Consider the following 72,089-nt stretch of genomic DNA (forward strand, 5'->3'; position numbering starts at 1 on the left):
ATAGATGATATATGTTAATTCAGTCAAATTATTACTATATTAACTTGGTCGAATCAACGCATAATCTACAGTTATTTTTAATTATTTATTAATTATACTTTACATAAATTCTTATATTTATAGTCAGCTATAAAAGCCGGAATGAGTTATTGATAAGACAATTTTTTAACCCAAAAATAGAATAATTCATCATATGAACATTTGAATAAGATTGTTTGGTCTCTGGGTTGCTTGATTGTAATTTGTGTGAATTTGAAAACATATATTCTTTCAAATTTAAATAATTATTAGTAAAATATAAATAAATATTGATATTTTCTTTATGTGAAATTAATTTATAATAGAATATAACATCAAAATTAATTATGTAATTTAATATATATATATATATATTTTTAAAAAAATTAATAAATATGAGAAATTCGAGTAAAGCCTGCTGCCAAACACAGCAACCCAAAATTTTATACCCTATTTTTCTTTGGATGGAGGCTCTTTTACATAAAATATAGCCTGTTAATTGAGAACTAATCTTTCACTATTCATTAATTTTTAATTTATTTTTTTTTTCAAAATCATCAAAATAAATATTTATATGACATTTCAAAAGAATAAAAAGTTAATATTAATATTATATCTTATAAGAAAAAATATGTATTTGATATGAACTTACTATTAATAAATAGCATCAAAACTAAAGAAAAAATAAATAAATATGGAGTCAAAACTAATTTTCAAAATAAAACTATGAAGAAACACATAAATATTTGGGAAATTTGAAAACATCACAAAGAAGTGTCCGAAACATGCATTTTATGATAATTTCTTAATGTTATTAATATAATATTTTACAATATAAAATTATATATATTATTGAAATTGCATGAGTTAAAAAAAAATAGTATATGATATTTTAAAAATTTTAATTAAAAATTAAAGTAAATGATAAAATAATGTAATAAAAGTATTGATATTTATTGTAAATAAATGGAGGATAATAATTAAATGATGAACGTCAAAATTAGTAATGAGTTAAATTAGTTAATTGAATAAAAAGAAAGTAAGAATAAATTTGGCCGATGAAAAAAAAAATATTTTCGAAACTTAAAATAAAAAACATCTCAAAATATTAAAAATATAGACCAAAACACAAATACTACCCTGTCTAATAAAAAGAGTACCATGGGGTTTTTTGCCTATTGATTTTTTGAACATTAATTATTATATCAATACGTAGTACAAATAAAAAAAAATGACAGAAATACTTCAATTAGTCTCTTATAATACAAATACAATTACATTTGTGAAGTAAATTATATAAATATAAAAATATTTTGAATGTTAAGTACAATGACGTAAAAGACAAATAATGCTGGTTTTATAGGATGCACGGTATATTCTGCTCTTCCAGTGCCGATCGAATTCAGTGGTGAATTCGCTGGGATCAAAGGTTGTCCGTACAATTTATTAGACCACGTATTAGGATTTGACTTATACTTTTATATATATATACTTTATGTATTATATTTATAGTAGTATCTAAAAAATACTAGTGAAAATATCTTATTTGACCGTCTAAACATAAATAGTTCAGATTGAATGGATTAACAAATCTTTGCGTTTTTATCTAGTTTCTTACCTAAATTTCACAACAATATATATATAATTAAAAATATGGAATATTTGTTTGAGATAATGTTTGAAAGTTGGTTTGAAATTTAAAAATAATAAAAATTTGAATTAAAATTTATTTTGATTTGCTATTTTAAATAAAAGTAAAGATTTTATTTAATAGTTAATTTGATAGAATATATATTTAATAACACTTTATTCTCTATAAGAATTATTCATGTACAATAAAATACCATAGATTAATCCTTTAAAACAACTATTTAAAAAATAAATTTTATAGTACAATGTAGACAACATAACTTGAATTCAACTAAACATAATGCTATCCTAATTATTGTGCAATTTTCATTTAATTATGTCAAATGACTTATGTTCTCTAGTCAATCTTGTTTTGTACCTAAAAAAATTTTCTAACCTTTAACTAATTATAATACTCCCTCCGTCCCATTGAAAGGTTGTCACTTTCAATTTTCGTCCGTCCCAAAATAAAATTATCATTTCATAATTTATTAATTGTACTACTTACCTAACATAATAAATACCTTTCAAACTTATACTATATTACACAAATCTCACGTAATACTAATAGAGGTATTTTCGTCTTTTTTACTACAACCTATTGTAATACTAATATTAAAAAAATTACGTGCAAAAAGTAAACGGCAACCTTGCACCGGGACGAAGGAAGTACATAAATTTCGTTCACACATACTAAAAGCATACATCGATCTAAGAGTTGATGTAAGCATCCATCATTTTATTTATTCTTAATCACATTAATTTCATAATCTTGCGATGTGTATTATTGTTAGTATATATCATCATAAACCCTTTAAAAATTAGATCAAATTAATTCGTCAAATTAAACCATCATCGCTCGAACAATCAATAAGTGACAATTCTTGACCTATTTCGATGCTCCATTAGCGCACGTAGGTGTAACATCCCATCAACATGTTCGATATAGCGTGCTTTGCCATACATTTTTCTTACTTTGTCATTAACATTATTTAATTAATTCAACTAGAGTACTAAATGCAAATTCGACTACGTAACTTTTGATAATTATCGTAGTATTCTTCACTTGGATAATTCTACAACGAAAGTGACATTAATCGATGCTATAGTTTTTTTTTAAAAAAAAATAAAATAAAATAAATAAATTAATGTAAGACCCTTCTTACATGTAAGAAATCTTGTCTTTACTTGATTATCAATTTTTGTTAGCTGAATGATTAATTTAATTTGTTGCTAAGAAATTAATATGTAACACAAACCAAATGCAACCACCTAATCATGGCAAAAGTGTAAACCAATAAGGAAGAAGTAAATTGTGTGGCAGTTAATAAACCACATGACAATACTTGCATAGATATTATTGAAAAAAAACAGTCGAATTTTTCAGGTTTTGTTTACTTTGTTTTGAGATATGTTTGGATTTACTAAATTTTTCTTTTTTTAAAAAAAATAGCAAAAGTAAAAGTAAAATATTAAAAGTAGAACCGATTTGATTTTGTATGTAGATGAATTTTTAGGGAAATAGTTTTATAGAAAAGAAAATTATTTTGATACTAAAAGTAATCTTGAACTATCAAAATTATCCAAAAGAACTATTAAAATAAATAAATAAATATATATATATATATTGAAAACCTTCATAAATTATTTTAAAACCTTATACAATTAATTATATTTAAAAATTAAATGATCAAAAAGTGGTAGGTGAAGACTTGTCAAAAATAAATATGATGTAATTCTCTTTGTTTGATGAAGAAGAGGTATTGAGAATAAAATAAAAAACGTTATTATTAAAATATATTTATATTTTAAATTTAATAATTCAATTATATTTTAAATTTTAGTTTTGTATAATATAAAAAGTTAAAAATCAAAATACAATTTAATTTTAAATTAATTATACTTGCGCCAAACTACAATGCATTCTTTTTAAAATAGAAAATAAAAATATGAAATTGCATTAACTTTAATATCGTCTCACTAACCAAACATAATAATTGTTTCGGAAGGGAGATAATATTATTGAAAACTATTTTCATTTTAATATATTATATTTTATATTTTTATGCATGAAATGGAAATACACACTAGTTAATACATATGGAGGGTATAAATATTATTGAATTTTAAATAATAAAATTAATATTATATATTAAATATAAAATTAAATTTTAATATAGTATAATAAATAAAAAATAAGTATTTAATTTTTTTTGTAAAAGCCTTGAAATGTGAAAAATCAATTTTACTTTATTTATTTATTTATTTTTTCCTATCTTCGTGAATTGAAAATTTGAACAACGATGACAATGATAGAAAGATATTAGCATATATATTGTTAAACCATATAGTACATTTGTTGATACCGATTTTTAACAATAAAAAGTAAAATCCGAAAATAGATTTTATCTTCGAATTTGATAAAATAAAAATGACTGAGATTAAGAATCCCTACCGTACTATACATAAGTAAAATAAGAAAAATAAATACTACAGACTGTAAAAGTAAAATGGTGATCCTCAAAAGAAATTCACTGAATTTGATGTCGATTGAAGATTGAAGATCCCTTTTCCAAGAGAGACTTGAATCTTTAAATATTCCCTAAGGAAACGTTTCAAAACGCCGTCTGGTCGGTTATAGCAACTGCCGTTAACCGCCCGCTAATTCCTCCTCCATTGACACGTGTTTTAACTGTTTCACCAACCTCTCCCACCAGTTACAGAACCCAACTGGCTCGACCGACTGCCTCTTGGCACCTTACATCAAATGGACGGCTGGTTCCGAACGACCACTCAACCGCCCAGCAAACTTTAGACAGACTGCTGACCGACCGACTGCCTCGAGAAACCCCCTAGCCACCTGATGGACCCAGACACGGGCCCACATATTTCGTACGTAACAACTTGCCCCGCCGCCATTGGACTTTGACCAATCGACCAATCCAGATACTAACTCGTCGCTAAACCAAACAACTAATCAGTTACCCACTCAAGCAACCACCATCAAGTCCCTTCAATTGGCTGAACAACCATTCGTCCAGACGGCTCATCGGTCGCTCAATCAAGCGACCAACTGACTGCCCTCTCAAGCGACTGAACTAATGTTTGACCAAATGACCGGCCAACTGATCAGACGATTATCAGGCCGCTTAATTAAGAGACCAATTAATAGGCCTTTTTTACCCGACCAATTAACAGACCTTTCCTCTTGTCCGACATCCGTGTCTGTCATCTCATCTTTCTTCGTCCGACCTCCTTTTGACCGACCTCCGTATCGGCTGTCTCATCTTTTTTCGCCCGACCTCCTTTTGACCGACCTCCGTATTGGCCATCTCATCTTTTTTCACCCGACCTCCTTTTGACCGACCTCCGTATTTACTGTCTCATATTTCTTCGTCCGACCTTATCTTGTCCGACCTCCTTTAAGACCCTACTACCATTATCAGACCCGTTGAACTATATATTAATCCAATTTATAAACCCTATACATTTGTTTTTTCTTACTCAACAACATTATTAAAACATATATTGATTTATTTGGACATCAAAATTTGATATCGATTTAATTCTTAAAACATCTAGAATTAAGATACATATGTTCATCTTATTTGGTTATGATTTCAAATTAGTTTTTTATTATTATTCAGATTATATATATTTTTTACAAAAGTAAATTATTGCTCCTCATAAAATATCGCACTAAAATATTATTTAAATTTAAAAGAAAAAACTCAAATTCAAATCAAAATCAGTATTTTAAGATAACACAATTCTTAAAAAATATTATTAAAAATTATATATGATATATTTTTCGTTCCGTCTAAGGGTCACTTTTACTTTTTGTCAGTGTACTTAACATTAAAAAGATTATTATATTTGTATAATTTTTGGTACAAACATTCTTCTATTAGTATTACAAGACACTAATGAAACTATTTTTACAATTTTTTTTCTTAATTTGTACTATGTTTTGATATAATAATTAATATTAAAAAATAACAGACAAAAAGTAAATGAGACCTTTAGAGTCGAACAGAAGTATTATATATTAATAAAAATCAACAAACAAAAAGTAAATGAGACATTTATAGTAGAATAGAATTGGTATATTATACTCAAAAATCAAGAAAAGTACACAAATAAATACAGTCATGGATAAGCCATGTTAGATATATTAATAATCATATGCATTAATTTTATATAAAATTTAGTAATTAGCTAGGATATAATTCATTGGAATGAACTCATAAATGTGTAAATCATATTGATACATGTCGAGTACTAGTAATGATTTTATTTATTTACACTAAATGATTAAATTATTTATTTATAGCAGTGTATTTTCAAAAAAATATAATATAAAAGTTAGTTTTATAAATATTGTATTCATTATTTTTCTATTTATTTCAAAAATTTGAAAATAAAAAAATAATAAAATGATGAGGCCAACGAAAAGCCACGTAGAAGTGGAGCGTGGCATCATTTGTTGTGGTTAAATTTTCCAAATAAATTTGCAAGTTGGCTTTGTCCATCACATTGTCTAACTTTTTCGAGTATCGATATTATTAATATAATAATAGTAATATTATTATTAAAAATAATAAAATACATAAATTTTGGGTCATATATAAATGTTTTGATGGCTCAAAATTGTACTCTTTCTCTAAATGGAAAATTGTTTAATATATAGCCAAGTCACTAACTTTTTCCCAAAAGGTTTGTACCAACAAGTATAAATATATATAATGGCTTTAACTAACAAGTTTGTTGACTGGAGTCCACAATTGGTAGATTCGTGTCGGATTCATATCGGGTTAAATATTTTAAAAGGGTTAAATTACTCAATTCTAATCCAATCTGTTTATTATCTTGCCGGGTTCGTATTGACCCGTTTATTATCGTGTCGGGTTCGGGTTGACTCGTGTTGACTCGTATACATAATTAAGTCGAATTTTTTTATTCAAATTAAATAATTTTTTGCTGTGTTGTCGTGTTATATTAGTTTTTATTGGTTTGAGCGTAAATTATGTTGAATTATTTAAAATTAAACTTAGTTTAAATTAATTTATGAGAAAATTAATAATTATGATTATTTTACATATATAATAAATATATTAATCAATATTAATATATTATAATCGGGTTGTTGCGTCGGGTTCGAATTGAGAGTCTCAACCCTAATCTAATCAATTTATTATCGTGTCGGATTCGTGTCAACCCGTATTACATAATCGAGTTGAAATCTTTGACCCAAATCCAATTATTTCGTATCAGATTGTCGTATTGGGTCAGTTTTTGTTAGTTCTTTTGTCGAGGGAGCGTGCGTTCATTTGCATTTTCTATTTTCAAAATTTCATTATTTGATTTATTATTATTATTATTATTATTATTGTTATTAAACATTATAGTTAATAATTACTTTTTGAATTTTATTTAAAAAGTATGTCAAAACAAAATTTATATATAAATAAAAGAAAGTACAAATAGATGTTTTTTGAATTTTTTATTTTCTATTTACTATAGAACTTCGTGATTTCTATATATATATATATAAATCAAACAAAAAAATCACATTAAATGACATGTATATTGGGATACAAATTAAGTTTTATATTGAAAAAAAAAAAAGAGTTATTGTTTATAAATTTCACATGTAATTTTAGTAGTATAAGACATTTTGAAAAGTTTAAAAACAAATTTGTACATACTTGATCCACAATGAAAAATAATCATACTAATATTGAATTAGTTAAGTCTTAACAACTGCTTTGCTCGTCTCATTTAACTTGTCTACTCTTTTTTATTTTTGTTCGTTCTTCATAATTTGTCATTTTTTTAAAGTATAATTTTACACTTTAATAACATTTTAAATTTTATTTTTTTTAATTTTAATTAAACTATTTAGTCATTTTAATTATAATCTATAATTATTTTTACTAATACACTTCTTAATTACTTATTAATTATATAATATCTAAAACCCGTCTCATCTAAGATGGACCAATTAGCCGGAAATGAGGAAGTACAACAGAGTTTAATTCGATGCAAAGAATGTAACATTATAACCCTAAGTACAAAATAAAAACAAAAACTCAATTTAAATTTATTTTTCAATTATTTTGATTGTTTGTTGTTTTTAATTGAACAATTATCAGATGTAGCAATTTGTATGAAAATGATGTACTCCCTCTGCTTCATTTCGAAAGGGTAATATAAATTTTGTTTTAGTTTAAAAAATAATATTATTTTTGTTCGATTATAAGGGTTTTATTTATTTTTTGTGTGTTAATTTTTTAATATTAATTATTATATCAAAATTTAGTACAAATTAAGAAAAAAATGTAAAAATACTTCTATTAGTGTCTTATAATATTAACAAATATAAGAATATTTTTAATATTAAGTACAATGGCGCAAAAAATAAATGCGACCCTTAGAGGCGGAAGGATGAAGTAGTATTTTTTTAATTAGTGGAAGTGTGTAGAAGGTTTTGATATTTTTGTAATTTAAATAAAAATTAAAGGTATTTTAGTATTAGTGTATGATTACTTTTTCTAAAATAAAAAAGAAATACTTTGAAGTGAGATGTACGAAAATAGTAAAATGATACTTTGAAATGAAACAATAGAGTATATTTTATTGATAACTATAAAATTATATATTCAAATTAATAAAAAAAAATATACTTTATCCATCCACCAAATTTAGAGACATTTGTTTTGTAATGAGTTTATTGATTTTTTATGTGTGATAAGAAGAATTGAATAAAAAGTATAAAATATTATTATTTTATATTAAATATTTGACTTTTTTACTTTTTTGTAATGAGTATTTTATTTTTATATTTTTTGACTTTTGTAGTATTTGTTGTTTATTTCTTATTTTGAAAATTCACAATTAAAAATTAGTATTGGGAGAATAGAATGATATATTAAGTATAACATATATGTGGAAGATTGATAGATTCAAGGAAAAAAATGAGAATAAAATATTTATTTCATCTCTTGACAAATTATTCATTTTTTTTTTATTTTGGTCCGTTCAATAACAAAATATCTATTTTTCTTTTAGTAATTCTACTATCCTTTTAATATTATAATTACATTTATAATTTATAATATATTACACAAATTTTATTACCTTTATATTTGTCATTTTCTTTAAATTTGTATTATATATTCAAACTATACTAATATTTAAAAATTCATGTACAAAAGCTAGTCGGATACCTATGGGAGAGAAGGGAATATAAGAAGGCTTTTGAACTTTTTTTTTTATTTATGATTTTTCGTTATTAGACATAATATTATTAGTATTATTATTATTTATAAAATGCTATGAGTTTGTTTTTAATATTTTTTTTATTGAATTTCCAATATATATAATTTAAATTAAAATATTAAACAAACAAAATTTGTATCGGAGAACCATTTAAATATTGTTTGTCCAATTATTTTTTGTCCCACATTATTCTTAATATATATTATATTTTTTATAAAAAAATATATTTAAATTACCATTATGATTCTTTATACTTCACATAAAAAAAAATTTTCAAACAAAAATACTAAATAAATAAACAAATATACACACATAGCATTGTATCCTTTTGAATTTTTATTTTTATTCTTTGTTTTGACAATAATATATATATAATATTTTATAAAATAAAATAAACTATTTATTTTATACAATGATAATAGTTGAATAATGTAAAATATTAAACTTTAAAATTTAAAAGAACGTTAACACAATCCTTAACTAAACGTTTTTAAATGAATTAATTTTTGACATATGATATAGAAAATTGTGACAAAAATATAAAATATATTATTTTAAATTGAATATCTGATTTTTAGACTTTTTGTAACGAGTATTTAAAGTTTATTTTGATTTTTGTAACGAGTATTTAAAGTTTATTTTGATTTTTGTAAATATTTTATTATTATTATTTCTGAAGAATCGCAATTGAAAAATTTGTTGGAAGAACAAAACCAATGAATCAACAAGAATAATAATATGATGTCCTATAATGAATCATTTTGTAATATAGTATGAACCCGTAGTTGTGAGACCATGAATTTAAATATCTATAAATTTAAAAAAAATAAAAAAAGAAAAAGAAAAGAAAAGAAAAATTTGACATTTTTATTAAAGTACAAGTACTAGAAGGACATAGATAAAGACGCCATGAATGCTTACCACATAGAGGTTGAGGGGAAAATAAAAACATCTTGCGGTCCTATATTTTAAATTAATGGGTTTGTTTGCTCTCTGTTTAAAACTAGTCCGTCCTCCATTTATTTTTGCTAAATTTATGTACAATCTAAATCACTATTTTTTATATTTAATATATCAATTTTTATCTTTTTTTTTTTTTTAAAGAAAAAGAATTCTTGTAATATCAACATTTCTTTTTCACTTACTATATATTTATATTAAAATATTATTATTATTTTTTTAATTTTTGTGTTTAAATAAAGTAGCATGATTAGTCGGGACAGAGAAAATAATTTTTTTATTTGATATAATTTTTATACAAATATATTATATTTATTTATAAAATATTACAACAAAATTATCTGTAAACAAAAATTTAAATACAGATACTAATCAAACATACTTCCTTATCAATTTTTATTTTTTTTTCAAAAGTATTAAATAATGTGTAAGAGGTTTGATATTTTCTCATTCGTCTTTATTTATAAATTAATTATATGTGTAAATAATATATTTGTAATTTATGTAAAATTTAAGAGTATTTTGGTATTAATGTATGATTATTTTTAGTAAAATAAAAAAAATACTTTTAAATGGAACATACATAAAATGATAAAAATAGTACTTTGACTGAAAAAAAATAAAATATGAAATAATTATTTTTTTTATATTATATTTAAAATTAATTTTACATTCAAATTTCAATATATATTTATATAACATTTAATAACTATTCAAATTTAATTATTTACTATTAAAAAATTCATACCCAACAATCAAATTCACAAGCAAACATTAAAAGGGTGTTTAGTATAGAGAAATAAAAATGAGAAATAAATCATATCTTCATTTTTCTTGTTTGGTTGAGACAAAGAATTTAAAATTGAGAAATAAATCATCTTTTTACAAAATGAGGGAGAAATAAAATTAACATAGTACAGTGTGTTTATATATCTACTTATTTTATTTTTTTATATTTAACTTTTACGATTATTTTCTGTTTACTCTTTTTAATTTTTCTTACTATTATATAATGCTTGCCATTTTTATATTATTCAAACCTCATAAAATATCATATCTAGATTATTATTAAAATAAATGATCAAACTAAAAATATAACTAAAAAATATACTAATAATTTTCTTATCTAATTTATTATTTTTTAATGATCGATGTTTTTTTTTTTTTTTTTTCAATTAGCAATATAACATATTCTATTTATGCATTGTATATATTTTCTTTTTATATTTCTCAATTGAATTCTCTATTTTACCGAACAAACAATTCAATTCTCATTTTATATTGAATTTCTTTTCTTTGCAATTTCATTCTCTATTATCATTTTTCTGCAATTTCATCCTATTTACCGAACGCACCTTAGGGTATGTTTCTATTTCTATTGGGCTGATTTGGCCAAAATTACTGTGCATAGTAAGCCTTAGCGTGTAGATGTGCGCATTGTTTTGTTTTGTTTTTATTTTTTAATTTATGAAAAGAATTGCACCGGCTGCAAAAGTGTAACAAATTAATTATTTGATTATTTTTTAATAAAATATATAAGATATACTCCTTCCGTTCTAATACAATAGTCCTATTTATCAGTTTTTTTGGTAAAAAAACAACAGTCTCATTTCCATAAATAATCATATCACTATAAAACTACAATTACTTTTTCATTATTATTACACAATTGTCACTACTTTTAATCCCGTGCCAAACACAACTCAAACTATAGTTTTGGGACGGAGGGAATATATTATTTTCTAAAAATAAAATTTTATATAATATAAACAAATAAAAATATAAAGATTTATTTATGATTAATACACATTAATACTCAAATTACATTATTATTACTTTTATGAAATTTGATTTAATACATGTTTACATCATTATATTTTATTAACTATCACATCAATATATCAAAATCTTCAAAACTCAAATCAAACTTATAGATTTAAAGAAACACATAAATGTAAAACTTTTATAAAATTTAAATTAAATCCAAACTTAAACTTAATTTTACGGATTTGACCAACCAACACATAGAAAATATACAACGATATATGCGTTCAAATTATACTATTCAAATTATACAGCATATCTTGTGTTGATGGATTATACAATGTTATGTTTATTCATATTTATAATATATGTTGAATTATATATTTCATTTACGGAGATCAATTGTAAGTATGTGTAGTTAATTCATCTTTTAACATTTGTATTATATTAATATAAATATTATATATATCGTCTTGTAAGAGATGACTTGGTGCGTGTAGGAACATGGGCGGATCCACCTTCTGTGGAATGGTGGCACATGCCACCAGTGATTTTATTAATCAAAAGAAATATTTTATGATTTAATAAATGTGCTACCACTAAAAAAAATTGTACTGCTTCCATTTAAAATTTAAAATATCAAATACTCAAATAATTAAAATTCAATCCAATTAAAATAATTAATTTATATTCTAAAACATAAATATACAAAATAATATTATATTATTATTATTTAATAAATTGAATCTTATAATTTATTTTATTTTTAAGTTTATAGGTCGAGTACATCGATCAGCTCCTCGATCTAGGGACTAAAGCTGGAGTCAAAATCGTTATTTTTATATTGTGCAACCAGTAAATTTATTTTGTAAATCCGCCGCAGTATGTAATAAATATTATATATGTAAAATTATTATTTATAGGTTGTTCATTCATTATGGGTGTGTAGTCAATACAATATTTTAATATTCAGTACTATAACATCGACCATATGTTTCATATGTTTTGTACTGAATGTGATGCTGCATTCCAAAAATGTAATAAAATAAATAGTGCCAAACCCTTGCTAACCTTTTTATTAAAGAAAATTATTTAGGGGGTGTTGTTTGTAATTATTTTGTTAAAGAAATTATTTTGGGGTTGTTTGTAATATAATATATTTTTAGATATTTTTGAAAAATATAATATATTTTTATTACTTTATTATTATTATTATTATTATTATTGAAAATAATAATCTCTTCGTTTTAATACAATAGTCTTGTTTATTTTTTTGTCCGTTCCAAAATAATATCATTTTCATAAATACTCATATTACAATAAAATTATATTTACTTTTTTATTATTATGACACAAATACAATTACTTTTTTACACCTATACACTCGTAAGGGCAAAAAAGTCTTTTATTTCTACTTTTTACTAACTATCAATATAATACTCCCTCCGTCCCGTAGAAAGGTTACCGTTTACTTTTATTTATTGTGTGAAACCCACTTGTGTTAAATGTAAAATTTACACGAAACACCCACCATCCTCAACTGATATTTGGTTCTAAATAAAGACTAAATTACGCAAATTTCGTACTAATAAAAAACGTAAAATATTTTAAATAATTGTTTAAATAAAATAAAATAAATAAATAATTGATTAATTCTTCATTTTATAATTTTTTAGAGACAATTTGTTATCTTATTTTTACAAAAACTATAAAAATAAATGATTGATAACTTATTTATTTTATTAAAAAAATATTTAAAATATTTACATTTTTTTATTTGTATAAAACTTGCATAATTTAGATTTTTATTTAGAAGCAAACATCAATTTTAGACAATAAGAGTATTTTGTGAAATTTTATATTAACACAAGAGGTTTCACGCAATAAATAAAACATTGTGTTTTATGCATTTTTACTAAAAACATAAGGAGATGTTATATAATTTACACTAAAAAATAAATTCTTCTATCTTATGTTAATAATTGATTAATTTATTATTTATTATATTTATAATTTTAAATAAATTTATTTTATTCTATTTATTGCTAATATGAAATTTATAATACTCCCTCAATCCGGCAACTATAGTCTTGGTTGTGTTGGGCACGAGATTTAATAAATATTGATATTATATTGATAGTGGGTAAAAAATATAAGTAAAAAATATTTTTGCCCTTGTGAGTGTATTAATGTAAAAAGTAGTGACAATTGTGTAATAATAATGAAAGAGTAAGGATATTTATATAGTGATATGGTTATTTATGAAAATAAGACTAATTATTTTAGGACGGACAAAAATAGTAAACAAGACTATTGTATTAGGACGGAAGGAGTATATTTTATAAATTAATTATTTTAATTTTGTAAAAGTAAAATAATAATTTAAATAATACAATAAAAAAGTATATATATTAACATGTGTGTGAGAAATGGTGGGTAAGATATCCTTTAGAAATTAGTTTTTAAAATTTAATAAACTCTTTCAAAAATTTAATTTAAACACTTTAATTAGTTCAGCTATTAAATAAGCTAAATACAGTTGAATAAGTTGATTACTAAACATCTTTTTAATTCAACCAAACAAACAAAATGTATGTTTGATAATCAACTTGCTCAATTAGCTTTTACCTTATTCTAAAATAAGTTAATTTGATTAGCTTTTTGTATTATATAATAATTTATATATATAAATAATAATATATATTTTTCTAAATAAAAATTAAATATTTTTTTTCGTTCGGCACTAAGGATCTTATTTATATTTTACGTCATTGTATTTAACATAAAAAAACATTCTTATATTTGTATACTTTTTTGCACAAATATCATTATAATAGTACTATATGACACTAATATAAATATTTTTGTCATTTTTTATTAATTTGTACTATATTTTTATATAATAATTAAATTTCAAAGATCAACATGCAAAAGATAAATAGGACTCTTAAAGTCGAACGGAGATAATATATAACTTACTTAGAAGAGAATATATTAAAATAAAATAATTATGATAAAAATATACTATATATATATATGTATGAATGTGAGATTTAATAATAAAGAAAAAAAGTAAAAAAAAATGGAGAGAGAGAGAAACAAAAAAATACTTTTTAATAACAAGAAGAAAAATAAAATGAAGACATATATTGTTACATTGAGGGAATAATTGCTAGCTAGTATGCTCTTCATCTAGCTCATGTGCTTGATCATTTTTCATTATTTCCAGTTTTAAATAAAATAAGGTAAAATACACAAATAGTAAATACTTCTGCAAAGTATATTAGTAAATAAAAAAAAAAAAGTAAAAAATAAAATAAAAATGCAGAACTCACGATATATAAGGGTTTTGTATCCAAATATAAAACCTATATATATATATTATATATGCATCATTTTATTATAAGACCAATATAAACAAATAATTATGTAACAAAATGTATATAACGAGTTTAAATCGACCGTTTAATTGCTCGTAGTTTCATACATATATAATAATCCACATGGCAAATATACTAATTCATAATGTCCATCAAGAATTATAATAAAAATGAATTCATTTACACTTCTTGATCGAATTTTTCATGTCGTCGAGTTTAATTAGTCGCCTGTTCATAATTTTGATCGTCGTCTCCAATGCCTTTTCACGAAGGAAGTTAATCTTCTCATGATCAAAACATATATATATATATATTGGATCATATCATGGATCAGTTAATTAATTAGGCCATATTTTGGATGATCGGAGGCGGCACATTGGATATCCCCTGATGCTGCAGTTCCAGCATGACGCTGTCCACCGCCGGGGGCTTCAGTCCTAGCGGCAGCGGCAGCCATGGCTTCGACAGAACATCTTCGATGGCTGCATCCACGCTCTCCTTTGACTGTTATATATATATATGTATTATATTTTAAATATTACAAAAAAAGTTGCTATTATTCAAATTTATTTATTGTCATTGTCGTTAGTAAAAAAATACTAATTTGTTTACTTTTTCTTTATTCTATAAAGTAAAGAATTCTATTTATTTATTATTTATTTATTATTATTATTTTTTTAAAATTCGTGTGATGAAATGGACAGAGAGTATATATTTTGTATTCTAAATATTGCTTATTTTCATGTATCAAAAATAAAAATAATTTGAATTTTTTTAGTATATTAACTCCAAGAACCACGTACAAACAAAGCCACTTTGAGATGGACCTTGTGAAAAATTGAGGGAAGCCTATAAAATTATAAGCAAAAAATGTCCATTTACAAAATACAAAAATAGGAGAAAATACTGAAATAAATAAATAAATAAATAAATATATATATATATATATATATAGATATATAGATATATTGGGATTAATTAGGGGCCCGCATGATATATCGGATGCCGTTGGTAAGGTCTTAATATAACTTGGATGATGTTACCCAAAAAGAAAAAGAGAATATAGATTTTTTTTTTTTTTAAGTGAAATAATAAATAGATATAATAAAAATATAAATTTAAATAAAACAATATAGTACAAACTAATTTTTAAAAATGAAGTAAACACAATGCTTTAGAATAATAAAATTAAATAAAAAATAGTAAATTTTAAATTTGATATATTTATTTATTTTTTAAAATAACAAGTGCAGACAAACAAAGGACTTGTAAATGCAAAGAAAGAACTCACCGGGTGAACATCGGCCGGAGGGCGCGGCAGTTCCTGCCGATGGCTCGCCGTCGCCGTCGCCTCCACCTTGTACACCACCGGAGGAGGTATTCCGCCGGGAACCTATAGATCGAGCAAAATTACACTCAATTTAATAAGCAACTGGGTTCAAAATATCCTTGTCTAGTATATAATTGGAGTTTTTCTCATTACCGCCGGCGGCAGGGGCGGCGGGAAGCACGGCGTCCCCGTCGTCGGAATCTACAAGAAAAACATGAATATATACATAAGCTATAGCCTATAGATCAATGGAGCTATAGCACATATACGTATAATTAATTAAGTTCATATTTAAAATTAATTAACGTATACGTGGTGGTGGTGGGGAATCCAGAAGGGGTGGTCGCCGGGCGGCGGCGGCGGCGGAGGAGGCCAAGTGTGTGGCGGAGGGGCGACGTGTTTAGGCCACGTGTGCATCAGTGATTGGTCGACGGATGGATGGCCCCACACGTGCAAGGGGGGCCTGAAATGAGGCATTGGTGGGGGTGGTGGTGTCACGGGTGGGAATCCCATTGTGGGTAAAATCCACGTGTCAAGATTTCCCTTCCCGGCGCCGCCGTACGCCTGCCGGCGGCGGCCCCAGTTCGCCGCCTCGGCTTCCCGGGCTTGCAAATGCTTCCGGTGGGACCTGTATTTCTGCGTAATTATTGCAGACACCATTTTTAGAGCAATCAAGCTCTCTACAAATATATAATTAATTAATTAATTAATTGTGGTTTAATTTAAAAAAAAAAAAAAAAGAAAATAAAAATTCAGGGAATTGTACCTGAAGATGGCTGGCAATGTGATGGCGGGTGAGGCAATCAATTCCCATGACCTCAAGAATTCTCGACGGGACTGCCTTGTCCAACCCTAGTTGCTCCACCGCCTGCACGAATCTTCGGTGAAGCTCCGGCGTCCAGTCCACCTGTAAATCAAAGCTAGGATTTCTCGTCATTCTCGTGCTGCACATATATATACATATATAATATATTTATAATTACTCAGCTTAATTAATTAATTAATTAATTCAATTACCTTGGGTTTCTTCTTCCCGGAGGGGTTTTTGGAGTTCGCCGCCGCCGCCGACGACGACGACGGAGATTTTTTTCTTTTATCTACTCGCTTAGGCGGCGACGGGTCTTTAATTCCGACGGGTTCGTCCACAGTTTCTTCTCCAGGAACCGGGCTGCAGGACGACCCGAGATCCGAACCCGAATTCGAGTTGGATGCAACATAGGGTTTTTCATCGTCTGGATTTGAGGCGGTGGTTAAATTCTCGGATATGGTGTCGGAAGCTGAGGTCGGAATTTGTGCAATTGAGGAGGCGGCATCGATGTCGATGTCGATGTCGAGCGAGAACTCGGTAAGAAGGTCGGCGTCGATGTCGAAATCGGGCAGCATTTCTTCGTCGATTCCGGCGAAGAGGTCCTCGAAATCAATGGCGTCGAGCGACAGGTCCATTCCAAATAAACCTTCCGACGCGTTTTCCGTTCCATTGTTCGGATTCCTCAATGGCGACACGGCAAGCATTCCAGAACCTACAGCTAATTCCCAATCTATATATCTATAAATATATATATATATAGATATAGATATACAAATTGTGCTGCAGAAACCGTCGATGAATTTGATTCGTTGATGAAATAAGAACTGCTGTGTAATAATAATGGGAATGGAGAAAAGAGCGTGGAGAGAGAGAGAGAGAGAGAGAGAGGGAGGAGAGAGAGTTGATGTCGGCCACAAATTGAAATTGTGTGTCCAAGTCAAGTGTGAGGGAAGGGCTCTGCGCAGCTCTGTGCAAAAGTTTGTCTTTTCGCCATTGTTTTGTTTGGATTCGAGTTTCTGTCTGTGTCTGTGTTTGTGTAAGAGAAATTAAGCAAAGCTAAGTACGTATTTGTAGGAAGTGGTTTGTGGACAACATTTTTCTAGACTTGTAAAAAATCTGTCGAGCTTTTGCATGTGATGACCTCTTTTCAAATATTATCCGATAGAGAGAGAGAGAGAGAGATTGTTCCAGCAGGATTTTTGTAGATATGAACCGTTGGGAAGACGAATATATATATATATATATAGATAGATATATTAATGGGTAGATAGAGCAAAAGTCGATGAAAAGACATTGGTACAATCTTTGAGACGGTCAACTCAACACTAGTACGATATTATCCATTTTGGATTGAGTTCGCACGAATTTATTTTTGAATATTTTCTAAAAGATCTCATATTAGTCGGATTCACTTGAGACTTACAACTTTAAACGTGGTACTCGAGGTTTCACCGCACAATGATATAATTACAGCAGTCAAAAAAGGCTCTCTGTCGGAACAAATCACATTTATCGGATTGTAGAGAATAGTTACGTGCTTATCTCATAATCAATAAATGAAAATAGAATAATATATAAAACCAAAACAAACAGATCCTACTACGGTATAGATTGTTAGTATGCATGGTATAAATTACTATCAATTTATGCATTATATTAGTATTATATATTCTTCATTTAAGTTTTTATGTAATTATTTTGTTATTTTTGTCTATCTAATTCAAATATATTTATTCATTATGCATTCTATAAAATATTACAAATAATGTCATTAAAAAATAAATGAATCTAAATATAAAATTGTCTTTTTATTTTTTCTATTGTACTATTATCTATAAACTATTATAACATTTAAATCTATGTGCAAAATAAAATAGATATATATATTTCTGTCCAAGAGAGTATATTCTAATATATATATATATAATTTGACTAGATCAACTTATATTATACATTTAATCAGCATATAATTATATATATATGTCAATATATTAATAATTGAATATATATTGTATTATGTGTAAATATATATTAATTACACACAAGATTCGCAGCCATGTATATGTTGTACTTTTAATTTATATTTTATGTACTACTTATATATATTCTGGTTAAGTCAACACGTGCTCAATTATAAATAAGCTTCATCACCATTTATTGTTATTATACATTATTATTACTATTAGCATGTGATTTGTTCGACATGTATCTTTGGCCTGTTGTTTCAACATTATTATTATTTACTTTCATAAGTAAAATAAATAACAAATTTTAAATATGATCAATCTTATAGGTAATGAGATTAAATGTAATATATTTTTTGAGAAAAAATTAATAGTAGTCTCAATTATTTACTTTTTTATTCTATTAAAAAATAATTATCAAAATTAATTTTATTTAAAAAAGAAAAAAACACTCAGCATTTCTTTGTTCTACCATTTAAATTTTAATAAAATATACTGATATGACTATAACAAAAATTGAAATACTGAGTTTGATCAAACACGGCCATATTACATAGAATATGACCCTGTTTAAAAATACATCACATCCTCCATCTCTCTTTGTCAAAACACGCTCCTATTGACTAAAAATATGCCCATTTTTATAGACGTATTCAAACACGGGTGTGTTTTTAGGAATACGCCCGTGTTTTAATATATAGAATCAAGAATTTTTTCAAATGATTATGTGCTGGTCCGTGTTCAGAAATATATTGTACTATCTCTGCTCCGTTAAAAGAGTAGTATTTATTTATTTTATGTAGATTTTTTTAATATTAGAATGTACTGAAAAGTATAAAAAAATATCCTTATTAGTATTGTGTAATATAAAAGTAAAAGATATTTGTGTAATATATTAAAAATTATAAGAATATTTATTTTGTTAGATGATACTACAATTACTATATTAGAAAATTGTATTATTGTTTTGGGATGGACAAAAATAAAAAAATAAAGTTTTTTTTTATGGGACGGATAGAGTATATTAATTTTTAGCGTAATAAATATATGTATACAGTACAATACAAAATATAAATTGCATATCAACATATTTCTATATATTACAATATTATGTGTTAGATACTAAAGATTGTTTTGCTTACTTTAAATATTAATGTTATCATTTAAATTTAATTTTGAGCCAACTTCATTATTTTTCAACATCATTTATTTTTATACTGTATCCGTTATCTAATTGTGTGTTTATTAGACCAGATACAAATTTGAAGAAAAATAGATAAAAATTATTTAAGTTTGGGTTCAATCCATAAACATGATTTTAATAATGATTGGATTATAGTTTAATTGTAAAAATAAATACAGCATTAAGTAACATCTTTTTTATTGTTTTACTGTACAATTCTTATATATACTTTTTATAAAAATATAATATTTCGATCTCATAGAATAATATATTTAATTATTATTTAAATCAAAATATAAAATAAAACACAAATCAAAGGCACCCCAAATTTGTTTATTTTTTAACTTTTCAATTTAGATGAAACATTGACGAAGAAATTTAAAGATCTCATCGAACATCGTATATTGTATTTATTGAAATAATATGATACATGTAGATTTTTCACGTGCTAATTACCCTAATTAATTAATAAACACCCAAACAATTTCTATGTCTGCATGGTTAATCTTTTCATGTTTTTTTTTTTTTTTTTTTCCAAAATAAATAAAATTGAAAGACTAGTCGACGTCTTTCTCTATGTAGTTTTCAAATATATAAAATAAAATTGAAAGGCTAGTTGTCTTTTTATATGTTTTTTCTTGTGAGAACACTATCTATAATAAGATATCTAAAAGTTATAGCAATTTTTAATGGAAAAAAAAAAAATCGAGAAAAAAGGGTAGCCATGCAATGCTCCCATTATATATTGTTGTCAAGGGATTATTCCTACAAATGCAACCAAATTTTGCCCATGTTGTTACTTAATAATGAAATAGCTTTTTATATTTTAATGTTTTATACTTTAATCTTTTTATTATTTGTTATTTAAATAAAAAAAATAATCATATTGTATTGAAATTAATTTTGTATACGTATTATCTTTATAACATTATTTGCTCAATGTAAAATGAGCAAAAAAAACGATACTCAAATATGTTTTTGTTTGTTTGTGTGCTTGGTTGGGGAGTTTGAAATTTCGATTTGGTGTTTGAGTTTGTTTTGAATAATAAAAATGTTATATTTGAATGATGATTTCGTATTATATAAATAGATATCAGTGTGAAGCTTTTTAATTGTAATACTAATTTTTAGTATACTATAAAATATACAAAATAAGAATTTAATTTGATATTTTTTAGGAAAAAAATTGTGAAATAATGAAAGTATTGGTGAAAATCACAAACAAATTTTTTTATTTTGATTTTGGAATTTAGTTTCGATTGGTTGTTTTAATTGTAAGTTTGTTTTAACCAAACAATGAAAATCTCAAGGTTCTACTCAAGATGAAATAATCATCACTACTAGTTAAAACTTATGTTATAAGAGATGTATTTGACAATCATGAGCTATGTAGATATAAAGGACCATTGTAATAAGAAGCAACAACAATGAAAGGATTATTAATACTTAGAGTGATACTTGAATAATCCCCCGACACCTCAGTCACCTGCCATACATGGTTCGCCTAGTGTGACTTTTCCGTCGGGCCTGGTTTGCAAGATATTAGGTTCGACCGGGATACCCAGTACGCACTTTCGGGTAGCGGTTGCGGGTTCTCACATCATCCAAAAAGAATAAAAAAATAAAAACAGACCCTGAGTGTACATCTGCATCAAACTTGTTGCAATATGTTGATGATGAGATATATATATATATATATATATATTAATAATTTCTTCATAACTTATAATCCTAAATTTGTTTTCAGTTTCTTACTCATTACAAAATCGTTTCCATGTACTCATTGAATTGTCTTATTGTATACTTTAGGGTGTGTTTTTTTTGGGGGATTGGATTGGATTTATACTATTTATCCAATTTTTTTTCTCCAAAAATATCAAATCAAACACCTATTTTTTATTTTTTATATTATACTAAAAATCAATTTTACATTCAAAACATCAGGTCAGCACCTATTTATATCACATCATACAACCATTCAAATTCAAAATTTTTACTATTCAAATCCCAACTCAAAATCCAAATCTCCAAACCAACACACCATAAGAAAACCATATTATTTAGGGTTTGTTTCCAAAACCCCCAGGTTTTTAGTTTCCTAAAAAAACTATATATTTTTTCTTTACATTATATTAATACCAAACCAAAACCAAAATTTTTCAAATTAAAACATACCCTAAATCAAAATTTTTGTGAAGAAATATATTGTTTTAATAAAACAATCATATTTCTTAACAAAATAATGAAATGAATATTGACCACATAATTTTGTGAAATATCTAAATATAATTGTTTTTTTTTTTTTATGTACGGAAACTCAAAAGGTTTGTTTTGTAATGTTTTTATTTAGATTTGAAATTTAAAAATAATACAAATTTGAATTGCGTATATACGATACATTTTGAATAAAATTATTACTAAATTAAATAAAAAATAAATATTTAATTTGATTGTTTCAGAAAAAAAAAAAAGAAAAGAAAAAGAGGTTTTTGATGAATAATGCAATATTATATATCCACGCTTCAATAACTAAACAAAAAGAATTTGTCAAATCAAGAAACTCAAACTAATGTATAGCCGTAGGTTTTGCCACTCAAACGTTTGGGAGGTCCCATGAATTATTAATTATTGGCTGTCGTTCCGACTGTTGGTTGCCGTCTACCGATGTCGGATTGAATACTTTAAACGGATTAAATGACTCAATTTCATTCGATTTGTTTATTATCGTGTTGGATTAGTGTTGACTGTCATGTTAATTTTTGTTGATTTTAATATAAAATGTACGATGAATTAGATTGAATTATTTAAATTTAATTCAATGTAAATTAACTTAAAACTTTAATCCTAACCCGACCAGTTTCCTCAATCTTAACCCGAAAAAAAGATTAATCCGATTCGTTTATTATCGTATTGAATTCGTATTAACCCGTATACATTATCGAATTAATAAAATGTTTGACCCAAATTCAGTTAAAATTGAGTTAAAATGATTGACCCAAATTCAATTTCTTCATATCAGATTATACTATGATATACTTTTAACAAAAAATTATATATATACATATATGTCTTTTTTGGGTGGACACACTACAAATATTCTATTCCATATATATATATATATATATATATATATATCAAATTTATTGAGGGAGGTTGGAAAAAAGATCAATGGCGTGAGAGTGGAAAGCCAATTCCGTGCCGTCTGCTCGGGAGCAAAACAAACATCACACTGCACATCGCCCCAACCACCACCGGCAGCGCCGCCAGCACCACCCTCGCCTCCTCCGACGCCGACGACCACAAACACCTCCTCACATTCTTGTCCAACACCGCCACCGCCGCAAACACCATAATCGACATTCCTGCATGGATGAAGTCCACGAACCTCACCCGGAATTTCGACTTTTCCTCCGGCGAAAGTGCGCAGGGGGAGCCGTCGATGACCTTGAGCCCCCGGAAGGTGGCCACGCCGTACCTCACCTTGCCCCTCTCGTCCCGGAAGCTATCGGTGAAGCAGAGAAGAAAGCACGAAATCCCGCAGAAGGCGAGGAATCCGACGGCCAGGATTTGCCGGAGGAAGGATCTGCATTCGCCGTTCTGGGTGACGACCGGCGAGAGTATCTGGAAAGTTAGGACAGAGCCCGTCGGGAGAAGGTTCGAGAGGTGGGCTGTTCCTTTGAAAGCCTTCCGAACGGCTTTTTGCGCTGGAGTTTTCAGCGGCGATCGGTTGTGGTCGAGTAACGGCGCACTTCGGGATTCGATCGATGATGATTCGTCGACCCTGACGACGGATCCCATAGCTGATATTTACTGTTGTGTATATATGTATGTATCCTGGCTTATCTAAAAGAATACCTTCTAGTGCTGTAGCTGCTGCACAAAAAAAAGGACATAAAAAGAGGTCTTAAATATTGGTAAATGAAATATGAATTTATATCATAGAATGAGCGTTTCATGGGTAACCATAAGTTGCCAATAAATGTTTAAAACAATTCTAAAATAGCATAAGTTTCGACTTTTCATAAATACCACAATTAAGGTTTTGTGACAGATGTTTTATTCAACAGCCAACTTCAAGAAATGATTTACCTTTAGAATACACTAATTATCTCTTATCCATATCAACACACTCATGGTACCAAAACTGACCAAATTTAGTGTAGCATTATTTCTACCTCTAGCCACTGAGTGAATATAGGATAAATATGTGTAACTTGGAGAAATCTCAAATGAGAATCGGCTCGTTTCAGATGACTGTATTGGACATGGCCCGGGCCACCGGGGATCCTTACCTGAAAGTGCAAGAGTGAAGTATAAACTAAAAAGAATGTCAAGAGCTAAACTTATTGTATGAAGATATGCGAGATTGAAATCTTAGCAAGTATGAAATATGCTTTTGCTATTCAAAATCCTCGACTTAGTAGAGACTTGCTAGCATATTATACATCAATCAGTGTAGGGGGTACGTCGAGCATTCGATGATTTGAAGATTGCATTCTAGGTTTAATATAAACAGGCGCAAAACCAAAACACTAAGCCTTGATATAAACACAGGATTCATCTGTTCACATTTCACATTTTAGCAGTTCCGAAACAGCATATGTTTGTATAAAAAACACACTCAACCAATATGCCCACATGACTATTGCAACTCTTTTTTTTTTGTTTCCACGCAATTTGACTTAAAAAATCATCATATAATAATCCAGAAATTGCAATAGCCTTTTCTATATGATTTTGTATTAGTGTAGAATACAGTCCAAACAAAAGCATTTTAAGGCAAAATAGACAGAAAACTATTAGAATTATACTATCTAAAAAACAGCGAAACAACAAAAACAAACAAAAGAATTGAGACACCAATTAGGCACCACAAATTATGCAAAGGGAAAGGCAGTCCTTTGATTACTGTCCTCCACAGATTGATTGCACCACTTTTTTCCTCACCGTTTTCCAAGTAAGCTCTTCTTGAGCTTTAACTTCTCTTGAATTGAAGAGAGCGATATGATAAAATGCCTGTCAAGAATCTCCATCCGAACTGGGATCTTGATGATATTTGCAGCTATGATTGATAAGCCTCGCAATGTTTCCATAATTTTGTAGCATCAAAATAGAGGGCTTGTTCATAACACCATTTTCATTCCAATCTGCATTGAGTAGTGTCGAATATTTGTCTAACACTGCTGTTTCCTTTTTATGCTTATGAAACGAAACCACACAAGTGCATGTATCATTAGGATCAAACACCAAAGAACTGCTGTTTAAATTGCAAAAAAAAAAAAAACTATATGTAGTCTTTTAAACTATGTGCGTGTGCTCGTGAAACCGGTGGAGAATATGCTCATGAAACTATGTTTAGTTCTTCTCCACCACTTTTACAAGCACATGCACATGATTTGAAGTCCTTTGCAATTTTGACAACAGTACAATGATTCATGCACTTGTGTAGATTGATAGATTCATAAGTATCAAAAGTTGTTTGAAATGAATAAAAACAACACTGGCAAGGACAAATATTCCAATCTGCTCGATGCAGGATGAAATGAAATTTGTGCTATAAAAGATGAAGCAACCCTCTATTGGGATGCTTGACACTATGGAAACGTTGCTCGGGGTGTGCATAAAAATGATTCGGATATTTGAATTGGATTTTTTGGATATTTTAAAATTTTATTTCCATTTAAATTCATATTGTCCAATTTCCCAACTTGAAATTAATTCAAATTCGGTTTTCATCGAATTGATTGAAATTCAAGTTAAACGCAATTAAATTGAATTCAATAAACTTTTTTTTTATTACCGAATATTATCGTACAATTTTATAAATTATTAATTTATTTAAAATATTGTAGTAATATAATTAAACATAACTAAAAAATACTGACTATAAATATATGTATTTATAATAGTATACCTAAATAAAATATTCCATCTGTCAGCCAACACTATGTCACTATTCATTTTTTAGTTATATGCTAAACTTATGCATAATTCATTTGTAGTACTATTTTACTTTTTACCTACCTACCAATTTTAACATTAAAATATCATTATTTGTTAGTCTGCATATCTCAACCAAACCTACATAATTTTACCGACTAAGGAAGTATTATATTGATATAGAACCAATAATATATAATTCAAGTATATATAATATTTAATAATAATTAATTATTTATTTGAATTCGAAATTGTAAAATTCCGACTTCATAAAAATTACCATATTACCGAATTTGATTTTTCAATTTAAATTTGAAATCAGCCGGTAATTCGGAAATCAATTATTTTGCAGGACCCTAAACGTTGCAAGGTTTATCAGTCAAAGTTGCAAAGTTGGAAATATCACAAAGGTCCGGATTCGGATGGAGAGTCGTGATAGACATTTTTATCATATAGCTTCTTCACAATGGAAGTTAAAAGCTCAAGAAGAGCTTACTTGGCAAATTGTCTATGAAAAAAAGTAGTGCGCTCAATGAGGATGTGGAACATCAAATCCAAAAACAACCTCAAGGACTTATGAAGGATGAAGCTTTGTGCCAGGGAAGGCAACTCATGATGAAGATACAAATCTAATTATGCTAAGGGAAGATTGGTTCTTCCTTCCCAGTAGTTCTCTATTCTTCATGCTTTGTTTTTTCTTTTTTTTTTTTTCTTAGCTTCGGTATTGCATTAGCATACCCACAATCTATAGCAAAATGATATCCAAAAAACAACTAAACAGAAGCATTATGCACTCATGTGATCTAATTCTTGTATATCTTCCTAATATATTCTTTGAACCAAACAATTCAACACATAGCAGTAACTAATCAGAACACCTTTTCAATTCACTAAGGTAACAATAATGAACAATCTTTATATACAGAGAAGTGTCTCACCAGAATTGTGAATTCCTGACCCCTCAAGAATCCTGCAGCTGATCCCGCTTCTTCCTCATAACATAGATATCCGTTTCCTCGTAGGCGTACTCAGGATGCAAATGTTCATGGGGAATCTTCTCCACCTCGAATACGCCCCCACACATTTCCCAGAACAATTTATGGGCCTCGGGGGACCTCAGCTGGTAGCCCAGCAATACGACGCCGTCATCCGCCACCAATCTCTGCATCGTCCTAATCAAAGGAGCCACTGTCTCCTCCAGATAAACCACATCCGCCGCGAACACGAAATTGAAAGGCGGTTTCAGCGATTTCTCCTGCTCCTCGTTCCCCCAGTACAACTTCGCAACTTTTAGGGTTTTCTTCAGCGCTGGTTTGTTGCGCTTCAAATTGTGCTTCAACGCCGGCATCACAGGCGTGATGTCAGTCAGAACGACATCCTGAAGGCCTAGCAGATAAAGTCCCATGGCGGCGACTCCGCATCCGGTGCCGAGTTCGACCCCGCGCTTGTTGGTGAAGTTTAAGAGGTCGGCGTAAGGATTGTTCGCCGCAGTGCATTTTAGCGGCTGCCAGCGCTCCACGAACTTGACCAGAACTAAGGAGCAGGGCCAGACGGAGGTTCCGACGTGCATCGAGCCATTGTCCTGATGGATCGAGAGGAGCGTGTCGTGAACAGAGAGCTCAACCACCGGGGAATCCGTGAACTTCATTCTAATCTCATACCTGCACAGAATAATGGGCGTTCGGCGAAACCCTCAATTTTTACATTTCATTTTGGACCGGGCCGAATAGACTTCTAAAAAAGGCCAGCTAGACCGTAATTTGAAACCCTCCTATTGGCCGAATAGACTTCTAAAAAAGGCCAGCTAGACCGTAATTTGAAACCCTCCTATTGCTCCAACACGATTACCTCGGCGCATGATAATAAACAAGTCGTATTAGAATTAAAACTCTCAATTAAGTCCCATACAACAATTCGATTATAATGCATTAATATTTATTAATATATTTATTATATCATATAAAATAATTATAATTTAATAATTTGCTCATGATAATAAACGAGTGAGATTATAATTGAATAATTTAATTTAAAAATTAAAATTTTTCTTTTTTTCTTGAATTGATTGACTTTCAACGAATAAATTCAACAAAAGCAACAAATCAAGCTTCAATGAAATACCACTACAGATCACCAAGTTTCACTGCCATTTATTTATAAGATTCATGTAAATACTACTGGGCAAATATGAAAGCAATTTTCCCTCAAAACGCAGAAGAACATCTCCTCTATAGAACCTCAGGGTGAATCAAATTACCAAACAAACAGATACTCCAATTCTTCCAGTCGCTGTAATGTCCAAATGATACCTACCGTAACTTGAAAACACAGCTGACCATAATTTTTGGAAAAAACCAAAAACTATAAGACACAGTGCGATGTCGACGAGCAGTTACTTCTTAGCAGCGGGCTCCTTGTTCAGGTCGTGAAGGTTCAGCAGCAGTTCATCGGAGTTCAAGTACACCTTGTTATTCGAACTAGCAACGGTGTGAGAAATCTCCCGGGATGCTTCGATCCTGCGAAGGGTGATAAAGGCCGGGTTGTTGGCGATCGCTTGGCCGATCAGCTGAGCACTCTTGGCCTCTCCCTGAGGTTTAAAGTGAAAGTTTCGTGATGAGTTGAGTGATTATGATAGTTTAGATATCATCAAAAGAAATTATATGCAAAAATGCTAAAACATGATTAATAGAGACAAATAAGATGATGATGATGGTATAAGATGACTTACCTGTGCTCGAATGATGGCACTTCGTTTATCTTGTTCGGCCTTTTCAACTACAAATTTGGCTCTTTCAGCTTCTTGTGCAGCGACCTGTTTAGCTTCAATGGCAGCAGTGAATTCCTTTCCGAAGGTCAGGGTAGTGATGGATACGTCATCCAGCGCAATGTTGAAGTTGGCCGCTCTCTTTGTCAACACTTGACGAATTTCCCTACTGACATTCTGTTAACACAAAAAAGTTCATAAATCAAGCTAAGGCTGCACAAGTCATCATCGAGAAAAACTGTATTAGAAAAATTCAATTCAAACTTCATTTTCATTATTATTAAAACTCAGACACCATGCAACTAGAATAAGTGTTTAAATTAATTCTAGATGATCGGCATTCCATGACTTCTACACAGCTCCTACCTATATAAAACCATATTTTTGAGTATTTTGGTGATTTCTTCTCCATCGTCAACTAGGATTATTCCTTAAATACATCGTAATTTGGCTAACAAGTCGGTCTCACTTTAGCTATTTGTTAGTTTATAAGTAAGAGTCATCAATCAACAAGCATTATCGCCATAATTATTCATGTATTTCAATAAATGTGACGTAGAATAAAACGCCTGCAAAAGGAATTCATTAATCATTATCCTATTCATATTCCTTACAAATCAGCAAAAACTCAAAACATAAATAAAAAAAAAAAAAAAAACATTCATATGAGCAACATGGACAAAACTTCCAATAAATGGATGGTAATATAATGGCTGTTAAAAATCATGCTAGTAATGTAGCTATATAGTATAGCTCCTTACCTCTCTCTGGGTGATAAGTTGGCTAGCATTGTACTGTGCAACCACAGCTTTAAGAGTCTCATGAATAATTGATGGCAGAACTCTCTCATTGTAGTTTTCACCAAGAGTCCTATAAATAGTGGGCAACTGATCAGGCACCGGACGAGTGAGAACTCGAAGACCTATTTTAACCTGTAATAACCACATAATGAACTTAGTCAATGACAAGCCAGTCAGCATAATCAAACTTCTACTGCTGTCTTCAGAGTTGGTGTTCAAGAATGCCTCATTTAAGCATTATGAGACTTTTCATCCGGTTACAACAAATTAAAGCATAATTAAATTTCATTTCCGTATATATATACAGTATCTACAGAACAGATAGGCTACCAGCCATTTGAGCACCTATCCACAAGAAGAACCCCATTTCTCCTCGGCTGAGGAAAAAAGAATGAGGAACAAAAAAACAGCAAAATGTCCATATACCTGAATCTTCTCAAAATAAAAATATTAACTACCATACAAACCAATAAAGCAGAACCACAGATATTTTATATCACACCATGCCCCACAAAAACACCTAAAACATTTCACATATCGACAGCCCTAAGCAGAAGCTTCTGGTTCCACAGCCTGGCATCAACTTTGATTCCAAATTGAACTTGGAATTAACATATATATATATATATACATATATTATTGTATTTTTGAATAAAAGTCCCAACAAATTAATTAAGTCAATTTAAAAAATTAGGATAAATATTTTTTGAATTATAGTATAAATTATTATTATGCATTAACATTTTAGAATTTAATTAACTTTTATTAGAACAAAAAGGTTTAACATCATTTTTATTTCTATATGAACTCAAACTTTGTAGTTATATATTTGCACCTTATTATTTAATTTAGTACATACTCCCTGTGTTCACTATAAAGGTATCTGTTTTGCATTTGCGGTCATCCACTCACAAAGTATTTATTTCTCTTTAAGTAAATATGGACCCCACTACACATTATAAATATTTTCAAACTTATTTACCTTAATACCATTATATTAATTTACACATCAAGGCCAAAATAACTTTTATATGTATAAGTAATACCGACTACCATACACTATTCACTAAACGCTGCGCCCAAAAGAAAACAAGTACCTTTGGGATGGATGGAGGTAGTATAACATATTTTTTAACTCAAAATTGAAACAAACAATTTTAAAATTTTGAAATCTATGTTCTAATTTTGAGTATGATTTTGGAAATTCCAATTTGAGTGCCATAATTCCAACCTTTTAAAAATGAAATCAGTCAGTAGATAAAAATTCCGAAGTTGCAAACCCATATATATTTCTATGTTACTCCATATGCATATAAAATGAGAGCTGGCTGCTCACAAGCTAAATATCTCATGTATCATTTTGTCAACTACATCACCATGTTAGCTATAATACATGAGAAAATACACTAAACTACTATCATGTTAGGAGGATAAAATTCACTGCTTATAAAAGAATTTAATCAAAATATGCTTGTCCTTAAAAGGAAGAAGGACAGATGCAAAAGAGAATCATCTAGATGCTTATATAAACAGGTTAGAGATGCAGCATTATGGGGGTGGGTTGATTGTGTAAGTAGCAAATGAAACAGGAGTTTACCATTTGGAGATCACGACTTCCTGAAGTGCTCTCTACTAGATGAGGTCGAGCTCGGACATCATAAATGACTGGTCTTTCGAACCATGGGATCATTATGTGTGTACCTTCAGGATACACCTGCATGTAAGAATATGTAAAAATCCCATTATTTCTATTATAGACACAATTCGAGATCCTCCACATTTATTTAATTACATATTGTATTTACAAGTTGGAACCAACTTGCTGAGAGCAAAGTAGGTTGATTTCACAGTTTCATAATTTATATAATTTACATGCAAATTATTAGATTCAACACAGCAGCAATACCATATCATGACAAAGGATAGCTTGAAGACAAACACCAAACCATAATCATTCATTCGTAAAGACATAATGTGGAACAGTACAGTGGAAGTTTTTTCTTCAGGCATAAAAACAGTAAAATATCAGCAGGCAATCACCTAGAAACACATTACTAGTGCTTAAAGCTAATAGAGAAATACAACAAATCTGAAAAAGTTTGCAACTGTCAGGATACAGATATCAAGACAAGACCAACCTTCTCTTTAACCCCAACAATACGATTGAACACAATGGCACGGTGCCCACCCTCAACATTGTATAGACTGTTAGCAATTCCATAAACACCAAGCCCAGCAACAACTCCCAACTTGATTAAGGCTGAGGCTGCTCCACCACCGGGCATCTTGGGAACATTGACATTGTTCAAGTTCATTTTCTATATTCTGCATACAAACCATATCAGAATAATTCCATCAAACATCCCATCTAAAGAGTTAAGGTCATCAAACAACAAGAACTATATACAACAACCAAGTCATTAGATACATTGACTAATTACATACGGAATGTTCTCAACAAAGGCCAGAAACAGTAACAGATTATCACAAATGAGGATTTAGCTCAAGAGTCCATGAGGAAAAAGAAATCATGAATAAGCTGGGAGAGGGGACAATACGATTTTAGCATTGCAAATGTAAGAAGCCAAAGGTCATAAACTACAGGTAGTTAACATTATAGAAGATACCAGAAAATAAAATCGCAGAAGAAACAATCGATGACTGAAAGGGCCATAGGCAGCAATAATTACAGATTATGAAACCAATACAATCTCAGAAAATGATGTTACGGGTCTTGGATTGGAGCTATCAACAGAGACAATCAATCCAGCTACGAACACATTATATATCCAATAACTAAAAACTAAAGCAGTCAGGGTAAATAAAAACTAAGGCAATACCCAACAACTCAAGCCCAAACTTCTGCTAATACCATAGAGCCAAAAACCGTACGCCATAATTCAAGTCACAACTATTACGCCAAAACCCCTTCCCCGTCACTAAAAAATGTAATAAATTCAAATACAGCTCCTCTTCACCAGAGATTTGATACACAAAACATGATGTATACAAGCTCAAAACACCTCAATACCCTGTTCTAGAAGCAGGCCGCTTCAATGATAAGAAATGCAGATTAAACTGATGCGGATATGGAACAGGCGGAGAGAATTCGATCTGCAAACCTTGTCTCGCGAGCAGCAATCAAGGAAACGGTGAGGAGAGAGTGATTCACAGGAAATTCATGCCAACTTGAGCGAGGGGTTAGCACTAGGGTTTTTGGTTTTATTTTTATTTTTATATTTTCACATATTTTCCTTTTTTTTTTTTTTTTTTCCAGTTTCTAATTGTTGATTAGCATTATAATAAACTTTGGGCCAGAAGCCCATTAATAAATGCGGTCATGTCAGGCTTTAAAGGCCCAAATAGTATACATTTGAAATCAAATTTGAGTGTATTTGATTGTAAAATTTTAGTTTTAGTTTTATTATTTCATTCACATGTTTGTTTCTAGCTACCTTTGGATTTTTAAATTAATAAATAATAATATTTTATTAATTATTAAAAATTGATAAGATAATTTTGATATATATATATTTTTTTTAAGTATAATAGTATATTTGTAATTTAACGTGAAATTTAAAAAGACATTATGGTATTAATATATATAATTACTATAATAAAAATAAATATTTTTTAGTGAGAGTGACGAAATATAACAATGCATTATGAATGTCCTCGCCGTCATTTTTCTAGTTGTTCCCTTATATGTGTGGTTTTTCCATCGATAATGTGAGATTTTCTTTTTAACATAAATCGATTTAGCAAACTTGACGTTTGTAGTTAATTTTGCGGTAGGCAGGAGTTGCAAACTGTTGATCGTGTTGTTTGCTTGGACAGCGGTGAGAGTCCTGTTGTTTATATATGAGTAGATTTAGAAATTGAGTTTTATTGGTACTTTGTTTTGATTTGATGTATATATATATATATTATGTGTATTGCTTTTCTTCTTGTGTATGTTTGAAGTTTCGTTGATTTTTTAACAAATATTTTCACTACATAATTCTGAATCAAATATTGGGATCCAACAATTCAGGCAATGTAATATATAAGAAAAATATATTTCGAAAAATCATCACATGTGTTACTATATAATATTTGTTTATATTCACAATATTATATTGAATAATTATTTCACAATGTTGCAAAATATAGAAACATAAAAAATACGCCGATCATTCTTTTTTTGTTTCACTCTAATGCGTCGTGTGTATATATATATATATATGTGTAGCAAACTTTTTTTTAGGGGTGGTTGGTATTAACATTTAAAGGTGTGTTCGTTTCAAGAATTTACCCAAAATTCTACTATTTATTCAAAAAACATTTTTTCAAAAATATCAAATCAAACACTCATTTTTCATTTTTTGTATTATACTTAAAAATTAATTTTACATTCAGAACATTACATCAACACCTATTTATATCACATTATACAACTATTACAATTCCCGATTCAAAATCCAATGTCTCAAACAAACACACCCTAAGTGACTCAAACAAACACACCCTAAGTGAATTGAATTACATTTGTATCATCAGTAAAATCGAATTGAATTATATATATATATATATATATAAAATTGTATTGAAGTAATACTTATAATCAATTGTTAATGTGGCAGTGAAATTAAAAAGTTCCAAAAGTCATCTGTTGGGGCTGACCCTTTGCTTCTTTTGGAAGTTCTACATGGACCATCTATATATCTATGAATAAAAATAAATATATATATATATATATATCTAACTTTTCAAATAAACAATACGTTGAAAATTTGTTAATTTCATAAATAGACTTATTAGGTCACTATCTGCATTATCATTTATAAAATGTAATAGGACCATCAAGTATTCTACTATAACATATATATTTAAATAAAATGTAACCATGTCCTTAATCTCTAAACTATATATACATCGCATGCATTTACGTATATAGTCAAAATATGGAAATGGTAATAATACACAATTTATTGATAAGTTAGTTAAATATAAATCTCAAGGAATCCAATGATCAATATAATCAAATTGAAAAGACACATTCAATAATTTAATTTGTTAATTATTCAGACAGAAACCCTAATCTTACGTTCAACTTGACAACATTATTAAAAAAATAAAAATTATAATTATACAGTGGTTGCATGTGAATTTCATGAAAATGGATCTAAAACTAATAAAAAAATAATTAAATTCTGCAATGCCAAAACCAATCAGAAATCAGAGATCCAACATTAACAATGAATTAAATCAAATTCTTGGAAAATCAAAAATAATTTAACCACAAATCTCAAACACAGATCATCAACAATCAATAAAATTACACATTTTGAAAAAATAAAAATAAAAATAAAAATAAAAAACAAATAATTATAGCTCAGCCAGATTTATAATTTTCCTCAAAACAAAAATCCCAACCCCAACAAACCGACCGCTGACGTCAGCCCTAACCCCAAATCGATCCTTCCGGCGCCATTTCCGGCGGGATTCTCAGTAGACGGGGCGGCGGCTGCGGAGGAACCGGAACCGGAGCCGGAGCCGCCTTTTTTGGCGGCAGGCGGCGCCGGCGGCGAAGCCGTCGGGGCGTCGGCGTCGTAGAATTCCCGCGGCAGGAGCACCTTGTCGAGGCGGTAGACGGCGAGCGGCGCGTCTTTCCGGACGGCGTTGCCTTCGTAGACGGGGACGTCGACGACGCCGGTGGAGATGTTGAGCTGATTGGCTTCGGCGGCGATGTAGAGGCCGAAGACCTTGTTGTCCTGGCCGCTGGCCTGAGTCCGGACGGGGTTGGGAGCGCTGCGGAAGTCTTCGAAGGAGTAGAATTTGGGGCAAATGTGGTACTGCACCAACTGCACCTGCTGCTGGCTGCTCAGGTTGTTCAACGCGCCGCCGGGGAGGTTGTTGAAGGCGTTGTCCGTCGGGGCGAACACCGTCATTCCGTCGCGGGAGTTGTTGACCTGATTGTCGATCTGCGAATCCGCCTGAGTGCGCCGGAGGAGTCCGATGAAGAAGCTGAATTGGCCGGCCTTGTCGAGGATTCCGGTGATGTTGATCGGGCCGGAAGGGGCCGGAGCCGGGGCGGCGGATTGGGCGTTTGTGGACGGGAGGATGGTGGAGAGAGAGAGGAGGAGAGCGAAAATTGCCGGCGCCGCCGTCATGGTGGTGGTGGGGGGAGGGGATGGGGTTTTTTTTGTTTTATTATACTTTTTTTGGGGTTTGGGATGGGGATGATGGTATTAATGGGGATAAGGTGGGTTGGGGTTTGTGGGGGTGAGCTGGATTTTGATTAATATTTTAAATTGAAATTATAATGGAGATTATTTTTTATTTATTTATTTTTGTTATCTTGTGTGTTTGGAGATTAATTAGTAGTTAATTAAGATATTATTATTGTTAGTTGGTGTTGAAATTTATGTGATTATATATATATATATGTATTGTTTTATTTTGTTAATTAGTTGTGTCGTACCACAACTGATTAATGAAATACTTGATAGTCAGACTGATTACAATATGTTGATTGAAGCTAATCAACAACGAATTAATCAGCTAAGACATAATGAGTTTGTTCATTTAATTTTTTTTAGGAGTAATTTTCTAAATATATAGTTAACAAAAATTAATAAAATTATATATAGTTATTTACTAGTAAAAAGTCAATCATATAGTATAAAATATTATTTTTTATATTATCAATATAATTTCTTATATATACCATAAAAAAAACGCACACACACTCTGCCCGTCAAATTTAAGGACGTTTCCTTTATAAATTACAAATGAAACAAACCCAAAAATGATATATTTGATATATATAATTATCGAAATATGTGTCATGTATATAATTAATATGCATTGTGAATTGCGTATTATATATTGTGTTGTATTAACATGGAATATTCATTTAGATTAATGGTAATATGTGATATATGTATGAATTATTGTCACGTATTGTTATATTATGCATTGTATTATATAAACATAAATTATAGTAAATTGTTTGTTTGTATTGTACTAACAGATGATATGCGTTGATTACGATGGTGTCTGGTGTAAATTATTATCATATATGTTGTCAATTTTTCATATTACATTAATATAAAATACTATATGTTATGTATTTATTTGTTATGTGATATAATATGTGCTATATGTTACAGTACCCTAACCTTCAATAATATATTAGTAAAAAAATGATAATTGTAAATAGAGCGTTTAAATATCATGTAAAGTTTACAACGATATGAACGAATTCCACCTTGAACTAATAATAATAATAATAATAATAATAATGGACCGACGCTAAATAAATAATTGTATGAAAATTAAGAACGCGTATTAATAATAATAAAAAAGACAGTTTAACTAAAGTTTGAAACTGAAACCGACCCATTCATTTTAATTTATATTTATCATTAAATAAGAAATAATAAGAGGGTTTAAATAAAAAAAAATTAAAAGGAACGAAGCATGGGGTATTAGGTACGATCAGAGGTTTATCCAGTGCGTACTTTCGAATAGCGACTGAAGATTGAGACCGCTAGCTAGCTAGCTGTAATATAACCGATCCAAATACTAATAAATGGCAGTATATTAGTTGATAGTGTAAAGTCAATTTACAAAGGTATCCGAACCGCAAGGCAGGCAGATGGAATATAAATTAAAATTAAAATTAATGAATATATCTATATTAAAAATTAATGGGATGTGCTTTTTGCACTTGCACTTGCACTTGACTGGCAACCCATAATTTATTAAATCCAACTTGCAAGTTGCTGCAGTACCTACTACGGAAGAAAAATGCACCATTATTCATGCATTGTATGGAAAATAATATATACATATTTATAAATATATTATATTTATGTACAAATTATTTTATAATATATATATATATAGAGGTGGAACCAACAATTAGCACGTTGACAAGCTGGCAATGGGCCTACCACGTGTTACTTTGTGGTTTTATTAGATGTATATTGTATTGTATTATATACTTTGTTATTTGTTACTTTGTTCTTTTAATATATTTTTATTATACATTATTTTAAAAAAATTAATACATTATATATACTCATTATTTTTATATTTTCTACATAATTATTTATAATTGACATAAAAATATTTTTTTTCCAATAATCTTACAAAATAAATACACATATTTTGAAATGGTTGAAAAAGTGAAGAGTGAGTGGTTGTCGTTACCGGACATCCAATATTGCATCCAATTTAATTGAGTCCAATCAAATAGTTCAGATAATAACATTCCATCTTTTTTTTTTTTTTTTTTGACCTAATTAGAATAAGAATTGAATGAAATAGAACATGTATGTTGGTAATAAATTGTGGATGATTGATTTGGGTGCACATATCTATTAGAATGTATTTATGATATGTGGTATTCATTATTTTTAGAAAATTTATTTTGGCGTCGAAGGCATCGTGTCAAATTAGTGTGAATTTTAGTATTTTAACATTATTAATTTGGTGCTACAGTTATAATTGACATTAAAAATTGTGCAAATATGCTCAAATTAATACTAACTTGATATAGTGCTCACCGTTGGGATGATATCATGTTAATTTTGTGAGAGGATATAAAAATTGTGATTAATTTTACCGTAATTAATTTGAAATGAAAGATCAAATTCAATAGTTTAAATTTGTTTGCCACAAGAATACTCATTTCTCTGTATATTATTACATTTTTAAAATTTAAATTTAAATTTTGAGATCAAGTTTGAACAGATTAATTTTTTTTCCCCTTTTAATATTATGCTATGAAGTATATAATTTGTAAAGAAAAGACAATTTTCTTTGTCATGGCAATTATAATATCATCATAGTTTCTTATTTCAAAATTTTCATAAGCTTAATATTTTATTCTACCAATTTTGCTTTCATTAGGTTTGTACAATCTAATTCTTTTGTTTAATTCACATGTTTAGTTAGTATATTTTTTTATAAAATTATACATGCGTTATATTTACAATTATTATTGTTGATAAATCTACATCAATCTCTATCTCATGTCCGTGTAGTTAGTCTAATTTATTTTTATTTTACAATACTTTATGTCTTAGTTTAGTATCTTTTATGTCATTTATGATACTGATCATAGATTTGATCGACTCATTGGTTCCATTAGTTTACCATTAATTTGGATTTTAACATTATTTTACTATTTCAAGAATTTTTTATTTTTTATTTTTTTAAACAAGTAGCCTTCATCAATTTACTATGGTTGATTACCATTATTTATTTATTATCAATTGTTAACAATTGTTGAAAGATAGTAGAAATACATAAATTTGAAAGGCCAACTTCTCTTTCAATTGAAAATGTACATTTATAATACCAATGCTTGTGACTATTTAATTTTTTATGTTGAAAATATTCTTATTTATTCATTATTATAAAATATTATATTAAGATAAATTAAAGTATAATTATCCTTACAAACTAGTCGTGTGAGCGAGTAAGATCTTGGTCATTCTTGTAAATTTTCTCAACTTTTAACCAATAAAATTAAAATTTGTACATCAATATATATTTATTATACAACAACTTGTTCAACACAAAGAATACATTTTACAATACCGGTAAAAAAATATAATTCACTAATCAGAAGAGTTTTAAAATTATCATAGGGTTGATATCTTTTAAATTCCACGGTAATTTTCAATTCATCACAATGCCCACACAAATAATATCAATAATACTTATAATGATAATAATGATAATAATCAATAATACCAAAATATGACAATATTAGTGGCTGATTAAATAATAAGGTAAATCTTCTTTTCTATGATGTAAAATTACAATATATTTTCTTATGTATTTGGATTCTCTCCAATCTTATTTTAATAGATAATAGTAGTTATACATATTCTCTTATATACTTTTATAACTTAATTGATTTTATAAGCATGAGAACAATCTCTTAAAAATGCATATAACTCAAGAATAATAAATAATATGCATTGATTAAGAATGCATACTCATTGAAATAATATCTTATAAATGATTTTATATGTCACATAAACCATTTAAACATATTCCTTCACATAATATATAGAATACTTCCTCATTGAATTAGCATCATATAACATATTTTATTTATTAAATAAACCATCTAAACATACTCCTTAACAAAAATATATTGAATTTCACAATAATCAATAAATACATTACTAATAGCTTAATTTTTGTTATCACTTTGATTTAAATAAATTAACTATCATTTTGAAAAGTTGATATTTTTAGCTACTTCAATATCTTTAATAGTTTTTTTTTTTTTTTAATGGTGATACCATCATAACTTTATTTAAATTTATTAGTAATAAAATCATAATAATTGGTTGTCAAATTCTATCTAATTTTAGCATTCAAGTTTTAGGGTGTGTTTTCTTTATTTTTTTTTCTTTTACATGTTCATTCAAAAATATTGATATATTATACACAAATATTATTTTTATATTACCTACATATTTTTTCATACTTCATATAAAAAAATTACTCATTCAAATTATCCCATAAAATAAATACAATATTAATATTTCATATTTTGAAATATTAAGCTAACATTTATATCCAAATGTCCATAAATGATAATAGAAGACGTATTTGTCTTACTGGAATTTCTATCGGATTGTTTATACACAATGAATATATATATATATATATTAAATAATATGAGTAATTGTATATAAAGTCTTGTCTTATAATGATTGAGGTGAATTTACTTTTAAAAATACTTCCTCCGTCTCATATATTTTGGGTTTATTGCAGTAGATAGAGAATTTAGATAATGTATAATTAGTAAATAATTAATAAATATATTAGTAAAAATAATTATAGATTAACACAAATATAAGTAAATATTTTAATTAAAATTAAAAAAATTATAAAATTTAAAATTAAGTAATAACAATTAAAAAAAATACAATTTCGAGATTGCCTTCTTCGATGGAACAATGTCCTGTTCACTTCATCACACCAGTGTTGCTCTAGTTCTCCTTATGCCGCGCAACGCTTCTCTGCTACCGCCCACAACCGACGACCGTCGTGAACCGTCAGTTACCTATCTTTTCTTTTTTTTTTTCTCAGTCCAAATCGACGCAATTCGTCGGCAGCGTCGCTCCTCCGTAATTCTAGCTGCCATCTTCAGCCTCCTTTCTCCACCGCCTGCGCCCATCCAAACTCGCCCAAGTCCGAGCGCCACCAGCACCGCCCGCACACGCCTAGGCCTAGTCACCTCCGACCATTGTCCCTGCCACGCCCAGACCCTCACTCCACTGGTTTTTGAAAAAAAAAAATTCTTTTTTCGAGGGTAAGAAGAAGAAGAATCACGTGGATATAAGTAATCTACAAAACACCGCAGCTGGTCTCTGATCACATGTATCAACTATGAAAAAACTTCGCTAAGAACAATAAAAATAAACTCAAGTACAATGAATTTATTTTTTTAAGAAAAAAATATAAATCCGAATAATTAAATCTAGACGTCATTGCTAAATTAGGAATACCTAAACAGAGATTTCAACAAGTAAAATGAAAGAATAGAGATATAGAAAGTAGGGCAAGAATGGTGACGTAAGAGGACCGGAGCAGCGTGCTGCATCACATCGGCGGCTAGCGGACCGGATAGAGGGGAAGAAATTAATTTAGAAACTTAGTTTTTTTTTTTTTATAGGAAATAAAGAAAATGATGCTGAAGGGAGGGGAATAAAGTAGAAATATAGATACGGATGAAAATGGTGGAAATGAAGAAAACTATGGAATGGTGATAACCGAGAGTGGTTGTTGATCGGTGGTGAGAAGGTTGAAGAAGGAGGTGGCTATGGCGATTGGAATCACAATGATGCAATGGCGGTTGGTGTCTGGACACACAGTTGGAGTGGCTGGAAGGTAGTGGAAGAAGAAGAAGACGAGACTAGTGGATGGTGTGGGTTGGCGGAAGAAGAGAACAGGGAAGATGATGGCGTCGGTGAAAGAGAGGGGGAAAGGGAGAGAAAGTGCGATAAAGTAAACAGAAGAAATCTAATTTAGATAGGGACATAATAGTTAGTATGTGTAAAAGTTTAACACCGTTAGTGCAATTTAGAATAAAAGGGCAAGTGTACAATATTTTAGAAACTATAAATAGATTTTATAGAATTTTTGGACCACGGGAGGGTTTTCAACAAATTCAAGAAACTACAAAAGAAATTTTTACTATTTTGCCTAATTATTTTTACCAAAGTAATTCAACTAAGATTCACAAAACATTAACAATGAGATGTAATTAAATACAAATTAAAGTCTCACATCATTCAAAGCTAATATGGATCAAATATCAATATCCAAGCACTCAATTTCGAATTCCACAATATGTTTCAATTCATCAATAATTATTTTTAATATTCTAAAATCCTTTGGAGTTTATAAGGTAAAAATTTTTGTATTGACAATCATTATTTAATGTATCGCTTTCAACAACTCAACTGGTTTTATTTCTTTTAATATTTACACCATCATTATTTTTACTACCATCAATTATTTCACTGATAGTGTATTTATTTTTATTCTTTATCATTCAACTTAAAGTAATATCTTTTGGTGAGTTCTCATTTGATACAATAATGTCGTCATTCAAAATATTTGTACTTTGATTTTAATTTTCTTCTTTATTAATTATAATTTATAGTGTTACGACCTTAATATATATTATGACTTCTTCTTATTTTCCATATGAAATATATTGAAATGAAAATATATGATTAAATGTATATTATCATTTTTTTCACTACACCTTTGGACATATTTTGAATTTACTTTTTGTTAGGGAGTAGAATTAGTCAAATAAAATATAACATTTTTTGTTAAAGTGAGCCGAGAATAATATTAAGCCATCATAAATTGAAAATTTCTTCATCAAACTTGACGATCACATTCAAAATATACTTTGATGCGATCTAAAATCTATTTGCTCTAACTTAATATCTCAGTTGTATAGCTTCATTGAGTATAAACTTATCATTTTTTCTTTAAAGCAACAATGTCTTGAATTGTTTTTCATAATGTTGTAGTATAATTTTTATTAACAATTGTAATCAAAATAGTAAACAATAGAAAAGACAAATGGCTTGGGCGTCTATCTACGGCCAATCTTATTTGATCTAATAGAATGATTTTGGTGTATCCAGACTAATACCAATCCAAGTCATTTCGTGAATAAAATGTGACCAATTAACCAACCAACAAAAATACTTGTTACAAATAACATCTTGTTGTTGCATCGAAATATAGAAATGTTAACTAATCTGGCTAACATTTAACTTGGTAAAATGAAATGGTTGAATCATTTTGTCCTGGATTGCAATCTTTATGAAAAATATAGCTTCATAAGCAAAAGCTCATGTCATGATGAATCTTGCAATATATTAGTGATGAGTATATAATGCAGCTTGAGTAGTAAAGTCTTGTGCTATGAATGCATAAGCGGGTAAAGAGCTTTATTTATCTCCTGGTGGAGATGAATACTATATCTTAGCGGCGATAACTTCGTTGGCCTTAAATCAGGCTATTCAGGAAGAACATGTTGTTCCAACTAGATATCGTAAAAAAAAAAAATGATATTTTTAAGTGAAACAATCAAAATAGTAAAAATGATACTTTCAGTTGAGGCGGAGGAATATTGAATATGATATTTAATAGTTGATTAAAAATCAAATAAAAAATATACTTTACTCTCCAATTTAAAATTACAATATATTTTGTTCACATTTAATTTATTATAATATAATAAAGATGATCCAATAGTTTATAAGAACTAATTTTTAAAGTCGGATTATATAAAAACACGAACACATAACTACATCGAATTCAGATAACTCAATTACAATTGTTGAATGTACAATGCCCATAATTATAGTTAGATGATTTAGTAGTTTCTAAAAGCTAAATTTTAAAATTGGACTTCATAAGAAGACGGATAAAGAACTACATCGATTTCAAATAACTCAATTACAATTGTTAATGTGCAATGCCCATAATCGTACACTTGTAATTTAAAAAAATAATAAAAATAACTAAAAGATAGGTGAAAAATTATGCAAAATGTAGAAAAAAAATGCAAAGTTAGTTTCGTCCGTCTTACATTTTTAAATGTTAAGAGAATGTCAGTTTAATGAGTTGTAGAGACAATAGAGACGATAGTGATAAATAATATAGATGATTACCTATAGATTTATCTATTTTTTTTTTCTCTTTGTATTATCAATATATATATTTCTTAAAAGCAGGATATATTGTATATATATAATTACGTTTGATTTAGAAAATATGAATTAAATGCTAATGTGATTTTAAGTATTTATGTCACATAATTTAATATAAAATATTCATTGTGTTCATAATATAATATGAACTACAAAATATACACATACTGACATAATGACATTTTATTACTTATCAAAATTTGATAGGATTTTTAGTATGATATGTTTTAGGGTCTTAATTGTACTTTATAAATCCTAATAATAGTCTCAATTTGACTATTTATATTTAGGATTGATTGTATTCTTTTATTCAATTTACTAAGAAATATGAAATAAAGAGTTGTGATATTAAACACAACTCTCATGAATATAATAAATTTTTTTATAAAATCAATGGGGTATTTTAAAGAATGTTGAATATTATTCAATATATTATAAAATTGTGCTATACTTTATTATATTTCAAGTGTTATTTACCTTTGTAAAATATGAAATAAAATATTTTACTCATTTTTTATTATCATCTTAAATATAATGACTTTCTTTATAAAATTGTTATGTATGACTTAATGAATCAATGAATAGTTAATCTACATATATTTCATATCTTAAGTATATTATTTTATGTTTCAAATATTATTTATGTTTCCTAAATAATTAAATATCCAGTACCATGCATCTTATTAAAGGACTTGTATTAGATATTTCTATTACATGTTTAATATAATTGGTGAATGATGATACTTTAGAATTTTATTTTTTATTTATTTATTTATTTTTAGCGGTTGTCGCTTTGTATGTTGCTAATTTAAGGAGATGAATTTTTTCTTAATACATTTCTCATCTCTCTGTGTAAAATGATAATATTGTAGTATGAAAAATTACAATAATTAATGAAAAAATTATTCTTCTAATTATATATATACATATATATATATAATGATTTTTGCATTAGTAAAAGTTTTCAATTTATTTATTTTTTATTTATAAAAACTTCTATACAAGGTTATCCGCATATGATATCGATAATATTATTGGGTTAAATTGTTTATAACTTATTTATAACTTAAAAGGATTGTATTACATTCTTTAATGATTAAAAAAATTGCATAAGCTCTCTTATATTCTAAGAAAATTGTCCAAAATCCTTTATAAATTGTATGGAACTCTCTTGCGTTTTTCAAAATATTAAATATAATTTCTAAAAAATTTATATGTAATATTTTAAAAAATATGAAGAAGTTTTATGCAATTTTTAAACCATATGTATATTATAAATAATCTTATCCAATAATATTAAGTTTTATGATAATTTGATATGTGGTAGTTGCTTAAAAATCCTACATACAAAATTTAGTAATCTAATTTGGATTGTAAACAAAATTATTTGTTGAATAAATTTTCACCAAAAAAGAAATTTGAAATTATTGTCATCTATAACATTAGAAAAAAAAATTAAATAATTCACTAATCATAGTGTGTTTGTTTGGAGGATTTTCCCCAAATTCAATATTCATCTAATTTTTTTTCCCAAAAACATCAAATCAAACGTCTATTTTTCATTTTTTATATTATACTAAAAAATCAATTTTACATTTAAAACATCACATCATCACTTATTTATATCACATCATACAACTGTTCAAATTCAAAATTTTTGCTATTCGAATCCCAACTCAAAATCCAAATCCCCGAACAAACACATTGGGATGTACCATTTCAATATTGACATTGTAAATAATTGTAAATATATCAAAAGATGTCTTTTTTTTTTTTTTTTTTTTTTTTTATGACGTGAAACACTGAACATGCAGTGTTCGCTAATATTTGAATGTCCTGTGAATAAATTTTTGATTAAATCTAATATTTTACAAACTAAACTAATAAGGTAAATGGTGAATTATATATGATCAAGAAGATGTCTTTTGAAGAATCAAATAAAATGTGGGTATTTCTCAGGCTGCTGGAAGAAATTCTCATTGCATATACCCTAGGTTTTGTTTGTATTTGGTTTGAATAATAAAGATTTTGTAATTGAAAGTGTAATATGACATAAATAAATTTTAATTTAATATTTTGAATCAAAATAGTATGACTTTCATATAATATTACATTAAAAATATATATATATATTTAATTTGATAAATTTAATTTTTTCCAATTAGTTCTAATAGTCAAATTTTGTGTTTGGTTTGTCTTTTAAGCCGAAAGAACTGCTATTCAATTTATATTATTTTTAATAAAAATATATTAATTTTTTCATAAAATAATACATAAAAAATTTATTTAAATATTCAAATCAAAACTAATTCTCTATACAATCTTGTGTTAATTTTCTGAGCAGATTGAGTTCTCTTTCTTCTTGGGCTGATATCCATTGGGCCTGTCATCTGCTTTTTGGACTTCTCTTGGCTACCCTATTCTTCATTTATTTACAAACCTACATCCTAGACTTGATTATGGTTTTTCTCTTTTTTTTTTAATAGTATCATAATGTCAATTGCCTCAAAAACCATCGATAATGTCTACATTAAACTACAGTTACTTAAGCTTAATGGTTCAGCATCATGAAGCCATTCTTGGCTCAATTAACAGTGTTGCTAATGCTGCTATTATTTACCACTACCTTCTACTAACTCACTGAGTGCCCCCTTCAATTCATTTTGGAATTCACATCACTTGCCATTTGAATTCAGAAAAACACAAATTAATTCGAAACAAGAAGGGAACTAATGTAGTAACGTCATAATTTTGCTTGAACTATCATCGTTTGCTTACCTTAAAAGGAACACGGGATTGATGACCTGAAAATGCCATAAGAAGCCTTCACATGAACATGGAAATTCGATGGTCTGACTAAATTTAGAGAATTTTTAAATCTTTAATTCATCATTCAATGGAGCAGTTCATGTTTAAGGTTTTCCAGCACAGTTTGGCAGCAAGATGCAATTGGGTTCAGTCGCGCTCGCTTATTGCAGTGAGATGCTCATCGATTTCTTCGGCTGACAAGACTTTGAACACAGGATCGTCTTTCCTCACCACACCAACCTGGCCAAGATCACAAAGATTTAAAGTAACAGAAAGTTAAGTGATCGCTGGCTCAAGGAACAAGATCATAATACGCTATCAAATTTGTCAGCAGTCAGCACAATTATTTGGGATCACAAAAGGAGATCGACACCTCAAGATAGTCATAAATTCAAGAACCGTTTAGGATAAGGAATCAGGTTTGATCTTTTGAGATAAGTATTAAGAATTACCTCAATCTCGTTCGCCTTGAAATCCTCCTGTAGAACAGACTGTAGAGCTGAAATTGCAGTCTGCAAAAACAATTGAGATTTTAGGATACCTGAAGTTGGCATCAGATTAATAAATTCAAACTAAACTTGTGCCAAGTATTACGAAAGGAAATGACTCATGCAAAGCAATCGAAGCCTAGATGCAGAAACTACAAGTGAAGTGGCGGGCTAAGTGTCTAGTAAACCTATTCTTATCCACATTCTAATTTTCCATATATTACTAATTGCCTCGGCTTCTATAAGCTCAGACCAATATGGAATTAGGAGGTAATAGAGCCCAATGAATGATAGTTTTCACTTGAATAATCCAATCTCTGTCATTAAACTGAGACAAAGAACAGGGATAAGAAACAAAAGAAGGATTATCTACTGCACTGCTTGAATCATAAATTTATTTTTTAGCAGACAGAACTAACTTAACATCTAAAGATGAACCCATGGACTATCGAAAAGGGCCTGATGGGATAAAGCCCAAAAGTTTAATTTTGAGATGACAGGATTCAATTACTCTAAAGCTCATTCACAGAGAAAGTTAAAGCAACCAACATCACAATCTTTAGGGCATCCAAACTGCACAAGTACATCGACGACCCTAATGATTTACATAAGCAATACAACACACAAAATTTTAGTGCTCCATTATATAATAAGAAATGGTGCATCCATGAGCAACACAGCATTGATAAGAACATATCAAAGCTAGCTACAAAGCATATATTATTGTTTGCCTTTACCTGTACAGTTTCATCAAAGGTGAATGCTGGATCATTTTTCATCTTCTTCTCTAGAAAGTTAATGGCTTCTTGCTCTTTGGATCCAGCACTAGTTGCCTGTCAAAAAAGATAATGTACATTATCTTCCCATCCAAAAGAGATGGAAATACAAATAAATAAATAAAAGGGAAGAGCATTGCATTTCTCAAAGTAGATCAGAAATGTCTTAAGTATAAACAAGAAAACAGAAAATGGTTCATTTTCTTCAGATATTCATTGATAGCATATAGAAGATAAACATCTCAAATTAATCAAACGTAAAGAAAAAAAGGAAGTTTTCATGAAACTACCGATTATAAAGAAAAAATAAAATATAACTAAGTTCATTTGTTAAATCAATATAAATGAATATTTTAAACATTTCTGATAATGCTATTGCAGCACATGAATCCTCCCTCTCAACCGATCATGTACTCCGGCAGAAAAATTCCAAGATAATTATTGGAAATGATTTCCTTAAAGATTAGTACTTTATGATATGTATGCTTCTCTTTTGGAATAACCATGAAGAAAACAAATATCTCTTCAGGATAAGTGTTGATATGAGATGCCTCAAAACAGGGTCCCTAAAAGAATAAGAACAACTCACATATCTTTACAAAGATCCTTAATCTACAATGTGTATGGGCAAATAAAGGAAAACCAGTAACATGTACAGCTTCAACCACAGCCATAAAGTCCACATGCCAGAAGATACTATCACAGCACCATTTAAAGTACATGGGATGGGGATCAACATGTCAAGGGCATATACTTCTAGGGCCTTTAGCCAATCACATAAGCACGAGCAGAGTGTCTTCAGAGCAACTACATACTCTGTTTTACAACATTTAAAAAATAAAAACTAAAAATAACTGACAAGTCCAGAAACAAAGAAGACACTTCACTATTTAGCTTAACTTTGTTACATTGAGCATTGTATCTGTGTTTTTAACCCCTTTATATTGAAAGCTATGTGATTGTTTAAGCATGAGCATAATATATTTATCTTGTAATGTTAAAAAACTAAATAAAAGTATTAATATTTCCTAGTTTTGATATAATTGATTTATTTTTCAATATGCCATGCTCATGTGGCACACCATGGTCCAATAAAATAAGCTCTCAATCAGCTGATTACTTGCAACATACTAAGGCTGTAGGAGAGAACAATCTAATTTTTCTCTCCTTTTCTTGCAAAAAAAAAAAAAGACTTTCGAATTTGTTAATTTGGAAGGGCTTAGGACAGTTTTCAGTCTAAATACTCCCACCAATAGACATAGACAAAAGTATAACAAATTAACAATGCAAGATTTAGAATAAAATAAGGATAGAACAAAATGAGCGTCTGGATTAAGTGTTTTTTTATCTACCTTGTGACCAAAGAAATGGCCAGCAGGGTCACACTTGAAGAGCTGAGGACCTTTCTCATCATCAATGCCCAAAATCATGGAAACTTTGCACATAAACAAGAAGTGAATCAGTGAGTGAAACATATGATAAGGCGAAGCAGTAAAAAGATCAACTCATCAAGTGAATAGATTGCAACAGACTTATTCCAAGTGGTCTCATATATGCATGCTGTGTGTAAACTTGAGATTTGTCCGCAATCCTGCAACAAATTGATTTCCAATACAATTGCATCACTTACTTAGAAAAAGAAAAACAGATTCCATAATATGGAGGTATTATTTTTAAATTTAAAAATTAGCTGCATCGATTATCCTCGCAAAGTAATTATCTATCTCAGAAACCTTTTAGGTGCCAAAGGAAATTTCAGGAAGGTTGTCATATTATAAATAGTTGGGAACATAGCATGATGCTAGGATTACATCATTCATATCTCATGACTAAGGGATTCTGTCCAACAAATAGTATGAGGAATATTAATCACTCACAGAATATAATAAATAGGCAACAGAAGCTTACCATCTTGCCAATGAATCAACAGGCATTTCATATCCATATCTGAAACGGAACTCGGCAGCCTCATTCCTTGCTTGTTGAACTAAAGTCCTTGCATCAGCTGGAGTAAACAAAATTTGTTGAAACTAATTATGACCCAGAATAAGAAGCTAAAAATGTATCATATTCAAACAACATACACTGTTTTAAATCTTATTGTCTTGCACTTACAGGTGTTAGTCACATTTAAGCTGATATAAGGTAGTCTCTGAAGGTGCATTTCTTATGAGGATACAAGAGTGGAAATGATAATAGCAATTTACGTTCATTGGATGAATTGAAATAAATTTTAGGCTTATTTCTTATATTGCAATCATTCATATCATATTCCTAGTAGTAATTTCAAACCCCTTCTCAATATTTAGTGCTTCATACCGACCAATCCATCAGCATTCTTCCCTATTGCCCCAACAAAAATGGGTTTAACCTAAAAAATTTACCTGTCATGCCTGTTGCCAACAAACCAAGATACTTAGTAATAGGAAACAAATGGCTGACGCTCGCCGGATCCAAAAGCTTGTCCTGCTCACACATTATTTTCAGTTAGCGTTATACTAACAAAACACTCAGTTCCATAACAAATACCCCATAACCTATCAGAAACCAACCGGAACTTTCTTTTGTGTAACAACACAAACGGAATCCGCCCCGCGGACGCCGATCGAGGTGATTCCCGCAGCTTTAACAGCCTTGAAAGCATATTCTGCACCAAAGCATCACCGAATCAATATAAACCCCTGTTTATTCAAACTCAGTGCCTAATTAGGGCAAACTACCAGCATCCGATACTTTTGAAGTTGAAAAAGGCTTACCCACTTGATAGAGACGACCTTCGGGTGAGAAGATCGTTATGTGTCGATCGTATCCACCTCCGCTTCCACGGCTCATTCTGTGATTTAAAGATTTGAAAGCTTTTCTCCGTCGAAATTCGAACAATTCTGGAAGGAATGGAAATGGAGTATGTAAAGCAGCGGAGAGGAGAAATCTTTGTGCCCAAGACAAGAACGACTGAAAGACGAAATTACTTGAATGCCCCTGATTTCTTGAAATTAATATTTATTCTACTAAGTAATCATTATTTTTTTTATTTAAAAAACTATCAATGATATATAATTTTTAAAAAATAAAACAAATCATTATATTTAGTTTAAAATATTATATTTGAAAATTATTTTTAGAAAAAATATTACATTCAATTTATATGATATTAAATATTTAATTTTTGACTTTTTTTTAATTATCTTTGTTTCATGTGTGAAACTATTTAAAATCAAAATTATACTTATGCTTTAAATTTTTAATATTATTCATATTTTTTAATAAATATCAATATTGAATATATAATTTTTTTAAAAAATATTATATTGAAAACAATTTGTTATTTTTAATACTACATTCAATATATGTATTATACATATTTATTTAAATTTGTATTATTCAAAAACCGGAACAAAAAGTATTGGTTTTGGTTCAGACCCAGCAATTTGAGCTCGATCCAGTATTGGTTTTCTATTGTAATTTAACGATTGGGCCTTTTAGTGGGCCTATTCTAGACCTACATAACATGAACACGACCTGGCCCTTGTCTGGAATGTATACCATAATAATTTAAAAAATCTGTAAAATAATAATAAATTTTAAAAGATATATACATATACATTATATATATATATACATTAGCTTAGTTCCAAAACTTTTGGTTGATGAATTTTTTTTTTGAGATTTTGTAAAAAATTTGAAAATAATATTATTTAATTAATTAATAAATAAAAATATATAAGATATTTTGATATTTTTATCATTTGACTTTAAATACTGTATTTTTATAACAAGTCGTGAAATAAAAGTTCAAACATAGCACTTATCTTTAGTGCAGATAACACTCTTTTCTTTATATTTAAAATGTGTATTCTATGGAAGTATAATATGTGTTTTGTAGGAAATATGAAATTTAATTCTAATTTTTGTATTGTATTTATGTTATATTAATTTAAATAATAAATTTTGTGTTCTTAATATACTATTCAATACCATAATAGCCAGCCTTTTATAGATTGTAAAAAATATTTATATGGGCAAATATAATAAAAATTAAAATTAAAATTAAGAATATCTCAATTTGATATTGATAACAAAAACTAGAAATATGTTATGAGATATACCAAAATAGATATAACAATGAGATCATAAAATATTATATATATATATATATGTGGCCGGCTCTGGGCCCGAGCGGAAGGAGCGTCCGCCCAGAACCCAGGGTAAACAAGAGGCTCATTATATATTTATGTTATATATATAGGTATAATAAATATATATATATAGCAGATGAATAAATATATGTAGACTTGTATATTTAATATGTAGTATATAGTATATATGTAGTTGATGCACGTATATATGTAAACGTGTCTCACTAAAATTTAGCTATTGACATTATTACATAAAAACACATACAATTCTTATATTAATATAATGACATATTTCACATTGATGTCATTAACAAAATTTTATTTAGGGTTCGGTTGGAGATGCTCTAAAATATATTGTGTTTTATACTTTTATATTTTCTATAAAATTTTATAATTATATTAAAGTACACATAAAATATATATATATATATAACTGAAATTTGATATTGATTGAAAATATGCGTCTAATTGGTAGTTTGTCATATAATTGTAAAATAAATATTAGTTCATACGTCAAAGAAAATGCAAAATACAATAGTGGTTCGATTATCTATATATTATGGAGAGATATAATGTTCTACACTAAATAAAGGAAGAAAAATAATTCAAACAAGGAAGGAAAATATATTAAGCTGTAAAATAACTAAATTTTAATATTGATTAAACTCTTGCCTAGCATAAATTTTCATCCAGACATAAAAATTTGTTCATTATCTTTGTAGTTGATGATTTTTTTTTTTTTAAATCCCAAATTTTTAAATTTTTATAATTATATTGCTAATGAACTGGAGCTATATTATTCTCAAATGACTAGTCTATTTTGTTGAAAAATGAGAGTCATCAAAATCTTCTTCAAACACCTTAAATGGGGTCAACTCTTCAAAACATGATTAATTCACAGTTATAACAACACATTGTCAACGGAATAAACACATATGCTAAAATATAAAATAAGAGACATTTACATTTAACATATTTGATAATTATCAAACACATCTGGAGGAAAGCGGACCTTAGAAGTGGTAGTAGGAGTTAGACCAATGAAGCAAGTAGAAATAGATATTACGCTACAATTCATTATGCAATTATATTATATTTTTATGACACCTTGGCCCGCAAGCCATGTTGGTCGTGCGTGTCAGGATTAGATTGACTCTACGGATCAAATACAAGTCCTTCAAGCGTGCTTTGTTCTCATTCACACGCACTCTGTGAAACTTTTAAGGGGATCACCTGTCTTCAAATTATGCACTTACGTGCATCCTGTGGGACTTCTCAAGGGATTGTTTATCCTCAAATTACTCTAGGCAAACACATTTAACTCTAGAGTTCTTTCACTGACCAATAAAATATTATCATTTCTTAATTTGCTATAAAATTTCAAAAGACACCTTTTTCAATTGGGATTGAGGGAGTACTTGTTTTTTTTTTTTTTTTAACATAACAATTTATTATAATTTAATTGTGATATTACTATAACAAATATAATTTGATATATATTTAAATTATTTATTAGATATATTTAAAATTGTAAATTAGTTTTGTGGCAAAGTTATATCTCATATAAATATATAAATATTTCTATTTTATTATCATATTATTTATTTTATACCAAAACACAAATTATCTTTACGTACATCACTTGGACAACGCTTCAATAAAATAGTAATAGTGTCAAATAATATTAAAGGAATAATTAGATTAATTATCCTCCAAATTTATATTATTGTATTGAGATCTGACTTGAATGCATTAAAATAAACATAAGATTATATCAGGTAAATATATTATCTACCATAATTCCATATGGTAAATGCACACATAATATATTTTCTATAATTAATACATTAAAAATACTAATAAAGATATCTGATTAGTGTTAAGTATAGCATCCTAGCCTTTCCAGCATTTAACATATATTTTTAAATTTAAAGTAATATATTTTGAATTTGAAAAATAAATTAAAAAATACGTGTTTTATCTCAAGACAACACAAACTCACATGCATGCCAGGGTGGAGGGACCCTGTATCATATTGGAATGCGTATCTATAAATAAATACTCTATAATTGTGCAATTATATTGTGCCAGTAGCATATTATACAGAGCAGGGATATTATTTTAAATAAAATTATTATGGATGCATATATATATATATATATATATATTTCTCATAATAAGCATAGAAGTGTGAATCTTATGGATTTTACTGATATCAGAAAAAAATTTGACCTTATTGAGTTTGTTTTTACGGAGTATATATATACTAATATAAGAAGATTGATATCGTTACATCTTATTACCACAGTAGTACTTGAATTTTGACATTTAAAGATATACACGTGTCACTTCTTCATTGTAGAATCCTATATATAAAAAATCACTCTGATAAATAATAATAATAATAATAATAATAATAATAAATAATTACCTAATAAATAATATCTGTTGGTTGACTTCCTATGTCGATAAATAAATAAATATCAGCTTCAAGCAGTCATTTATATCATCTAATATGATATCAGAGTTATATGTTCTCGGATGTGTTTCTTTTAGTTGAGTTTGAGAAAATTTGGTTTGGATTTGGTATTAAAATAATATTTGATGAGATATTTTGTAAGAATTTTTTTTTTTCGAGGAACGCAGAGTCCAAATAGTAAAATTTGAGAAAATTTGTGTAAAGAAACATACAAAAAAATTGTGAGATCAACTCCTCCGAATTTTTATTTTTGTTTTATTTTGTTTTTTAAGCAGCTTTTAATATGTGATGACTCAATAATTATAATAAGTACTTGCCGTCTCAAAAATTTTTAAGACTATGAGCAAAAGGCGAATTGTAAACTTTATAAAGATATTATTAAATTTATTTTTAACATTATATCAAAGACAAATATAATACTAATTAACTCTATAAGACCAGCAAAAAATATTTTAATTGTATATCCAATAAATGGAGGTACATACAAAGTGCATATATCATTAAAGTTTATACGAGATATATAAAATTATGTTGATAATATTAAAAATAATATTTTATATTGAATATTGATTTTTGTGAAAGAATAAAATATATATTAAAAATTTTATTGAAAAAAAACATTATGAACAAACAAACTCTTTTATCTGTATGGTTGGTATGATTGTAGAGTGGACGAAGACCTGTATTACCTATACATATATATGAGTACAATGAATTTACCAACTCTAAATAACATGTGGTTTGAGGCATTAATAGGTTTGGGCAAAAAATAAATAAAGTCAAATAGAGCTCTCTAATTAAATACTCCCTGTACTAAATATTTTGGGCTTATTACAGATAAAATATAATTAGTAGGTAATTAGAAAATGTATTTTTAAAAATAATTATTATTTAGTAAAAATAATTATAAATTAAGATTAAAGTAAGCAAATAATTTAATTAAAATTGAAAAAATTATAAAATTGAAAATATGATTAAAGTGTATAATTATATTTTTAAAAATAAAAAAGATAAGTTATGTGGGATGGACGAAGATAGAAAATAGAGACAAATTACGTGGGACCTGAGGGAGTATATTATTATTATTATTAATTTATTTTTATCTATAAAATAAATACATACAATGATGAACTTACCTATAATTTTATTTTATGTATATCTTCGCCATAAATAAAAGAATTCATATACATTCAAAATAATAAATTTTTATATAAACAAATTATATTAATCATTTAAAAAATATATCTTATTTGTTGAATATATTTAGTTTTTAAAACAAACATTTTAAGTATATTCAATCAATCGTGCATATATTATTTGCAATTCACCCAACTTAAACTATTCAAATTTATATAAAATACATTCTATTTCCTTAAAATAAAAAAAAAATACATTCAATCTAAAATTTTATTTTTATATTACCGACAAAATTCACATACTCACATAAAAAAAAAAAAAAAAAAAAGTACTCACTAACTCAAACATGGATTTTCTTCACAAAACCAAAATCAAGCAAACTCTAGACTCAAATTTTAATAATCATAATCTACATCCAAATTATTTAGGGAAATACTTCGATAAGAGATCTCACTCCAAGGATACGTGTAACTTTGTAACTCTTAAACCCAGCAGCATCAAACAGATTAGCCCATTCCTTCTCAGTCCTCTCTTTTCCAGAAACCAAAACCATCATCATCATATCGAAGCACAGCTGTGTCTCCCTCAGTTCATGCCCAACTCTGCCTTCATCTTCATCGATCACAATGTCCACTATAATCACCTTCCCTCCCTTCTCTTTACTCGCCATTATTGCCTCTCTGCAATTCTCCAATATCTTCACACACTCCTTGTCGGGCCAATCGTGCAATATCCACTGCAATATTCACACAATCGAACATTATTACAAACACAAATTTATATATACTACAATCTATATATGCATACCTTCATAAACACAGCATCAGCACAAGGGATTGACTCAAACATATCTCCATCGACATAATTCAAGTCCTTAGTCGATTCCAAGCCGGCGACAACATGGGGGAGATCGAGCACGGCGCACTTTAGCCCCGGGAAGGCATCGACAATAGCCTTGGCTGCGATTCCCGTGCCGCCTCCAACATCGACAATCGATTCCAACCCTTGGAAAACATGCCTACAATCCTTAGTCATTATACTTAACATAAGGCGAGCATCGCTCGCCATTCCCTCGTTGAAGAACGTATTCATCGTCGCATTTCCCCCGGCCTCCTCCCAAAAATCTCTCCCATGAGTGGTGATGAATGGTGTTGCATGGCTAGTCCCTAACCATTTGCTTAATTGATGCCACGGGTCGGTTAAGACCGGGTCGAGCATGGCGAGCGCGAATGGCGCGACGCTCGAGGCTTCGTTCTTGAGGAGGAGAAGAGAAGACGGCGTGATCCAATAGCCCGATTGGTCGCTATCATCGAAGATTTTGGCCTTGATGAAGAACTTGGAGTGGATCATAATTCGCATTAGCCGGTCGAGGAAAGGAGACTTGTCTTGGCCGAGGGAGAGGGCGTTGGTTAATTCCGAAAGCTTCATCGGCTTGCCGTAGCTGTGGATGATGTCGGGGATGCCTAATTGAAGGGTGCATTTCAAACACATGGAGTTTATGAAATTGAAAATGTGGTTCCAAATATGAGCTTGAGCATCAAGAATTTCTTGGCTCGGATTGTTTCCATTGGGAAGTGACATTGCAAGAAGTTTGTGGTTGTGTAATATTGTAGACGAGATATGGAAGTTAAATTTTTCTTGTGTGATTTTTATTGTAGGCCATGAATGTAGCACTTATATATATATAGAAAAAGTACAACTCAGACTCCATGTATACATACGAAAACATGTACGTATATCTTTTATGTATAGGATTGTGCTTGGGTATAAGTTGAGTTTAACTTTTACTATCTATTTGTAACATCTCAATCGGTTCGAACCGAAATATTACCGTTAAACCGAACGAAGGAGTCAGTTTTATCTAGTCGGCCCGCCTAATACGTACTAACGCTTATATAATGTTATAAATACATAAATCCAACATATATAAATAAATATCTTTTTTTTATATAAATATATTAAAATAAAACACATGTATGTGCCTCGCAATTAAGATAATTAGATCATTATATAATAATAATAATAATAATAATAATAATAATAATTAATTAAGTGCTCTAGACCCCGAATAAATTCTATTATGATGCATAGAGCGAATTCTTCTTACACAGATTACCTACAAAATGTAGATTTAAATCAGCAAATTGCTGAGTAAGTAAAACAAAATTACACCAGTAACTACGATTTATATCATTTATACTTACAAAATTTATGCTACATGTGTTATGATTACCTTTTTATTTCTCCGTTATATTTATTCCTTATAAGGATATGATAAGCCAAAAAAGAAAAACCACTCGCATTATCCAGAAAGATTTGTGATACTTCCCATTGCATAAAACATTTCTTATTTTTCAGTATAATTGTTCCAATATTTAACATCGTCAACAAGTAAAGCTACCCACAATAATTGGCATTATCCAAAAATGTCCATGAATATCATCAATAGCACGAGACAAGCCAAATCAATCAAATGGAATGTCTCTAAAAAAATAATATAGAAAACCTGATACAATCAGACAGACAACTAACCCCTAACAATAAATGCATAATCAACAAGGTACATATAATAGAAGTATGCCAATCAATCATATGAATAGCCCACATATATCGCCATTAACAACAGAACTATCAAGAGCTCGTGGTAGCGAAGATAGATCTATCCCGTGTATATTAGTGAGATTCGTGCACCCCAAAAATCACCTAAAGGGAACATGAAAACTCTATTCCTCCTCGCGCCCCCATTCGAAATTGCGTTTGGAGTTGACCAATGATCCTGAACTATCATTAGACTTCACTAGTGATCAATCTAATAAGTAGACCAAAACTTGTACGATAATGATTAGATAGAGTTATAAATAACCAAATTTAATCTCCGAAAGACCCTGCGACACAGGTCAATTGGTTGTCCGACTAACTACTGTTATTGCAAAATGTAACGGTACATTAATTTAATGTACGTAAGATGGTGTCATTGTCAAGCACTACTGTACATTGCAAATAACAGTAATATCCAAAAAATGCACACATAACAATCATGTTATATGTATAATATATGCAATCCATGCAATAAGAGCAATAAAAAATCAAGTGGATCACATTCCTGTCGAGCCCCAAACAAAGAGGTATGGTAAGTTTCGCATTTGATATTAAATCACATAAGCTTACGAAATTATACTTCAAATATAACAATTAAGTTGTGATTAAGTGAATATTATTCCCATATAATTACTTATCAGTTTCGGTTATCATATCAAGCTAACGAGCTCAATCAATATGATATTACCAATATATTGTTACGATTGACAACTAATAACCTTTGGAAGCAAAATACTATGTCTTATTCTTTTTCGAGTTAGATTAATGGTTTAATTATCATATAGTATCAACTATAAATTTTTTAATATATTAACTTAATTTAAATAAAACCAGATTGCTTACAAATATAGTTTGTTAACATACAAGATGAACTACCTGGGTATTCAAAAGAGCTACTAGCTTACTCAAATGATGTATTTTTAAAACTAATATGATGGTTTTCAAAATTTTTCTTATAATAAAATACTCTATTGTAATTATAAAAGTTTTATACTTAATATTATTTTGATCGATATATTTTAAAATAAAAAATATTTAAAATTATGAATAAGCAGATAGGTACAAAATAACTTAAATTTAGATAAAGATAAAAATACTCCAAATATAAAATTTGAGTTATATCTGATCAAATAACTTAAAATTTATCATGATTTTATAGTTAAATATTTAATTATCAGTTTTTTATTTTTTTTTTCAAATACCTAATTTATAAAATAAATAATTTAAATCATATTTAAAATTGTAATTAAATTCTACTTACCTTTACGAATAAATTAACAAAATTAGATTGGAAGCCAAATTTTCTTTTCCCTTTTCTCCATCTTTTCTGCCTCCTCTCTTCTTTCTTGTTATGCGGGGTTTCGTTTGTTTGTTTTCGTTTGATTTATATATATATATATATATTTATATATTATTATTGTATTATTATTAATTTTATATATTATAATTCATATTTATCTTAAATTTATAATATAATAATAATATTACTAAAAATAATAATATTAATAAAATATTTGAATGTTTATCCTCATCTGTATTTTTTAATACAAAAAATCTTTTTAATTATAATCAATATTAATATTATTAAAAAATTCTTTGATATGATATTATTTATTTATTTCAAAATATAAAATATTACATTATTAATTATTTTAAGTATTAAATTGATTTTTTTATATTATATTAGAAATAAATTGTTTTATTGAAAATAATATATTACATACTTATTACTCTTATTAAATATCTATTCAATTAAATCTTTTATTATGTCCAAGGCTTCATTCGAACATAGCCGTTAACAGCTTAAATCGGATAGAATTTTAAATGTTTGTATTCGTTTCTTGATATTTACAAATAAAATTTGTTTTCGTATGTTAATCATTCAAGTTTGTTCGTAGGGTTTGAACTCGTATTTATGTTTGGCTAGAATAAATTCGTTTGAGTTCGTTTGGATATGTATAATATTTTATTTATTATATAATTTATATATATAATATTTTATTTAGTTTTTTTAATTAATAATTTTACATATTTATATTTTAATGAAGTTCGTGAACAAAGTTCAAACTCATTTGCTAACAAACCAACTTATTTATATTGTTCGACTTGGCTCATTTATGTTCATAAATGAGTTTAAATCGAGCTAAATTCACGAACAACTTCATTCGTTTGATAGCTCTAAACATAAATTTTTAAATTTTTTATTTGGGTTTATCAGTTATATTTTGGGCTAATTTGTTTGTTGAGTTTAAGTTTTTTTGTATGAATTTGAAATATCAACATTTTCAATTAAAATAATTATTCTTATAAATAAAATAAATATTAATATGGTATTTTGAAATATATAATTTATTTTTAATATAATATAATGTAAAAATGAAAATGAATATAAGTATTAGATTTGATTTAATTTTAAAAAATAAAATGTTTTATGCATAGTAGAAATCCTAATAAATTCTACGTTCGATATTATGTGTTTATATTTGTAAACTAGATATTGAAATCGATAAATTTTCATTTTTTAATTTTAAATTATGTCATTTTTTTACAAGAAGATATTAATAAAATAATGATATTTTAAAATAAAAAAATATATTTAATAAATAAATTGAAAGTATTAAAAAAATTTATTACATAATTAATAACAATAAAATGTGATAAATATAAAAAATATTGAAAAATAAATTTTTATTTGTTAAAATAAATTCATAAAATTATTTTCAATAAATGAATCAGGTACAAATTTAACAAAAAAAATAATAATAGCTAACTCACTGTAGAAAGTACAATATAACTCTACTTTAAATTAGTATATCTCACATCACATAATTTACAATAATATTTATTTTGTACTTAATTTTACTTTAAATTAGTATAATATTTCACGTCCACATAAGTTACAATGATATTTATTTTTTACTGTATGTTTTTATTTAATATTCTTATATTTTAAAAAGATAATAAATACTATTATATTTTGTATAAAAATAGATATTAATATATGCATACATAAGTTGAAGTGGACTCACCACCTAATGAGAAGTGAACTCTATAGACAAATGTATTGGTGTTTTTCTTTTCTTTTTTTTTTTTTCTTTTTTTGTTTTTTTTTTTTATGAGATATGTAAATTGTGTAGATAATATCAACAAACATCTATAAGATATTTATAAGGGTTTGTTAGATTTATATTGAAATTGATCCTTTCATTTAGATTTAAGCTCAATTAGTATTTTGATATGATATTTGTATAATAAAATAATATATTTATCAAAAATTGTATAGGCTGAATAATAAGATTTTGCTTTTGAAAATAAAACCAAATAAACCCTAATATTGTAACGCACGACTGGTTGCTGTACTGAATTACATAATTCAACATAATGTTGATAGTATATCACATTATGATAGACAATACACATATACAATGATAGACAAGATACAAATTTTGCTAATATAGTATAAATACAATATATTAATTAATTAATAATATATGATAAGACTATATACAATATAAAGTATTATTGATTTAACAACCAATCAATATAATACTATATTTATTAAAACTCATATGTAGTGGACAACGGAGTATTATTTAATTTTAAGTTGAACTATTATATACTATATATAATTAAAAATAAACAATTTTTGAAGATTTAAAAAATAATCCAATAAAATATAGTAAATAAGAATATATATATATATATAATTAGCGTATATTAATTTAAATTAAAATAATGATTTGTTTGATTAGTGTTTTGGTTTGATTTTTCTTATTATTATTTTGAAAACATATTTTTATTGAGATACTATAATAAAAAAAACAGTTTAGGTTATAAAATAAATCATGAATGTATGCAATTTTATTTTATTTTATTTTATTTCTTCTTGTGAGAGATAAAAACATAAGATTGTAAACAGATCACACCTTAATTATATTTAAAAACTAATCAAGATGAAAAATTAAAAAATAATGACTTTCAACTGCCAACCAAAGATTTTATAAATTATATGATGCAACATTTTACCTAATGTATTAATGGCTAATATATTCTATGTATGAAAAGAGATCACATCATATGAAACACGTTGAGTTGATGGTCAAATGGTTATGAAGTAAGAGCATATGCAATGAGAATTGTTAGAAAATTTGGGGAAAATTAATAAGATTGTCTTATTATCGTCAAAATAAGGAGCCTATATATAGGTCATACAAAATAGATTCGATAGACTCAAATCTAAGTAATCTAATTTATAAATAAGATCATATCTAGATATAAATCTACTAAATCTGAATATCTAAAATATCTCAACATTCCCCTTCAAACTCAAGTGGTATAACATAAACCAACTTGAGTTTGATGAGAATTTTGAATATAAACGCAAAAAGAAAACATAAATAAAATTAGCAGTTGACTCTCCACCCACCGGAGCAAAAAACGAGATGACTCTCCACCAGAATCGAAAACAAAATGACTCTCCACCGTATGACTCCACCGGAGCCGAAAACGACATGACTCCACCGAAGCCGAAAACGACATGACTCCACCGAAGCCGAACACGAGATGACTCTCCACCGGAGCCGAAAACAAGCCGAAAATGAGATGACTCCACCGGAGCCGAAAACGATATGACTCCACTGGAGCCGAAAACGACAGGACTCCACCGGAGCCTAAAACGAGATGACTCCACCGGAGCCGTCGAAAACGGGATGACTCCACCGGAGCCGAAAACGAGATGACTCTACTTGAGTTGAAAATCACATGACTCCACCGGAGCCAAAAACCACATAACTCCATCGGAGGTGAAAACGAGATGACTCCACCGGAGCCGAAAAACGAGATGACTCCACCGGAGCCTAAAACGACACGACTCCACTGAAGCCGAAAATGATATGACTCCACCAGAGCCGAAAACAGTCAAATCGCAAACATCGGATAGATCAGATCGCACGCAGGCAATAGACAAACAGCGGACAAATGACAAATCATAGACAGATTTCTTGCAACAAATAAGCAATGAAAAATGGCAGATCGCATGCAGGCAACATACAGGTAAGGACAAATGGCAGATCGTACGCAGCAACAGATAGACAATGGACATATAACAGATTTTTTCAGAACAAACAACGAAGATTTCAAATTGCACACAGGCAACAGACAAGCAATGGACATATGGCAGATCGGAGACGAGACGAGACATATTTGCAAAAAGTCAACTTGCAAAGGCATGATCTCAAATCACAAGACCTTCTCAAAATCACAAGACCTCCGGGTACAATCCAGGTTGAATGTACCCGGAGAAACACCGGTTGGTAAACTATATCTACGGCACGAGGAAAATATACTCTGATACCATGTTAGAAATTTTGGGGAAAAATAATGAGATTGTTTTATTAATAATCTAAATAAAGGGCCTATATATGGACAATACAAAATCAACTCGATAGATTCAAATCTAAGTAATCTAATATATGGATAAGACTAAATCTAAATATGCATCTATTAGATTTAAAATCAAATATCTAAAATATCTCAAGAAGAATAATAAAAAAAAGCCTCTACGTATGCGAAAATGATTACGTGTTCAATTTACGACTTGAGGCAATATTATTTCTTTAATTGTGATTAAATTGACTTTTTTCTCTATTTCTTTAGGGGATCATGAAGAAAAAGTTAAAAGTACGAAAAAAAAAAAATTCATTTACTCCGTAATTCAAATTTATTTTTATAGTTATTTAAATTTATTTTTGTTTTTTAGTAATAAAATTCTACACCTGTTCAGCAAAAAATAATAATATTTGCTTTCTGTAAGTAGATTTTTTGAATATTAATATTACATTGATTTATAATGAAAAAGATAAAATTGTCCCTATTAGATTGTGTGATAAAAAATTAATGACATTTGTATAATATATTGAAAGTTTGAAGGATATTAATTATGTTAGGTAAGTAGTACAGCTACTAAATTAGAAAATTATATTTTTTTTGGATGGACAAATATGAAAATTTATATCCTTCTTATGTGATGGAGGAAGTATTTTTTTTATTTTTTATTTTTACCCATGTCGGAAGCTAATGACCGTCTCACCTAAAAGCTCGAACTTGTTAGGGAAACTAAGCCATTAGTTACATATCCCGCAAACGGGAGTCCTCAACACGCCCCCTCAGGTGCAAGTGGGTCTGCGAAACTTGCACATGCATATGCCACAAATGGGGACGGGCGGGACTCGAACTCGAGACCTAACCTAGGCTCTGATACCATGTCGGAAGCTAATGACCGTCTCACCTAAAAGCTCGGGACTCGAACTCGAGACCTAACCTAGGCTCTGATACCATGTCGGAAGCTAATGACCGTCTCACCTAAAAGCTCGAACTTGTTAGGGAAACTAAGCCATTAGTTACATATCCCGCAAATGGGAGTCCTCAACAACCCAAAAAAGTAAAAATTTCTATTTTTATCTATTTTTCTTAAAACTCGTACCCGATCAAATGAGCACACAATTATATGACGAAAGGAGTATTTCATAAGAAAGGTACTATTTGTTTTTTGTGTCATTGTATTTAACGTTAAAAAATATTTATATTTTTTATAATTTATTTTACAAATTTCATTGTATTTGTATTATAAGAGATTAAAAAAATTATTTTTGTCATTTTTTTTAATTTATACTATTTATTGATATAATAATTAATATTAAAAAATATAACGGAGATAGTAGAAGAGAAATTCTTGCCTCTCGGCTGCCTCAACTGCACGAAGGATCGTCCATACTTTCTTGTAAATCCGGCCTCTATAAGTGTTTTATTACAAATCAAATTTTCACATACCAGAAAAAGAAAAAAAAAAATCCTAAAAAATAGGGTGAGAGGATGTCTAAAATAACCCATTGCATATGCTCAAATAACGAATGAATAATAGGACCCTATTTGTTCAAGTTTTCGTTTTGATTAGGATTCATTAGATTTTTTTTTTTTTTTTACTATTAAATTAGGCATTATTTTGTATGTATTATATTTTAAAAAAATTAAAATTTTTATTTAAGATATTAAATCAAATATCATTTTAATTTTAATTTTTATAAATTTCAAACCCCAAACCCTAAACTCAAAATCCAGATACAATACTTAAAAAGAATATATCATACCCAAGATCATAAATTTACATGCAAAGTGATCTCAAAGGGTGTGCCTGTTTAGAGTTTTATACATGATTTTTACTATTAATCTTCTCTTCTTTAAAAACATTAAATAAATTTTTATTTTTTATATTATATTAAAAATTAATTTAAAATTTAATATTTCGCATCACGTCATTAATTTATATCATAACTAATGCTCTAATTACCCTAGGGCAAAGTTTGGTTTGAAAATTTAAGAACTATTTATGTTGGCTCGGAATATTCAAAAACTCTTCCCAAATTGGCTTTGGAAGTTTTGAGACCTCAAAGCTGAAGATTTTTTTTTTTTTTTTAAAAAAAATAAAATTAATAAGGTATATGTAGGTGTCATGGTAAAATGAATATTTCAAAATTGATCCTGACACATTTCATAAACAATATCTGAAAATTTAACTATATGACATATGTATAAGAATGCATATGGAAGTGGTTACTATTTAATTAAAAAGATATGAGTGCATAATAATTAATTTAGAAGCGATTAATTAATGAATGGAATCAAACGTGATGCCTGATCTTATCATTCTATTTATTTATTTATTTCTCTGTCATCCTATTTTTTTTATTTTTTATTTTTTATTCATGAAACTAAATGAATGAATAAACAAATAAATACGATAATAAGATTTGACATCGCGTTTGATTCGATTAGTTAATCAGGTTTGAAAGTAGTAACTTTTTATTTTATAAATAGTAATCCCTTCCATGTGCATTCTTACGTACACATATGTTATATAGTTAAATTTTCAGATATTATTATGTGAAATACGTCAGAATTGATTTTGTAAAATTAATTTTATCTAAAATTTTAATATAATATAAAAAAAATAAAAATTTAATTTAATATTTTTGAAAAAAAAAAATATTTTAAATAGTAAAAATCCTCTAGAAACCCCTAAACAAGCACACCTTTTGGGGTCTTGCCTATAAATATCTGATCTTGTGTGTGATATGTTTTTTTTTTTTTTTTTTTTTAAGTATTGTATTTGAATTTTGAGTCTGGAGTTTGAGATTTGATCATAAAAATAAAAATGAGATTTGATTTAATATTATAAATAAAATGTTTATTTTTTTTGAAAATATATTAACTTAAAATTAATGTCTAATTTTTATTTAAATCTAATGAATACTAACAAAATCAAAACCTCTCCTTATTTTGTGTTTGGTAGAATTTGAACGGAGATCACTTCGCAATGAGATTTTTAATTCCTCTTTATATTGATTTGTAATATTGTCATTTCATATTAAGTATATTAAATTAAATTTACATATATATATATATATACATACATGCTAAAATTCCAACAATTCTTCCCATTTTAGCATGATTCTCAACCCAATCAACAATAACCAAATTCCATAAATCCATGCACGAATGAAATGTCATAACAATTGAATTTTAATTTTTTACAATACACGGCTCAAATATTCGAAAATCAAAGTATTATAAGGATTAAACATTTCAACTCATTTGAATATATAAAGGTAGAGTACACAAAAATTTGCAATTTTCATGAATTCATTTGACACGTTACAAGCCATGTGTCATATTCGTTCACGAGTACATCGAAAACAACTCCACAACTTTCTTAAAGCGGAAAAACTTCATACTCATGTAGGTAACACTTTTGAGTCTCACCCCTGTATGACGATTATTCAAAGGAACTATTAAGAGATAAAATCTCAACCGAAGATTCTTGCAGGTCCGAATCCACACCTAGGGATGCATATATGTTATGCACTCAAATATACTACATGTAAGCTTTCCTATTTGAGTTTAGCTCCTAACGTTGTATCAGGAGGGAATTGAGTGTCTCACCCTTAGTAGATTTAAATAGATTTTAAACTATTTCAATAGATGACTTGTCCACTAAGTACCTAGCCAACCTTTTTCTCAAAATATCGGCTAGATTATGTTGTACCCGAATGAATTCCACCGAAATTACCTCATTCGTGATAAGTTCATGAATTATACTATGTCTAACGCCTAGGCATCTAAACTTCCCATTATGAATTTGACTATACGATTTGGCCATTGTTGTTGTACTATCACAACATATAGAAATGGGTGGCAGTAATTTCGTCCACAATGGAATCTCATCAACTAAATTATGAATTCATTCAACTTCTTTGCCAACTGCGTCTAATACTACAAATTTCAAATTCTATAGTCGAATGGGTAATACACGTCTGGTTCTTGGGAGCCCAACAAATGACACCTCCTAAGCAAAATATTCATCTAGAATAATGATCTTCTTCATAATTTGTCCAACTATTAGTCGAATATCTCTCTATCACCGAAGGAAATTTATAGCACGATAAACTATAATTAATAGTCTTTTAATTATTAATTCTCAACACAATTTGAGGAACCTTCCAATCGCGTATGAATGTGTAGATTATTTCTTCCAGACAACCTGCACTCTTGTTGAGACAACCTGCACTCTTGTCGATGTTTACAATGCTACTATCGATCTAAGGCAACATTGGAAATCACTAGGGATGTCAACGGGGCGGGTTTGGGACGAGTTTTGCAGGCTCCGGGACCCGCCCCGCTAGAAAATATTAGGACCCAAGACCCGCCCTGTCCCGCTTTAACCCGGCCCCAGGACTCGGGGCCAATCCGACAAACCCCTTTTTTTTTTTTTTTTAAAGAATTAAATAAATTTTTTTAAAAATAATTTAATACTAAAAGAAGTATGCGTGTAAGTACCAAAAAAATTATAATTCTAAAAATAAGAACAATCAAATATTGACGATAGTCCGTAGTGATGACGGCCTCTGCAGCATTTGTACGTCGGGTTACGAGTTCGCTGTTATCTGTCGGCGCAGATATCGACAATGATCCTTTCGCAGGTTCGCTATAGAATTCATTTTACGAATTCTCATTTCTCTAAATGATAAGGCTTATTCGACTTCTCACGATGACGCGGGTTTGTCGGCGCCGGTGCGCGAACCTTCGTTCGCAAAATTTGTCTGGGCGACGGCTCCGTGAGTGGCTGACGGGGTCATTGTTTGCGATTCTTGGCCGCGACGTGGATCGAAGGGAATCCCATTTTTGCAGCCTACAAGTGCACGAAAATCCATGCAGGAGTTTTTTGGGACTCGTGACGCCCACTCTGTCACGATGTACGGCCTGAGCGGCATTCGTACGTCGGATCACGAGTTTGCTGTTGTCTGCCGGGGCAGATATCGACAATGATCCTTTCGCAGGTTCACTTATAGAATTCATTTTACGAATTCTCCTTCCTCTAAACGATAAGGCTTATTTGACTTCTCGCGATGACGCGGTTTAGTCGTCGCCCGTGCGCGAAACCCCCGTTCACAAAATTCGTATGGGCGACGGCTCCGTGAGTGGCTGACGGGGTCGTCGTTCGCAATTCCTGGCCGCGACGTGGATCGCAGGGAATCCCTTTTTTGCTACCTACAAGTGCACGAAAATCCGTGCAGAAGTTTTTATGGACTCGTGGCGCCCACTCTGTCACGATGGACGGCCTCAGCGGCATTTGTACGTCGGGTCACGAGTTTGCTGTTGTCTGCCGGGGCAGATATCGACAATAATCCTTTCGCAGGTTCACCTAGAGAATTCATTTTACAAATTCTCCTTTCTCTAAACGATAAGGCATATTCGACTTCTCGCGATGACGTGGGTTCATCGGCGCCCGAGCGCGAACCCTCGTTTGCAAAATTCGTCTGGCGACGACTCTGTGAGCGGCTGACAGGGTCATCATTCGCGATTCCTGGCCGCGACATGGATCGCAGGGAATCCCTTTTTTGCTGCCTATAAGTGCAAGAAAATCAATGCAGGAGTGTTTTGGGACTCGTGGCGCCCACTCTGTCACGATGGAACGCCTCTGCGACATTTGTACGTCGGGTCACGAGTTCGCTGTTGTGTGCCGAGGCAGATATCGACAATGATCCTTTCGCAGGTTCACCTATAGAATTCATTTTACGAATTATCGTTTCTCTAAATGCTAAGGCTTATTCGGCTTCTCACGATGACGCAGGTTCGTCGGCGCCCGTGCGCAAACCCCGGTTCGCAAAATTCGTCTGGGCGACGGCTCCGTGAGCGGCTGACGGGGTTATTGTTTGCGATTCTTGGCCGCGAAGTGGATCGAAGGGAATCCCTTTTTTGCTGCCTACAAGTGCACTAAAATCCGTTCAGGAGTTTTTTGGGACTCGTGGCGTCCAATCTGTCACGATGGACGGCCTCAGCAGCATTCGTACTTCAGGTCACGAGTTCGCATCTGTCTGCCGGGGCAGACGTCGACAGTGATCCTTTCGCAGGTTCACCTATGGAATCCATGTTACTAGTTCTTTTTTTCTCTAAATGATATGATTTTGTTGACGTCTCGCGATGACGCGGGTCCGTCGGCGTCCCTGCGCGAATCCTCGTTCGCAATTTACGGCTGGCCGACGGGTCCGTAAACGGCGGACAAGGTCGTTGTTCGCGATTTTTGGCGCGTCGTGCATCGCAGGAAATCCCTTTTTGATGCCGACATATTCAAAAAAATCCGCGCAGGAGTTTTTTGGGACGCCCACTCCGACTCGATGGACGGCTGTGCGGCATTCGTATGTCGGGTCACGAGGTCGCATCTGTCTGCCGGGGCAGACGTCGACAGTGATCCTTTCGCAGGCTCACCTATGGAATCCATGATACTAGTTCTTTTTTTCTCTAAACGATATGATTTTGTTGACGTCTCGCGATGACGCGGGTCCGTCGGCGTCCCTGCGCGAATCCTCGTTCGCAATTTACGGCTGGCCGACGGGTCCGTAAACAGCGGACAAGGTCGCCGTTCAGGATTTTTGGCCGCGACGTGCATCGCAGGAAATCCCGTTTTGATGCCTACATATTCAAAAAAATCCGCGCAGGAGTTTTTTGGGACGCCCACTCCGTCTCGATGGACGGCTGTGCGGCATTCGTACGTCGCGTCACGAGTTCGCATCTGTCTGCCGGGGCAGTCGTCGACAGTGATCCTTTCGCAGGCTCACCTATAGAATCCATGTTACTAGTTCTTATTTTCTCTAAACGATATGATTTTGTTGACGTCTCGCGATGACGCGGGTCCGTCGACGTCCCTGCGCGAATCCTCGTTCGCAATTTACGGCTGGCCGACGGGTCCGTAAACGGCGGACAAGGTCGCCGTTCGGGATTTTTGGCCGCGACGTGCATCGCAGAAAATCCCGTTTTGATGCCTACATATTCAAAAAAATCCGCGCAGGAGTTTTTTGGGACGCCCACTCCGTCTCGATGGACGGCTGTGCGGCATTCGTACGTCGCGTCACGAGTTCGCATCTGTCTGCCGGGGCAGACGTCGACAGTGATCCTTTCGCAGGTTCACCTATGGAATCCATGTTACTAGTTCTTTTTTTCTCTAAATGATATGATTTTGTTGACGTCTCGCGATGACGCGGGTCCGTCGGCGTCCCTGCGCGAATCCTCGTTCGCAATTTACGGCTGGCCGATGGGTCCGTAAACGGCGGACAAGGTCGCCGTTCGGGATTTTTGGCCGCGACGTGCATCGCAGGAAATCCCGTTTTGATGCCTACATATTCAAAAAAATCCGCGCAGGAGTTTTTTGGGACGCCCACTCCGTCTCGATGGACGGCTGTGCGGCATTTGTACGTCGCGTCACGAGTTCGCATCTGTCTGCCGGGGCAGACGTCGACAGTGATCCTTTCGCAGGTTCACCTATGGAATCCATGTTACTAGTTCTTTTTTTCTTTAAATGATATGATTTTGTTGACGTCTCGCGATGACGCGGGTCCGTCGGCGTCCCTGCGCGAATCCTCGTTCGCAATTTACGGCTGGCCGACGGGTCCGTAAACGGCGGACAAGGTCGCTGTTCGGGATTTTTGGCCGCGACGTGCATCGCAGGAAATCCCATTTTGATGCCTACATATTCAAAAAAATCCGCTGAAAAGTTTTTCGGGACGCCCACTCCGTCTCGATGGACGGCTGTGCGGCATTCGTACGTCGCGTCACGAGTTCGCATCTGTCTGCCGGGGCAGACGTCGACAGTGATCCTTTCGCAGGTTCACCTATGGAATCCATGTTACTAGTTCTTTTTTTCTCTAAATGATATGATTTTGTTGACGTCTCGCGATGACGCGGGTCCGTCGGCGTCCCTGCGCGAATCCTCGTTCTCAATTTACGGCTGGCAGACGGGTCCGTAAACGGCGGACAAGGTCGCCGTTCGGGATTTTTGGCCGCGACGTGCATCGCAGGTAATCCCGTTTTGATGCCTACATATTCAAAAAAATCCGCAGGAGTTTTTTGCGACGCCCACTCCGTCTCGATGGACGGCTGTGCGGCATTCGTAGGTCGGGTCACGAGGTCGCATCTGTCTGCCGGGGCAGACGTCGACAGTGATCCTTTCGCAGGCTCACCTATAGAATCCATGTTACTA

General features: G+C 29.7%; 7 protein-coding genes across 12 annotated transcripts; all 7 read right to left on the reverse strand.

Annotated features, from left to right (window-relative positions):
- Positions 1-15,165: 15,165 nt before the first annotated feature.
- LOC127247122 (probable transcription factor GLK1) lies at positions 15,166-18,246 on the reverse strand. Its single transcript, XM_051268841.1, has 6 exons — positions 17,380-18,246; positions 17,129-17,269; positions 16,675-16,998; positions 16,516-16,563; positions 16,324-16,425; positions 15,166-15,536 (listed from the first exon to the last, which is right to left on the reverse strand). The coding sequence occupies exons 1-6, from the start codon at positions 17,872-17,874 to the stop codon at positions 15,375-15,377; spliced, it is 1,272 nt and encodes a 423-aa protein (XP_051124798.1). The 5' UTR covers positions 17,875-18,246; the 3' UTR covers positions 15,166-15,374.
- Positions 18,247-23,350: 5,104 nt separating this feature from the next.
- LOC127247797 (protein DMP7-like) lies at positions 23,351-24,115 on the reverse strand. The gene has a single exon (XM_051269822.1). The coding sequence runs from the start codon at positions 24,113-24,115 to the stop codon at positions 23,483-23,485; it is 633 nt and encodes a 210-aa protein (XP_051125779.1). The 3' UTR covers positions 23,351-23,482.
- On the reverse strand, positions 24,052-27,963 carry LOC127247796 (uncharacterized). 4 transcript variants are annotated; one of them, XR_007837928.1, is made up of 3 exons: positions 27,196-27,963; positions 25,265-25,464; positions 24,300-24,635 (listed from the first exon to the last, which is right to left on the reverse strand). XR_007837928.1 is itself a non-coding variant. In XM_051269821.1 (2 exons), the coding sequence occupies exon 1, from the start codon at positions 27,903-27,905 to the stop codon at positions 27,219-27,221; it is 687 nt and encodes a 228-aa protein (XP_051125778.1). In that variant the 5' UTR covers positions 27,906-27,963; the 3' UTR covers positions 24,052-24,190; positions 27,196-27,218. The 4 variants fall into 4 exon arrangements, 2 of the variants coding, with proteins under 2 accessions (XP_051125778.1, XP_051125777.1); XR_007837929.1 differs by having other exon boundaries at positions 25,265-25,516; XM_051269821.1 differs by lacking the exons at positions 24,300-24,635; positions 25,265-25,464 and adding an exon at positions 24,052-24,190.
- A 422-nt stretch (positions 27,964-28,385) lies between these two features.
- Positions 28,386-33,076, reverse strand: LOC127248131 (prohibitin-1, mitochondrial-like). Of its 2 annotated transcripts, none has more exons than XM_051270351.1 (6): positions 32,944-33,076; positions 31,960-32,146; positions 31,419-31,535; positions 29,783-29,953; positions 28,986-29,198; positions 28,386-28,844 (listed from the first exon to the last, which is right to left on the reverse strand). In XM_051270351.1, exons 2-6 carry the CDS (start codon positions 32,134-32,136, stop codon positions 28,650-28,652), a joined length of 873 nt encoding a protein of 290 aa, XP_051126308.1. In that variant the 5' UTR covers positions 32,137-32,146; positions 32,944-33,076; the 3' UTR covers positions 28,386-28,649. The 2 variants fall into 2 exon arrangements, with proteins under 2 accessions (XP_051126308.1, XP_051126307.1); XM_051270350.1 differs by having other exon boundaries at positions 32,853-33,011.
- A 1,961-nt stretch (positions 33,077-35,037) lies between these two features.
- LOC127247135 (fasciclin-like arabinogalactan protein 9) lies at positions 35,038-36,032 on the reverse strand. Its single transcript, XM_051268868.1, has one exon. The coding sequence runs from the start codon at positions 35,971-35,973 to the stop codon at positions 35,218-35,220; it is 756 nt and encodes a 251-aa protein (XP_051124825.1). The 5' UTR covers positions 35,974-36,032; the 3' UTR covers positions 35,038-35,217.
- Positions 36,033-46,794: 10,762 nt separating this feature from the next.
- Positions 46,795-51,073, reverse strand: LOC127248067 (proteasome subunit alpha type-6). The gene is made up of 9 exons (XM_051270225.1): positions 50,908-51,073; positions 50,704-50,798; positions 50,536-50,617; positions 50,060-50,156; positions 49,684-49,742; positions 49,504-49,586; positions 48,113-48,208; positions 47,340-47,399; positions 46,795-47,127 (listed from the first exon to the last, which is right to left on the reverse strand). The coding sequence occupies exons 1-9, from the start codon at positions 50,981-50,983 to the stop codon at positions 47,035-47,037; spliced, it is 741 nt and encodes a 246-aa protein (XP_051126182.1). The 5' UTR covers positions 50,984-51,073; the 3' UTR covers positions 46,795-47,034.
- Positions 51,074-56,176: 5,103 nt separating this feature from the next.
- LOC127248094 (trans-resveratrol di-O-methyltransferase-like) lies at positions 56,177-59,876 on the reverse strand. 2 transcript variants are annotated; one of them, XM_051270275.1, is made up of 3 exons: positions 59,763-59,876; positions 56,711-57,366; positions 56,178-56,639 (listed from the first exon to the last, which is right to left on the reverse strand). In XM_051270275.1, exons 2-3 carry the CDS (start codon positions 57,329-57,331, stop codon positions 56,328-56,330), a joined length of 933 nt encoding a protein of 310 aa, XP_051126232.1. In that variant the 5' UTR covers positions 57,332-57,366; positions 59,763-59,876; the 3' UTR covers positions 56,178-56,327. The 2 variants fall into 2 exon arrangements, with proteins under 2 accessions (XP_051126231.1, XP_051126232.1); XM_051270274.1 differs by lacking the exon at positions 59,763-59,876 and having other exon boundaries at positions 56,177-56,639; positions 56,711-58,019.
- Between the last annotated feature and the right edge of the window lie 12,213 nt (positions 59,877-72,089).

Source organism: Andrographis paniculata, unplaced genomic scaffold (assembly GCF_009805555.1).
Source record: "Andrographis paniculata isolate CXL003 unplaced genomic scaffold, ASM980555v1 Contig32END, whole genome shotgun sequence".
Lineage (NCBI taxonomy): Eukaryota > Viridiplantae > Streptophyta > Magnoliopsida > Lamiales > Acanthaceae > Andrographis > Andrographis paniculata.

Excerpts from the sequence above, each read along its gene's own strand:
- LOC127248094 (XM_051270274.1), bottom strand. The coding sequence starts at position 57,484 with ATGTCACTTCCCAATGGAAACAATCCGAGCCAAGAAATTCTTGATGCT. Across the intron at positions 56,640-56,710 it reads CTGATGCTGTGTTTATGAAG|TGGATATTGCACGATTGGCC; the intron begins GTATGCATATAT and ends TGAATATTGCAG.
- LOC127247135 (XM_051268868.1), bottom strand. The coding sequence starts at position 35,973 with ATGACGGCGGCGCCGGCAATTTTCGCTCTCCTCCTCTCTCTCTCCACC.
- LOC127247797 (XM_051269822.1), bottom strand. The coding sequence starts at position 24,115 with ATGGGATCCGTCGTCAGGGTCGACGAATCATCATCGATCGAATCCCGA.
- LOC127248131 (XM_051270351.1), bottom strand. The coding sequence starts at position 32,136 with ATGAACTTGAACAATGTCAATGTTCCCAAGATGCCCGGTGGTGGAGCA. Across the intron at positions 29,199-29,782 it reads AACTTATCACCCAGAGAGAG|AATGTCAGTAGGGAAATTCG; the intron begins GTAAGGAGCTAT and ends TTGTGTTAACAG. Across the intron at positions 28,845-28,985 it reads GTGCCATCATTCGAGCACAG|GGAGAGGCCAAGAGTGCTCA; the intron begins GTAAGTCATCTT and ends TTTAAACCTCAG.
- LOC127247122 (XM_051268841.1), bottom strand. The coding sequence starts at position 17,874 with ATGCTTGCCGTGTCGCCATTGAGGAATCCGAACAATGGAACGGAAAAC. Across the intron at positions 16,999-17,128 it reads ACATTGCCAGCCATCTTCAG|AAATACAGGTCCCACCGGAA; the intron begins GTACAATTCCCT and ends ATAATTACGCAG. Across the intron at positions 16,564-16,674 it reads GGATTCCCCACCACCACCAC|ATTCCGACGACGGGGACGCC; the intron begins GTATACGTTAAT and ends TTTTTCTTGTAG.
- LOC127247796 (XM_051269821.1), bottom strand. The coding sequence starts at position 27,905 with ATGAAGTTCACGGATTCCCCGGTGGTTGAGCTCTCTGTTCACGACACG.
- LOC127248067 (XM_051270225.1), bottom strand. The coding sequence starts at position 50,983 with ATGAGCCGTGGAAGCGGAGGTGGATACGATCGACACATAACGATCTTC. Across the intron at positions 49,743-50,059 it reads GTTGATTCATTGGCAAGATG|GATTGCGGACAAATCTCAAG; the intron begins GTAAGCTTCTGT and ends AATTTGTTGCAG. Across the intron at positions 47,128-47,339 it reads TCAAGGCGAACGAGATTGAG|GTTGGTGTGGTGAGGAAAGA; the intron begins GTAATTCTTAAT and ends GATCTTGGCCAG.